At 33.1% G+C, this 71,863-nt stretch overlaps 7 protein-coding genes and 2 pseudogenes across 8 annotated transcripts; 6 read left to right on the top strand and 3 right to left on the bottom strand.

Annotated features, from left to right (window-relative positions):
• Positions 1–5,591: 5,591 nt before the first annotated feature.
• On the top strand, positions 5,592–10,426 carry LOC132064274 (respiratory burst oxidase homolog protein B-like). The gene is made up of 12 exons (XM_059457195.1): positions 5,592–6,407; positions 6,689–6,848; positions 7,191–7,239; positions 7,332–7,445; positions 7,657–8,085; positions 8,395–8,781; positions 8,883–8,978; positions 9,063–9,178; positions 9,281–9,383; positions 9,485–9,558; positions 9,649–10,163; positions 10,258–10,426. Exons 1-12 carry the CDS (start codon positions 5,939–5,941, stop codon positions 10,365–10,367), a joined length of 2,622 nt encoding a protein of 873 aa, XP_059313178.1. The 5' UTR covers positions 5,592–5,938; the 3' UTR covers positions 10,368–10,426.
• Positions 10,427–19,192: 8,766 nt separating this feature from the next.
• LOC132065890 (5S ribosomal RNA) lies at positions 19,193–19,310 on the bottom strand (annotated as a pseudogene).
• Positions 19,311–22,926: 3,616 nt separating this feature from the next.
• LOC132064273 (heavy metal-associated isoprenylated plant protein 35-like) lies at positions 22,927–24,713 on the top strand. Its single transcript, XM_059457194.1, has 3 exons — positions 22,927–23,153; positions 23,265–23,340; positions 23,512–24,713. Exons 1-3 carry the CDS (start codon positions 23,103–23,105, stop codon positions 24,480–24,482), a joined length of 1,098 nt encoding a protein of 365 aa, XP_059313177.1. The 5' UTR covers positions 22,927–23,102; the 3' UTR covers positions 24,483–24,713.
• Positions 24,714–37,486: 12,773 nt separating this feature from the next.
• LOC132064271 (glutathione S-transferase U7-like) lies at positions 37,487–39,088 on the top strand. Its single transcript, XM_059457193.1, has 2 exons — positions 37,487–38,035; positions 38,561–39,088. The coding sequence occupies exons 1-2, from the start codon at positions 37,715–37,717 to the stop codon at positions 38,918–38,920; spliced, it is 681 nt and encodes a 226-aa protein (XP_059313176.1). The 5' UTR covers positions 37,487–37,714; the 3' UTR covers positions 38,921–39,088.
• Positions 39,089–39,282: 194 nt separating this feature from the next.
• Positions 39,283–42,117, top strand: LOC132064272 (probable glutathione S-transferase; annotated as a pseudogene).
• Positions 42,118–50,407: 8,290 nt separating this feature from the next.
• On the bottom strand, positions 50,408–51,589 carry LOC132062696 (zinc finger BED domain-containing protein DAYSLEEPER-like). Its single transcript, XM_059455224.1, has 2 exons — positions 50,625–51,589; positions 50,408–50,555 (listed from the first exon to the last, which is right to left on the bottom strand). The coding sequence occupies exon 1, from the start codon at positions 51,283–51,285 to the stop codon at positions 50,743–50,745; it is 543 nt and encodes a 180-aa protein (XP_059311207.1). The 5' UTR covers positions 51,286–51,589; the 3' UTR covers positions 50,408–50,555; positions 50,625–50,742.
• Positions 51,590–52,847: 1,258 nt separating this feature from the next.
• On the bottom strand, positions 52,848–54,638 carry LOC132062116 (zinc finger BED domain-containing protein DAYSLEEPER-like). The gene is made up of 2 exons (XM_059454755.1): positions 54,606–54,638; positions 52,848–53,924 (listed from the first exon to the last, which is right to left on the bottom strand). Exons 1-2 carry the CDS (start codon positions 54,636–54,638, stop codon positions 52,848–52,850), a joined length of 1,110 nt encoding a protein of 369 aa, XP_059310738.1.
• A 5,728-nt stretch (positions 54,639–60,366) lies between these two features.
• On the top strand, positions 60,367–62,638 carry LOC132064269 (ferritin-like catalase Nec2). 2 transcript variants are annotated; one of them, XR_009416523.1, is made up of 4 exons: positions 60,368–60,880; positions 61,458–61,683; positions 62,008–62,447; positions 62,485–62,638. XR_009416523.1 is itself a non-coding variant. In XM_059457192.1 (3 exons), the coding sequence occupies exons 1-3, from the start codon at positions 60,534–60,536 to the stop codon at positions 62,386–62,388; spliced, it is 954 nt and encodes a 317-aa protein (XP_059313175.1). In that variant the 5' UTR covers positions 60,367–60,533; the 3' UTR covers positions 62,389–62,450. The 2 variants fall into 2 exon arrangements, 1 of the variants encoding a protein (XP_059313175.1); XM_059457192.1 differs by lacking the exon at positions 62,485–62,638 and having other exon boundaries at positions 60,367–60,880; positions 62,008–62,450.
• Positions 62,639–69,290: 6,652 nt separating this feature from the next.
• LOC132062114 (ferritin-like catalase Nec2) lies at positions 69,291–71,385 on the top strand. The gene is made up of 3 exons (XM_059454754.1): positions 69,291–69,752; positions 70,312–70,541; positions 71,037–71,385. Exons 1-3 carry the CDS (start codon positions 69,325–69,327, stop codon positions 71,345–71,347), a joined length of 969 nt encoding a protein of 322 aa, XP_059310737.1. The 5' UTR covers positions 69,291–69,324; the 3' UTR covers positions 71,348–71,385.
• Positions 71,386–71,863: the final 478 nt, after the last annotated feature.

Below are 71,863 nucleotides of genomic sequence, written 5' to 3'. Positions count from 1 at the left end.
TGGAGAACCTTTCATCAACATCACGAACATCAATAATGTAACTTGCAAGTTGATTCTCAAGAGAACCCATATTGAATTCATTAAAGTCATCAGGATATAATTTAGCCATTTTCATTATTTTCTTGATATCAAAACTTGAAAACAAGTCAATTGGATTCAAACAAGAAATTCCATGAAGCAAATCGGTCGTCGCTTCGCCAAAACGATCTTTAAGTTCTTGCGATTGCCAATCAATAATATTGCAAAATACCTCAACACGATAATGATGAGAGACTTTATTGTCACCAAGTTTCCTTCGTGATCTTAAAGAGCTAACATATGGCTCCTCAAAGTTAGGTACCAAAATTTCATGCTTGATACAAAACAAAGACACCCTAGCAATAAGAGAATCCCATTCTTCATCACTATATGCTTGCAACCTTATTTTTGCTACTTCAACAAGTAACATGGCATTTGCCAAATCTTGCTCCTTTTTTTGTAAGCATTTATTAAGCTCATTTGTGATTGCTAAAACATCACTCATCAAATGCAACATGAACGCAACCTCATATGTTCGACAAGCTTCAAGATATCCCATTGCCTTGGCTCTTTCATCTAATAATCGTGCATCAAGAACAAATGATTCAAGAACATTAAGAATAGAGCCAAACATAAGAATAAAATTGTTGAAAGATTTAAAATGGGATCCCCAACACGTATCACAAGCTCTTGAAAGACCAAGTTCTTGATTCAAGCCACTCTGGTTGTAAGCTCACCCAAATCTAATGCCTCTTGAATTCTTTCTTTTTGAGAATCTCGAAATTCATCCATACGCTTAAAAGAATATCCCAATACATTCAAAATATTTGAAACCAACACTACAAGTTTTCCCACTTCAATACATTTTTTCGAGACCGCAACAAGAGTTAGTTGAAGTTGATGAGCAAAACAATGAATGGAATGGGTTGATCTACTTTCTTGCCTAATCAACATTTTAAGGCCATTGATCTCACCTTGCATATTGCTTGCCCCATCGTAACATTGTCCACGCATATATGATAGACTTAAGGAATGTTGAGCAAGCAAATTAACAATTGCCCTCTTTAGAGATAAAGCACTAGTATCTTGAACATGAACAATGTCAAGAAGCCGCTCCATCACAAATCCATTTCTATCAATATATCGTAAGACAATAGCCATTTGCTCTTGCGTGACCCATCAAAAGAGCTATCAACTTGTAAAGAAAAGTAGTCACCATTTAATTCCTCAAGAATAGCTTTAATTGTTTCTATCTTACAAGCACTCACAATATCTTTTTGAATCATTGGAGAAGTCATTTGATCATTTTGAGGAGCATGTTCCGAAGACATAATCACGAATATTATCACACTTTTTCGCGTATCATGAGAGAATTTGAAGAAAATTACCCCTACTAAGTGATGATTTAGATTAATCATACTTTAAAAATGCCAATCCTTGAGTTATAAGAAGTCTTACTACATCAACGGAAGCACTTAAGCGGACCAAATACGCATCTTAAATTGACTAAATTGCATCTCAAGTGCAAAATGAATAGACTGTTGTACCCGCAATAAATCTTGACATTTCTTTTTTGACTGGTTATGTGGGCTGTTCGGTAGACCAATATGTTTTCCAAGATTCTTCTTTTTCTGCCAACTCTTAAACCCAACAGTTGAAAATATTTCACCCCCACCTTGATTGGTGTTGTAGCCTTTAAATAGATAACAATACAAACAATAGATCAGATCTTTACTAACACTATACTCCAACCAATCATGATATACATCATCAAACCATTCGAAATTAAAACGGCGCATTGATCCGAAATATTCGTTTGAGGATACTCATGTCAAGCAACCGAGGTTGACAAGGACCATTAATAAGGTATGCTCTTCTAATAACATCACGATGATTTGGATGATAGTCCAAGATTGGGGTTCTTTCACCCGGATCATAATTTAAAGTACTCAAATCAAATTCTTGAGAATAAGGTAATGGTATTTCTGAATGGTTGGCATTTGCTCCCTGGTTAGGTTGACTAGAAGAAGCTACACTTGATTTCGGTACTTTTGTAAAATAGTTCTTCACCGAACGTTGAGACTAATCGTAAAAAATAAGAATTTTGTTAGAACTTAAAAAAATAACGATTCAGAGACAATTTTACTCATTTAGTTCCTTCTTCCTAGAATAAATTGTTCTTCCTAAAATAAGTAATTTAAACAACAGAAGAAATCTAAATCTCTACGCACAAAGACACTAATTAATTATACATGAAACTAAACCGACTCATTATAATATTTCCTTAAATGATTAACCGATTAGTAGAATGACATTTTCAACTATCATATCTCCAAATACAAAAAATATTTCATGGGTATAATCTAAAAAGCAAGAGAGAAAATTTTGCAACTAATCAATTCTCAAATACTCCGGCAAATTTGAAGCAATCGAGCTAAACTTTATAGCAAATATACAAAATTAAAACAACAACAACAACAACATACCCAGTATTTTATTCTCACAAGTGGGGTATGAACTATGAAGAGGGTAAGCAATAAAGCAAATATATAGAATTTTAGAAAAGATAAAAAAAAATGGAGAAAAGAGGGAACTAAGAACTTACCGAAGAAGCCATGAACGGAGACCAGAGAGACGACCGACGTTAAGGAGAGGACGATGTCGACAACCGAAAGAATGGCTAAATCGGCAAACAAAAACGAGCAAAAAAAAATAAAAAAAAAATAAAGGTGAGACCGTGAGAGTGACGGATGAGAACTGAGAAGAGAAAGAAAACCTTTGATTTGTTTAATATTTGACTTATTTAGGGATTTGAATCCAATTAGACTTGTTCCCTACAAAACTACGTCGTTTTGTCCATTTATTTTAAGTAAATATAATGTTACTAAACTACGTCGTTTTGTTTAATGAAACAAAATTGAAATAAAATGTTCGAAAAATATTGCAAGCGGGGCTGCTGGGTTTTGAACCCGCGTGCATCGTGCAACTCTGAACCCCCCGTGCCACTGAGCTACGCCTTTCATTTGTATTGAGGGGGTTCAATATAAAATATATACACATAAAATAAAAATTTGGCCTCATATAAACAGTGTAATTTTTCGACTGAGGGGGTTCGGATGAACACCCTGGGATATACGTAGATCCGCCCCTGACTGTGACATGTCATTCTCAATCCAACAATAGGATGCCTTATACAATTATACTAAGATTATTTCTAGCTTATCAATTTTGGAGTTCGCATATCTTTGAACTATAAGTTGCTAATTATTTGCTAATACCAAGTTTCTATACAGTAGCACAAAAAAATTATTAGGTGCGATGGTATTACACATCTAAAAACTCAAAATCCTATATTCGTCTTTGATAAGCTTTACCTTCCAAGATTGAATAAAGTTTACTTACTTATGGCAATGATCATCTTGAATAGTACTATCACGTTCGACTTTGACCTTATTACAATCCCATTTCAAATTGAAAAACAAATAAATATAAAGAGTTTTTGACCCCGTACACGAGTCGTTATGTTAGGGAAGTTAGAGAGAAATGAGAAATGCTCAACACCCCAATAACCTGCCTTAATATTAACAAGAATCACAAATTCAAAAACAATGCAAAATCCGCCCCCTGATTTCCCTCTCTGACTTCTCCCTTCTCATTTTTATTTTTTTATGCCTTCCTTGAAAGTACAAGAGGGGGGGTGAATTGTAAGCCTGTTAAAAAATCTAGTCGACTACTGTTCGGTGCCAGTCGACTGATAGCGAGACAGCTTTGCACAAAATTATTAGTCCTTCGATTTGCACAAGTATAAATCACAACAAATAGTAAGGGTGCGAATATAATATGAGAGCAATAAAATAAATGACACCGGGAATTTTTATACCGGTTCGGAACCAATGTGGTATCTTTAATCCGGTCCCCTTGGGTTGCAAGGAGGTTATCTCTTTAAGCTCTTTGTAGTTTGAGTTGAGTACGACCTTTGTGGTTTTCCTCGTTCACCACCAACGTTTACAAGTTTGGTTTTCACTCGCTCACCAACAACGAACAAGGGTTGGTTTTGACACGCTCACGAATAACGCACAAAGTTGGTTTTTCACTCGCTCACCAACAACGACTCATTGGTTTTACTCGCTCACCAAAGAAACGAATAATGACACAACCGCTCAATACAAAGCCTCACCAACTATACTATATCTCTCCTCTCTTTTTGTTTACACGATAAGTCACTCGGGATTACAATGCTTATGAAAAGTAGAGCAAAGAACTTGAGAAGGTTGAGACGAAAGTATAAGTGGTCAAGCGTGCTCTAATTGTTGCGGATGTCTTCGCTTTTATACTTGGTCTTCTAGTCGTTGCTCTGTACAAAACAATGGTGTGAGACCGTTGTAGCCAAATATCCTCCTTGAAGATTTTCTTGAACTTTTCCTTTTTTGTGTGCATATTGTCTCTTCTACTTGCCTTGATGTACGTGCTCTCCTTGAAGATTCTTTTTCTTTGATTGAGCAGTAATGGATCTTCCTTGTTTAATCAATTAAGTCCTCAATTCTTGGTAAGGTAAATCCCAAAGAATAAGAAAATAGTCAGTGATCACTATTTCTTTTCTTGTCCACGTATCCATTAAATATGGATCCTTTTCTGTTCCTTGATACCTACTTTGCCTGAATCTTCTTTCCATATTTAAATATTACTCCCTTGACATCTTAAATCAAAAGTCTTCCTTCTAAAAATATAGTAACTCAATTGTTACTGCTACCTTCAGCTTTACTTGTTGAATTGTAATTAATTCAGTAGTAATTAATATACGGAGATCTCTCATATCACATAATAAATATTTTCCATAATAGGGCTGATGCAATAATATTCCATGCTCAACATAGCATTTGTTTCTCAAATAATTCATGCTATCTCCTTCCAATGAGTATTCAATAATATCTTCCATATAAATGTAGCTAGTATATTCAAATTCAAATTTGAATATTTCCTCCCTTTCATCTTTCCAAAATAACTAATATTCTTTCCATCAATTTCTCCAAACTCTTTTTCTGGCTTGTACAGATATGAGCTTTTATTTAGACAACCCAAGAGAATTTTAAGATCCTCTTCATTCACCGTGGATCTTGATTAGAATGTAATCACCTTCGTCTTCTTGAATTTGAACTTTAATCACTTTAAATATGGACTCTTTTGTGAACTTGAGACTTCTTGATACTCCATAGATTTTGGATCTTCTTTGAGCAACAAATTGATCTTGATCTTTCCTTTTGTAGAATATTTCCCTTCCATAGGATCGTAGTAAATATTCTTCCCATAATTCTTGCACTTTGATTTGAGTAAGTCTTTTCTTCCACACCTTCTTCCGTAATTCCATTTCATCATATCTTCTTTTCCATATTTGATTAGATCTTTACCAAATCCTTCTTAATCAAATAAACCTGTACCAAAAATAAATTTACCACAAGTAAATGTTCTTTTATTAATAATTATGTTGGTTTGTTATCATCAAAATTAATAGGTGAAACCTTGGACCTAACATTCCTCTCTGAACTCCTTGTATATATATACATCACAATTCTTCTTGAATTTCTCACAACAATACTCCTAAACCTCCATTACAAACTTCCATTTCTTCAAGGTTGATTCATCTCAAACAATTTCATTATTTTGTCAACAATTTGGCTACAAGTAACTTTCTCCAACTATCATCAAGTGCTGCATGTTTTATTCTTGATTTAACAAGATCTATACCCCCTTTAGAGTGTTTGTTTAACCCATGCTAAATGCTACTAGCAGTCCATTCATTGCATAATTAGCATCACTTGAACAGTTGCAGTTTTGTTACATAGGTCAATATTGTTATTTACCATCTGAGAATTTAAGGCCATTTACATTTTGAAAAAACACAGGAAAAGCCAAAAAAGATCAAATGGAGATCGAAAACACAAGTGATTCAGGTAGTGTTAGGAGCTCGAGGGTAGGATTCAGCGGTCCATTAGTTAGTGGCAAGAGAAGTGCAAGGTTCAACGATGATGAATCGTACGTAGAGATCACTCTTGATGTTCGCGACGATTCAGTTTTGGTTCAAAACATTAAGGGTGCTGCTGATCAAGAAGCAGCATTGTTAGCTAGCAGGCTCGAAAAAAGGCCTAATAATACGCTTGGTTCGCATCTTTCTTTTCATCTGAGGCAAGTTTCGAAGGAATTTAAGAGAATGACTTCTTCAAACAAGTTTCACAAAATCGATAGGAGCAAATCCGGTGCTGCTCGTGCTCTACGTGGACTTCAGTTCATGAACAAGAATGTGGGAACTGAAGGATGGTCTCAGGTTGAAGCGCGATTCAATGAACTTGCTGTTAATGGGATGCTAACAAAATCATTGTTTGGACAATGCATAGGTTTGTATTTGTTCATTAATATGGCTCTTCAAGTTTGGGTAATTATGTTACTGGTTTAGTTCATGTGCTACATGTTCTGAAAGAAAATTGAAAATGACTTATAAGATAATTGTAGGAATAAGGAATGCACCCCTGGACTCTGCTCATTTGCCTCAGGGAAATGGCAGCTAAATCCTATGATTAACTCTTCACCTAATCTTTTGGATTTATCACCCAAGTATTTGATATAATTAAGTTTGTAATAAACAATAATGTTGAAGACCTTTTGTCGTTGCAATCAGGTATGAAGGAATCAAGAGAGTTTGCTGAGGAATTATTTGATGCTCTAGCTCGAAAGAGATGCATCACGTCTTCATCAGTAACCAAGGCTGAGCTTCACGAATTCTGGGAACAAATAACAGATACTGGCTTCGATGCCCGCCTGCAAACTTTCTTTGACATGTAAGATTTTATTACTCTTTACATGTAAAATTTTAAAAGTATATTTTAACATAACAAATGCTGCAAATGACATGAACCGTAACCCCATTCCATTGCGTACCACATACGTTACTATTTTGAACATTATCGATGGAGTAAAGCTCTATTCTTTTTCAGAGGATCAGTCAAATTCAGCTAAATTACATTGGATAGTATAACACGTGTTTCAAAATTATTTATGACAATTTTTTTGAAAAAAGGACAAGTTCCAACTTGCAGTTACGAAAACTTGTATAAGTTCTGACATTAATTATGTGGTATAAGATATTTTTGATATACTAATGCTGGCATTACAAAAAATAGGGTGGACAAAGATGCAGATGGGAGAATTACTCAAGAAGAGGTGACAGAGGTAAGGCCCTAAAGAAAAGGAACTGATTATTGTCCATCCAATTATACAAACCTGAAGAAGTCAAAACGCATGCTTTGTTCAAATTTTTACAGATCATCAGTCTGAGTGCTTCTGCAAATAAGCTATCAAAAATCCAAGATCATTCAGATGAATATGCAGCTCTCATCATGGAAGAATTAGATCCCGGCAATGTTGGATACATTGAGGTTCGTTCCGTCTCTACAACGAACCTTTCCAAAACATATTTAAAAACAAGAGTTTAAGTTAGATACACTGACAATGTAAAGAATTTTTACACTATAAATGCTATTTAACCGGTTATAGCAAGTCACTACCATATCAGGCTTGATATGTGAAATTTAACATGAAACTCTTAAAACAAGGGCACAAGCTAATAAGTGGTTGTATCTGATGCAGCTGTACAACTTGGAGACATTACTTCTTCAGGCTCCAAATCACTCGATGAATCTCTCAACAGACAGCAGAGTTCTGAGTCAGATGCTCAGTCAGAAACTTAAGCCAACCAAAGAGCCAAATCCCCTTAAAAGATGCAAAAGAAAGCTGGACTATTTCATTGAGGACAATTGGAAGAGGATTTGGGTGATGGCTTTATGGCTATCAATCTGTGCAGGACTATTTACATGGAAATTTATTCAATATAAACGTCGCGCTGTCTTTGATGTTATGGGCTACTGTGTCTCCGTAGCAAAAGGCGGAGCTGAAACAGCAAAACTCAACATGGCTCTAGTTCTTTTTCCAGTATGTAGAAACACCATAACTTGGCTAAGAAGTAGGACCAAGCTTGGGAAAATAATTCCTTTTGATGATAACATCAATTTCCACAAGGTATCTAGCCAGGCAAAAGATGGGATGATTACATTTTTGGACCTCTCTACAAAATAATATCTGGAAAATATATATCTTTTGTATATTAAGTATAAATATACATAACATATACATAAACATAAGTGTAGCATACATATCCTTTACCTAGTCAGTTATATGTTTTTTATATTTTGGCTAGCCCGTAATTAATATTGGCCGACTGGCTAAAAATGAAAAAAACTCCGAAATTCACTTCAACAGAAGTGGAAAAATAAAAAATCATTAAACTTAAATGACTGATTTTTGTGTTCTTTTTTGCAATTTGTTTAGGTAATTGCATTTGGAATAGCAGTTGGTGTAGGCCTACATGCAGTTTCACACTTAACATGTGATTTTCCTCGCTTGTTACATGCCACGAATGAGGAATACGAGCCAATGAAGCCATTTTTCGGAGATGAAAGGCCAAACAACTACTGGTGGTTTGTAAAAGGCACTGAAGGATGGACCGGTGTTGTGATGGTTGTCCTTATGATCATAGCCTATATACTAGCCCAACCATGGTTTCGTAGAAACCGGCTCAATCTTCCTCCAACAATCAAGAAACTCACTGGATTCAATGCTTTTTGGTACTCCCATCACTTATTTGTTATAGTCTATGTCCTCTTCATCATTCATGGTCACTTCCTCTACCTCTCCAAGAAATGGTACAAGAAAACAGTAAGTTCTTGACAAAGTAAAATATACCTAATATTGATCATGCCTCGGCTTGCCATAAAATTGATCTCATATCTTTCATTTTTTTCTGAAACATTGATCAGACGTGGATGTATATCGCGGTGCCTATGATACTATATGCTTGTGAACGTCTGCTTCGTGCATTTAGGTCTGGGTACAAGACAGTGAGAATTTTGAAGGTACATTCAGAGCCTAGACTATTGCAAGCATTAAGATTCTTAATTCGATTAAATGTTAATATGTAGAATCTTTATCTGACTCAGGTAGCTGTATACCCTGGAAATGTAATGGCAGTGCACATGTCTAAGCCTCAGGGCTTTAAGTACACAAGTGGACAGTATATATTCGTGAACTGTTCAGATGTTTCTTCATTTCAATGGTAGGTTGAAAGGAGGATAATGGGAAAAATAAAACTAAGTCTGTTGATCAAATTAACTGCGTACAAATTATTACTTATAAAAATTATACTTTTGTAATGCAGGCATCCTTTTACCATCTCCTCTGCTCCAGGAGATGATTACCTTAGTATGCACATTCGAACAGTAGGCGATTGGACGTCTCAGCTCAAAACTCTCTTCTCTAAGGTATTTGAATTCATAAAATCAGTAATAATAACACAGCAAAGACTTCATTTATTCAAGAAACTTACACTCTTTGGAAGACTAATGTTCTGATCAAAATCTAGGTTTGTGAGCCTCCAACTGGTGACCAAAGTGGCCTTCTCAGAGCAGACATAGCTAAGGCCGACTATAAGCCTAGGTAAGGGGTTGAAGGTTGAAAATTTCCAAGTGTTGAATTTTTTTCCCCCTGAATTCTATAAACATTTTGATTCATATCAATGTATAACAGATTGCCAAAGCTCTTGATTGATGGACCTTATGGAGCACCAGCACAAGATTACAAGAAATACGACGTAGTCCTCTTAGTAGGCCTTGGCATTGGGGCAACACCTTTGATAAGCATAGTAAAAGATGTGCTCAATAACATCAAGCAACAAAAGGACATTGAAGATGGACTAATAGAGAGTGGCACTAAGGGTAGTAAAAAAAGTCCTTTTGCAACTAAACGAGCCTACTTCTATTGGGTAACTCGCGAGCAGGGCTCGTTTGAGTGGTTTAAGGGTGTGATGGATGAGGTCTCTGAGAATGATCAAGAAGGACTAATTGAGCTTCACAACTACTGCACCAGCGTTTATGAAGAAGGCGATGCTCGGTCTGCACTAATCACAATGCTTCAAACAATCCAGCAAGCTAAAAGTGGTGTCGACATTGTCTCTGGGACAAGGGTTAAGACTCATTTTGCTAGACCAAATTGGCGCCAAGTTTTCAAGCATGTTACCATTAATCATCCTAATCAAAGAATTGGTTAGTTATCTAGCGTCTTTAATTACAATTAATCCTAATTAATAATGTTTTGATCCATGTTTAACATTCCTTTTTTTTAATCTGTAATTTACAGGTGTGTTTTACTGTGGTCCACAAGGTCTGGTTGGAGAGCTAAGACATTTATCTCAAGATTTCTCACACAAGACAGGCACAAAGTTTGAATTTCATAAAGAAAATTTCTAAGATGCAAAGTTAATAGATACTGTATTTAATTATTATGTAAAATAGTTTTTATTTTTTTATTTTTTCCTGTTGTATCTTTTTAACTTTTGAGATGCATGCTGAGCTTGACTCCAATTAATATGACATGATGTTAGAAAGCAAAATAAACTGTCAGCTATATAAAGTTCTAACCTGTAAAGTTGATTGCTGAGAACACATATCTATCTGGAATTTGCTTTAATAACTTCCACTAAAAAAATAGACTACCATAATATATACCTTATCTCTGAGATTTCTCTATTTGATTTGGATCCTAATATGCAAAATAAAACAGGTGTCAAATTAGTCAACATTACATGGATTTCTTACGTATATCTTTTATGATTTGAAAAAGAAAAAAAAAAAAAAAAAGAGGAAAAGTTGGAAAGGGACAACATACATTGAAAATGAAAAGGAAATATTGAGTTCACAAAGCAAGTTTGAATAAAAAAATTTAGTACTTATAAAAAGGAGACGGAAGATTTGTATCGTATACATTTATTGAGTAAACGAAAAATTAGACCCTTAAATATGTTCTTGAGCAGTTTTTATCCTTAAAATTTGTAGAAAGTGAGAACTTATTAGTCCGTCAAATACTTTAACAAATATGCTCCGTTATATTTGAGGAAATCTATGGAAGAAAAAAGGATTTAATTAGAAGTATCAGGAAAGTCCCATCAAATTCTAAAAATGATAACACGGAAAACTTCACCAAACACAAAAACAGAGCAAAAATAGCAGAGTTGCAACTCAAAAGGTTGTACCACACTCTACAAATAGACCAAAAATAGCATAACTGCACCTTCTAATGTCAGTCCCGCTAAATACTTCTTTTTTTATAGCTTCTATCAAATGTAACAGACAAACTTAAAGACCAAACTGCTTAGGAATCTAAGTTACTCAGACTCGGGTGCAGGTGTCCGATACGGGTGCAGATATAGATGTCGGATCCTTCATGATCTAAATTTTAAGATTCGGGGATACGGATCTAGTTATGGATACGGGTGCAGGGATTAGGCTAAAAAAATTCAAATATCTAAAAATAGAGGTTTTATAAACCTAAATTATGGAATATTATGTGGAAAACTTGAGGAAAAAATATTGATCAAGAGGAGAATCCCCAAAGGAGATAAAAAGAAACAGAGTGACATAAAAAAAATTATATACAAGGTATTCCATTTTCTTCAATTTCACCTTAGCTTTAGTTTTGATTAAGGAAATCATTGAATCTGTCCAGAATTTCTACGTCGATTTTGGTCAAAGTATCCAAAATCAGTTGATCAGATCGGATACGGATCCAACACCCACACCCACACCCATGTCATGTCGACACGGGTGCGGCATCGAAAGTGAAGAGTACGAGTAACATAGGAATATATTTAAGGAACTATTCCCTGCACAAACAAAAGGGTCCACTTTTGTTATTTTTCTCCACATGTATCTATAAAGTATTTATACATGATTAGATTCTGAACACAAAAAAAAAAAAAAAAAAAAAAAGGCGATATTCATGGGCAAAGATAGCGATCGATCTTTTAATTAGACTTTTTAAGTATAACCTAATTCTTTTACGTTTACCTCCTCTTATACTTTCTTCATATCTTGTCGTATATAAAAATTCAACTCTGTCCACAACTAGCACTAAGATAAGAAGTGCTTAAGTGGACCTTCACTAGCAAAAAATGATTTAGAAGTAGACAAACTTTACTTTTCAACTGAACTATTAAGTGTTATTGCTTTTGGACCTAATTTCTTAGTAAGTAGCAGTAATAATTTATTCTCAAATTAGAGGCCACTAGTTTTAAGAGTATGAACTTTTAATTCCCAATGAAATTAAACGTGCAAGTCATTTCCTTGGGAATAGACGTCTAACTAAGTAAAAGTTTATAAGCATTGAATCTTCGGAGGCAAAAAAGTTATGAGCCAATGTTGAGTTTACACTTGGCAATGAGTTACTGCAACAATTTGTAAAGTGAGACGTCAGAGTCTGAATTTGGACCAGCCATCATAACGGAAAACAATCATAGCCGAGACGTAAAAATTGTCATATATATGGATTTAAAAATTGATCATAAAAATCATATTGAAAGATTCTTACACACTTCCTTAAAAGAATATTAACAGCCTTAATAATAATATTATTTCTCAAATTTTCTTAATCTCTCCCTTTAATATCTTACTTAATTAACATTCAGTAATCGTAGTGTATATATGCTCAAGCCAGTGGTCAATCTACGCATATAGTCGTTCTCGTGAAAAAGTACATATTTCTTGTATATTGTAAAAGTTTATCTGGAAAACTAACCAAAATACCTCTAAAATATAAAATAACTACCCGCCCCATGCCCCTCCTAAACTAATTACTCGACAATACCCCCTCTCTCAAAACTATTTACCCGACGTACCCCTCGTTCAAAACCCTTCCTCCATAATATCATCGCCATATATTTATATATCGTGATGGTATCATGGAGGACTAAGAAGCCTTTCTTTTAATCCTCCATGATACTATCTCAGTATATTTATGTACTGTGATGATGCACTACATTATCCCGAGAGTGTCTCATCCGTTGAAGGACCGAAACAATACCCTATATATATATATATATATAAGATGATGGTATCATAATGGTTTTTTTGAGAAAATTATGTCTTTTCTAATAAATGAACATGATTATCCATAATGCCATCTCAGTATATTTATATACCATGATGGTATCATGCAGGACTAAGAGAAGAACTGAAGCAGTCTTCAATGATATCATCTCAGTATATTTATATATCATGGTGGTATCATAATTTGGGGGGCATCTTGAGTAAATAATTTTGATTTTTTCTAGGGGTACGAAAGTAATGAGGGTATGAGTGGGTAATTATTTTGGTTTTAGGGTACGTGCTCGTTCCTTCCCCTTTTTTTTGGCTTTGGTTTTCCTACCTGGTGTTTGGTACTCGTATTGGACCCGACTAATATGGATTCATGCCTCATAAGGCCCATTTAAGATGAATGGGCTCCCTAAAAGGATTTTTTTTCATACTCAGAGCTCGAACCCAACCCCTCTGATTAAAGTGGAGCTGTAGAAGGTTCCTATCCATCCAACCACAACCCTTGTTGCTAATGTAAGGTGTTTCTGGCTGTCAAGTCCTATTAAGAGGTTAAATCAACTAGAGGGGTTTGTTTTGGACCACAAATATACAATTTTTTTAAAAATTTTGTGCCTCATCAAATAGTGTCACACAAATAGGACAGAGGGAGTATTATTTTCCGTTAGTACATAATCGGAAAAAAAAAAAAAAGGATACGTCAACACCTTTAGGATTCTCTTTTCTGAGGTTGGGAAGTAAATTCCAACAGCTGAACCATTCAATATGCAATAAAAGCGCAAATTAAATCAAATTAATGTCCACAGCTATCACAACAATAATAGAAACAGATTGACAAGAGTATTAGCTGTGGAATTTAAGGGTAGAATTCAACAATTTGATATGCTTTAATTTCATAAAGGGACAACTACGTATATATACATCTTAAGGAGAAATATTTACGAAATGTGACGATAGTTTTATATTTACGAAACATAACATTACAAACCCTATACAAAACATGCTTTTTAAAATAAAATAAAAAATTATTTTAAAATTTGTTATTTTTTTTTTAATTTTTTTTTTTTTTTTTTTTAAATATTCTTTTCGCTCAAAAATTTATGTATGAAAGTTGTATGAAATGTGTATATCTCGCTCAAGGTTTAAAAAGTTCGCTCAAAATTTAGTGTATGAAATTTGTATATCTCGTTCAAGGCTTAAAAAATCCATTCAAAATTGTGTGTATGAAATTTGTATCTCGCTCAAGTCTTAAAATTTCGCTCATATTTCCGTGTATAAAGTTCATGTTAGATTTCAGTAAAATTAATACAACTACAACAACATTGTATACAACTTTGATACAACATTCAAGACTTAAAATAATCGCAAATTTTTGTGTATGAAATGTGTATATCTTGCTCAAGGCTTAAAAAGTTCGCTCAAATTTTATGTATGAAGAACGTATGAAATGTGTATCTCTCGATCAAGGCTTAAACATTACGCTCAAAATTTTATGTTTGAGAATGATATGAAATGTGTATATCTCGCTTAAGACTTAGAATTTCATTCTCATTTTTTGTATATAAAGTTCATATTAGGTTTCTGGAAAATTAATACATTTCTGAGAATGGTATGAAATGTGTATAAAGTTTTCGCTCACAATTTTGTGTATGAAAATTATATTAAAAATTTCGCTCACACATACACATTTCATACATTTTTCATACAGCTTTCATACACAAAAATTTGAGGTAATTTTTTAAACCTTTGAGCAAAAAAAAAAAAAAATAATTTTAAAAAATATATATATATTTTTTTCGAAAATAAAATAAAAAACGAAAAATATATACAAATCCGTCATGTTTCGTAAAATATCGTTATATTTTGTAAATAAGAAAAAGCTCTCATAACGTTTCGTAATTATTTCTCCTTAATACGTATATATATATATATATATATATATATATATATATATGCAGTTTTCCCTTTCAGAAATTTTAGTCTTTTTCAGCCATTTAAATTCTAACCGAAAAGAGAGTGTCAATTAATTTCTTTCCCATAATGACTCCAACTCCAACTTGCTACTGAAGGACATACTATTGTAAAAATCGCACATTGTCCCCTCCTCAGTGCATGTGCACTGTCACATACTCGTTTAAAGTAGCTTCTTCTTCGGTAAAGATAGCAAATCTCATAAGAATTTAAACTCCACAGAAAAAAAGGGAAAAAGAAAAAAAAATTGATAAAAGAAGAGAGCAAGTACAAAAAGATAAAGGACTCAGAAAAGAAAAAAAAAAAAAAAAAAAAAAGTAGCAGCATGCATGGAAAGATGAAAAAGTAGGAAGGCACGGCACTTTTTTCTTTGAAGATTAGTTCGACCTTTTCTGCAAATTTCAAAATACTAAACACTCTCCAAAAAATTAAAATTGCACCCAAAGTATATAAAAATCGAATAAAGATTTTTTTGTCCTTATTTTAGACTCCTTTTTAGCATTATTTATTTATTGAATTTTATTTAGATTTAGACTTTGGAAATTTCTTGAAATCCAACTAAGTTGTAACATTTGTGTGATTAAAAACATCTATTATGAACTATAACACTTTCTTTCAAAAAGAAGAAAAATAATTTGGTTCAAGAGACATCAATTATATATGCTACATTTATTCTTTCGATGAGATGTTAGTATATGTTATTTTCATTTAAGATATACAAACTACAATGAAAATATGACGAGAATTAATGACTTTTCTTAATATAATTAAATCCTTTTGCTTTCCAAAAACTTCTGTGATGAGGAAATGACATTTCTTCCTTTTATTAGTTTATAAGTGACACATTATTTTATAAAATGTAAAGTCTAATCATTTTTTAAACAAAAATAAAGGTTCAATGCTTCATGCTTAATTTAATCATGTGTCCCTATGCTAAACAGTCACCGCCTAATCTTTTTTCAACCCCCCCCCCCCCCAACACACAAACAAAAAAAACCATACTCAAAAACCTTAAATATGATTGCTCCCTTTTGTTACAATTGTTTGATACTCCCTCCGTCCTGATTTAAGTGCCTTACTTTCCTTTTTTATTTGTCCCAAAAAAGGTGTCTCTTTCTATATTTAGTAAGTTTTGGCAAGTTTTAGACCACAAGATTCAAAAGTCTCCATATATTTCTTAAATATTGTGCCCAATCAAACGAATACACTTAAATTGGGACGGAGGGAGTATTACTATTGCTTGGAAAACTAAAAATTATGTAATATTTAGGTACACATGCATAACATATGTCATTTTCTTTAATTATACACATTAGTTATAGTTGGAACGATTCTAAGGATTTACAAGTTATTGAGGCTAATGCGGATATTAAAGGAGGTGACATATTTTAAGTAGTTAACTTATGTATATATGTAATAGACATTTGAGAATACGCGCAAAAGTATTTTTAAAATTTAAATAGAAAATGTCTGATAGAAATATATTATCGTGTGTTCGGGTGCTCAATTGAAATAAGTCGTAATTTATGTGTTCATTTTAAAATTTACTAACAAATTTGAAAAAATATTAAGCCAATAAAGCAATATATAGTAGGAGAAAAATGAAGCATATAAAAGAAGCTATGTAGATAAGCAATAAAGGACAACTAAAAAGTTGAATTTGGAAGAGAAGTTTTTTGGTTAGTAACCATTAGTTAGATTCTAACTAAGAGACTACAAATTTTTTGGATTCCCCCTTATTATAAGTAGTAATATAAAAATATATTTCTTGAACAATAACCACATGAAATAGTAAAACTAAACAAATAACAATATGTATTGGTGAAATTCAATATTATTACCTATAATCGTGCACTCCCACCATGTGTTTGTAACATGCTACAACTTCTTTTAGATCTGATTGTATGAAAAAATAGTTTATGTGTCTGTTTATAGAAAATTTTCAATATACATTGCCCTTAATTATAATGGTTAGGTTTTAGAGCTAGATTTGCTTTGATTAACAAAAATAATACTCCGACATGACTTCACATCGTTAATAATGGTCTTTTCCAATTCATTATAATTGTTGAGACGTAAACCTAAACTCTATGCTTGACGAGGTTCTTAAGTGAAGCTGAAGCAGTACTCAACAAAGGCCGATAACATGTGTGTTAGTTGTATATAGGCATCACCCGATAACATGTGTGTTAGTTGTATATAGGCATCACCCGATAACATGTGTGTTAGTTGTATATAGGCATCATTATGGCTTACCATTAGTTTGCAAAGGGTGAAATGGATCTATCTGGTATTCAATTGTGATGTGAAACTGAAACATTGATGATGGGTAAAAACTTACTCATACTTGGTATTTATTCAGAATTAATGAATGTAAAATTAATATGTGTGTTTTATAGACACAATTATTACTTAATCATAATTAGTTGATATTTATTCTCATTTTAGTTTGTAATTGTTATAGTAATTGCTTGGTTAAATATAAATATCCGATGCAATAAAAAAATTAAAAAGAATTTAAGTATAGATATTAGACATGAGAACTCCATTTTGCAAATTAGGATAGACAATCCTCATCATTGCGTCCCTTAGTGTTCCAACTTCCAAGTACGGAAACAATTACTCTCACAATTACGAAAATCAACTAAGAGTATTTGTTCCACTTAGCTTTGTTGATGATCATCTACTATTTGCTAGGGGAGAGTAGGAGTCAACTGCTGCTTTACAACAAGTCTTTGATATGTTTCTGCTTCCTCTGGCCTTCAAGCTAATATTGAGAAGAGCTGTGTTTATTTTGGAGGTGTTCAACAATCCATTAGAGAGCAAATAATACAGCAATTGGGATTTGGCCAAGGAGAAATTCCTTAATCCACTAAGAAGATGTCCATTCTACAGCGGCAAACACTCATTGCTAGAATTTCTTCTTGGACTGCAAAACAACTTTCATATGCTGGAAGAATTCAACTAGTGCAGTAAGTTTTATTTGGTATACAGGCTTTCGGGGCACAGCTACTTAAAATCCCTTCTAAGGTGATGAAAGTTGTTAAGGCTCACTGTAGGAGTTATGTTTGGTCAGGGACAAATTCTACTACTAAAAAGGCTCTAGTATCATGGGACAAGCTATGTACCCCCAAATGCGTAGGAGGCTTAAATCTGATCAACTTACATGTGTGGAACAAAGCTGCTCTTATAAAAAAAAAATTGGGATTTGGGCCATAAGCAGAATAAAATGTGGATTAAATGGGTGCATATGTACTACTTAAAAAATCAATAACTGGAGACCATCACAATTCCTAAGAAGGCTAGCTGGATGCTGAGAAAGATTTTTGCAACACAATCTATTTGGAATGATTTGCAACACCCTTTTAGAACTGACAAGAGTATAATGAGCCAGATATATCTACAGCTCTTGAAATAAAATGTGAGAGTACCATGGAAATGTTTGATGTTCAGGAATGCAGCAAGACCTAAAGCTATTTTTACATTGTGGCTTCATATTCAGGATAGGCTCCTTACCAAAGATAGATTGATAAGCTGGGATATGACCATTGATCCTAAATGCGTATTCTGTAATGCATTCTTGGAAACTAGAGATCATTTGTTTGTTCTTTGCCCCTTTGCATGCTCTCTCTGGATAGATTATTTCTTGGCTACAAAGAGATCATCCAAGACCTACAAATTGGGACAACCATCTGCAGTGCATAATTAAGAGCAGTAAGGGGAAGAGACATGCTGCACAAGTGATGAAAATGGTATATACTGAAGGTGTTCATGCTATATGGATGGAGAGAAATCAGAGGCAATTTGAACAAGTGACCAGGACTGTGGAAGTAGTAGCAAAGGAGGCGGCATTTACTTGCAACATCAAAGCAGCACCTGGTATCGAGAGACTACTGTAACGGTGCATCTTCTAGCTGCTAGTTATGATCCTATAGTTTGTGTACGTGTATCCCCTATTACGACCTGAGCAGTTGCACCCTTCCTATTGGGAGATTGACTGCCTGTTTTAGTGTCATCCCCTTAGCAGGTTATGATTCTGTGCTTTGTTGTTTTTTGACAGCAGGTTGTGTAAGTCTAGCTGTAGCACTGTAATATTCACATTTTAGCAATTAATAAAGCTAAGTTAATTACCAAAAAAAAAGTTTTTGAAAAAAAAACCTATTTGAAGAAATATTACCAGTTAGTTTTGACAAAAAAGAAAAACTTACTGTTTTTTTTTTTTGGTTAATAAAAGAGGGATGCAACACGAGGACTTCCCAAGGGTCACCCATTCTAGTACTACTCTCCAACAAGCATGCTTGACTTCAGAGTTCTGATGGGATTCGGTGCGTTAGTGCTGGTATGATTGCATCCTACGGGGTCACCCATCCTAGTACTGATTCAGTACCCTTTAAAGTTTAAACACACTTTATTATTTTTTTGATTTCAAGCTGGAAGTTCATGACGTTTATGAATAGAGCAACATAACATTGATTCTCAAGTTTCGACAAAGGTGCAAATATACCCCTCAACTTTGCGATTTAGAGCAGATATACCTCTCGTTACAAAAGTGGTGTATATATAACCGTGTCATTATAAAATGGTGTAAATATACCCCTACCGTTACAAAATGATGCAAATATAGCCTTTTTGCCGACGGAATTTTTTTTAAAATTATTTAGGTTATTTTTTAATTAAAAAAATGTCACGTGACTTTTAAAAAAAAGTCTACCTATTTATTTTTGAGTAGACATATTTTTCTAAAGCCACATGGTAATTGTTTTTTCTGGTGTGTCGGGCCTGGTTCGTTTAAAAAAAATATCTCCGTGACTTTTAAAAAATAAGCCTACCAATTTTTTTAAACGAACCAGACCTGATCCACCAGAAAACAAAATTACTATGTGGCTTTAGAAAATTATGTTTACTAAAAAAAAAGGTAGGCTTTTTTTTTTTAAAGTCACATGGCGTTTTTATTAATTAAAAAATAATCTAAATGATTTTTAAAAAGAATCCCGTCAGTGAAAAGGGTATATTTGCATCATTTTGTAACTATAGAGAGGTATATTTGCACCATTTTGTAACGACAGGGGTATATATACACCACTTTTGTAACGAGGGGTATATCTGCTCTAAATCGTAAAGTTGAGGAATATATTTGCACCATTGCCCTTTTTAAAATCGGTAAAGGGCCAAATATACCCATGTACTATTGAAAAAGGGTCAAATATACCCTTCGTTATACTTTGGGTCCAAATATACCCTTATCGTTATACTTTGGGCACTAATATACCCCTCCGCCATTAAAGTTGTCCACCTTGGGCATCCTATCCCACGTGACAATGATATATGATGAGGTGCATGCCACGTGACATTGCCACCTCATCACCTCTAACCCATTTTATTTCTCCCATCTTCCACCACTAGAACTTCCACCCCTCCACCACCATTTCCACTATTACCACCATATAGTTAGAGCTCTAGAATTTTTTTTATCCATTCTGCCTAGTATTAAATAGTAATTTACTACTGGTCTGTTATATTATATTGTTTGAATATACATGGTACCTAATTCTTTGACCATATATATGTTGAATAATGATTAATATACATAATGATTTTCAGAGTATATTAAAATTATAATTCCTTGTTCCGTTATTTTATTGAATATGTGACAAATACTATTAAAATAGGTAACTTAAGTGGACTTTTTATTGCCTGAGTCGACCGAATCTGGTTGAGAGGTGGTTGAGAATTGTGAAGCAGTGGCGGTTCAATGGTATTTTCAGGTGGTTGGTTGCTAATGATGCAAAACTGCGAATGGTCCACAACCATTATTCCTTAAGCCTCACCTCGGATTTTTCATATACCTTTACTAGGGATGAAAATTTTAGTGGTGGAAGATGGGAGGAATAAAATGGGTTAGGGGATGACGGATAAGCGTCTTGCGTGGATCCACCTCATCAAATATCATTGCCACGTAGGATGGGATGCCTAAGGTGGACAACTTTAATGGTGGAGGGGTATATTTGTGCCAAAATATAACCGTAAGGGTACATTTGGACCCAAAGTATAACGAGGGGTATATTTGTCCCTTTTCCAATAGTACAGGATTATATTTGGCCCTTTTCCGTTTTAAAATTCCAAATGATCGACCATTAATCGACCTAAGGATCCCAAAACTTTTTAAATCCTCTGTGAAACATCTTCGAATATGTTAAGAAAATTTTCCTAAAATAGATTCCACATATACACGTTTTCTTCCATAAAGTCGAGCTTCCAATACGGAGAAATTGTGTTAGGGACTCTATAGTGGAATTCAAATCTTCTCTAGATCCATTGAGAGTTACATATCTCTCATCGTAGAAATCAAAGTCTTAACCCAAATATAATTAATGATTTTTCAAGTGTGAGGTACATAAAACCAACTGCTTTCTTGTTTTGTACCATGATTAATTCGTACAAACGCAAGTAAATAAATATATTTTCTAGCTACTTTTTTGTTTACATGCTACATTCGCAAAAGTTTATGGAAAAGTTAAAGAACAAAGGCTAAAGCAAAGCTTTTCTTTTGGTTTTCATGAAGGAGTATCCGTAATTTAATTTTTAGTTTTCTACAATTAAACACTATTGCAGTGATGGTACCTTTCCCTTTTTTTCCAATCGTATGTTTAGATGAAATTTCACATTAATTTAAAAAAGTTGTTATTACGTGTTCCGTCAAAGATGAAATATGCTTGCACGGCTTCTTGCAAAACAAATAAAAATGTTGTGCTTGATCGACAAATTTTCTTAAAATATTTTTCACCTCCAGCAGTAATTCTTTGATTTTCAAAGGTCATTTTTCCAACTCCAAAACTTTTTTATTGGCGTATACTAATACTTTTGATCTCTACGTTATTGATAAATTGAAATATGGTCCTTATAATATGTAATTCAGTTCAATAACTAGATATTTTACACCAAACAAACGCTAAATATCGATGGTTTTGCTCATTCAAGGTTTAATAAGCAGTTCTTGGGTAAAACTATCTTGACAAATTTTTAAGAACTTTTGAGAAAAAAAAAGAAATATTCACACAAAAACATTAGTAGTAACAACAATAACAACATACTTAGTGTAGTCTCACAAAGTGGGTCTGCGAGGGTAGAGTATACGCTGATTTTACCCTTCTATCTTGAGAGTAAGAGCGCTATTTTCAGTAGACCCTCGGCACAAAAGATTACTCCCTCTGTCCCATATTACTTGGTCACTTTCTCTTTTGCACGCACCTTAAGAAATCATAAATAAAAGATGTATTTTACTATCTTACTCTTATCTCTTTCCAATAAATACATTATAATCAATATTGACTATTTTCAAAAACATTTAATACTAAGGGTAAGATTTAATTAATTTTATCTTAATTTTATAATAAACAAGTAATTTTGAGATATATATTTTTAGTAACATCGCTAAGTAATATGAGACGGAGGGAGTAGTACAAAATAACCTTTTAATTAAAAGAAAGATTCTTCAAAAAATCTTCTCCAATTTTTTCAAATAAATTCTTTTTGTTCCTTTATTCTATTATTTCCCAAGATTCGAAGCACACAGGTTAAACGATACTACTTCCTCTATTTCATAATAAGTGAATCTTTTAACTCATGCACACCCTTTAAGAAATTACTTACTCCTCAAAAATTATGAGTATTTTTATTAATTTATTCCCAATTAATGCTTAGAAAAAAAAAAGTTATTTAATGATTCTTGATTAAAATTAAAGATAAATTTGAAAGAATAGAATTAATTTCTTCTTGAAATTCTAAAACGTCACTTATTTTAAAATAAAATAAAAAGTCTAAAAGGTCATTTAATATAGAATGGAGAGAGTAGCATTTGCATTTTAAAAAAAAAAAATGATTCAGGAAATTATGAAAACAGAATTATGATTCAATTGGTCCGTAAGTCCCGAAACTCAACAGTATAAAATACACTCCGTGTAAACGCCAACATAGCTTCGCGCTTTTCTCTATGCACTCTACTCTCCCTCACTTTCCGCTTTTCCTCTCTCTTGAATAAAGCCTTCTCTCCCTTCACACTCTCTCTTTAGAGCAAACAAATCTTTTAATTCCTCTTCTTCACCCAATTCCTTCCTGCTCCTTCTTGGCTTATAGTCTAGTAAAGCAATGGCAGCACAAGACGGTCAAGAAGACCACCCTGAACGCCTCAACTACAAGGTTTGTCTTCTTAACTTCTTACTTCCATTCTTCTTTGTGTTTTGCCTCAAAGCCCCCCTCCCCCTCCCTTTTTCTCTGGTACTAATATTTTCTTCTGTTTTATTTCTACAGACATGGGTCCTGAAAGTTTCCATTCACTGCGAAGGCTGCAAAAGGAAAGTCAAGAAAATTCTACAACAAGTCCCTGGTATTTATCCCCCCCTTCTTTCCTTTCTTTTCTTGAGCTTCATAACATGGTTTTAATTTGTCTGATGATAAAAAAAAGTATCTTTTGAAATTTCTTTATCTGGTTAGAATGAAGTTTGAAAGTTTCATGTTGGTCTGTCTTGAAAGTTGAATTTTTATCTCAACTTTTCAGGAGTGAATGCTATAGATATTGATCTCAAGCAACAGAGAGCGACAGTAACTGGGAACGTAGAAGCAGAATCTTTACTCAGGAAACTACAAAAGTCTGGCAAACACGCCGAATTAATACCCCAACAGTCTACTGATCACAAGGAGAAAAAGCCTTCTAAATCCAAGAACAAAGATAAACAAAATGGCCCACAAAACAAAGAAGCACCAACAACTAGCCAATCCGAAACCAGTACCCACAAAGATGTCAAATCAACTGAGAAAAATGTAGTACCCAAAGAACCTTCTGGAAAAACTCAAGATGCTAGCAATGAAATACCCAAAAAGAGTGAACAATCCAGTACCGGTTCAACTAAACCGGAGGAAAAAACCGGCACCGGCGCCGGTGATGAACCGGCAGAGTCTAAGGATAATGTAGGCGGTGATGAAACGGTAAAGGAATCAAAATCTGAAGGGAAAAAGCTGGTAACCGACTCAGCCGGTAAACAACAAATTCCTAGTGATAATGCTTCTGTTAGTGGCGAAAAAAGCGGTGATGGCCCAGGTGGTGAAGCAAATAGCACTACTGGTAAAAAGAAGAAAAAGAAAGGGCAAAACAGTAACAACACCGAGGGCACACCATCAATTGTTGTTCCTGCTGGTCCAGAATTCGAACATCATAACATGGGACCACAAATTTCTGCTCCAGCCAATCATAGCCCTCCACGTCATCCAGGTTATCATTATTACCCACAGCAGGGCCCTCAATACTACGCCCCACCACCAGCATACGTTGTTAGCTACAATACCGCACAACCTACGAGCAACTATACGGCGTCGTATTATGCTCCAACACCTCCAACTTCGTATGCGTATACGTATTCTGGTCCTGTTACGGTACCTCCACCGTCCGATGTGGATACCTATCCACGCCAGCCGTTAGATTCGTTTGAAATGTTCAGTGATGAAAATCCAAATGGATGCTTTATTATGTAATGGAATTACATGTATAACGGCTTATACTACTTGTATAAGTACAAGTATAAGAGGGTTTTGTTTTCGGTTTTTTATTGTAGATATTTAAGTAGAAAAATGCAGAGATTAGGGTATAATTTAGAAAATGCCAGGTGCTAGTGTTGGGGGGCTTTAATCTTTTAGTGGGTTGTTGCTTCTTTGTTGAATGTTTTAGCTTTATTTAGTAGACTATATTTCGTTTTTTAGTCTAAAGTTAGCTTAGCCTTCGTAATGCTTAGTTGTATTTTGGCCCTTTTGCCTCATTCATCTCCCTTTTTCCTCTATAATTATGTGTAATTAGATTTGCTAATTTGTCTTGCTTGATGTATTATTAAAGATTTAAGTATTCAAGATTAATCACAAAAGAATAAATACACGCTTATAACTTTTAACTCATGAAATATAAGGAAAAAACATATTGAAACATGATGATATTCCAAATTAAATGAATACATGATACATGTTACCTAGTATTTTTCATCAAAAACAAATTAATGCAACATTTTTTATTGCTAGCCATAATTGATTGCTATGTACTCTCGCCTAAACCTATCACTTAAGTATGGTATACCGATGAGGTTTGGTATAAATAATTGGTGTACTAAAGTTCTTTCCTAAGTATAATGCCTTGGGAAATAAAGTTATTCTCTTTCCCAATTTTAACTTGATAGTAATGCGAAAAGCAAATGATATTTTCCTTTTAACTTATGAGTAGTATACGATTTTCTTTTACAGCAATCTTTTCAAGTGCTTTTGTTTTAAATATTTAGAATATTTTCTGTAATTTCATATTAAAAATTAGAGCAATCAATTGTCAAATTAAAACAATTTAAACTAAGAAGTTTGACTTTCATATTGTAGAGGAAGCATAATAAGTTCGATAAATATCAAATTTGATTTTATCCCATTTTATATTAGTGAGTGAATACGTGGGCTATTAATCGTTGTTTAGCACGTTTCATGTGACAACCTGAATCTATGATCATGTGAAGAACATGAGAAAATCTTGCAACAATAACATTATGAGAGGCTTCTAATGTTAGAGGTCAAAGCAAGCAGTGAACAACTTGGAAGAAATACATTGGACTTGTTTGGGGTATAAATAGGAGTATTTCAATATTACAAATATCAAATTTCAGCGTTTGCGATATCCATTGAACATTATGTTACAATATTATACACTTATACATAATTTTTATTTTAGTAAGTTTTTTTTAAGTAAAGTTCGTCTTATGAGATTTATGCATAAACACAATTTTAGTATAACAAGACCTATTTGGAATAAGCTAATTTATTTGGGATCTTGTAAATTCACTCTTTTCCCACTTTTCACATCGAAAATTATTTATAGATAAAGAAATGTCAAAAGGGCTTCTTACTTCTGAAATAGCTCCTTCTATATATATAAACACTGATTTACCAAGAATATGCAAGAAAAACTTTATGGCCAATTTTTTAAAAACAAAATTAAGAAATAATGATTAGTTTTGTAATGATACTTCTTCCGTCTCAAAATATTTTTCGTTTTATTTATCGAAGATAAAATTAAGTAGCTTTTTCCTAGTATGCCCTTGTATTAATTATATCAATCAACTGATTTTATGAGTTCACATACCAACATTTAAGAATTTTCATCATTAATGGAGTAAATATTTATTGAGGAGAGAGAACATGATGAAATATGCTAACGGGGTAAAATAGTCAAAATTGCTACCCTTATAAATGCTTTCTTAAGAGTCGTATAAATAAATAAAAAATGCGATAAATATTTTGAGATGGAGGAAGTAATTAAAATGATTTTAGTTTCTACTTAATGATAATCTCTATCACACCAGCTATTCAATAAAATACAAGTTATTTAATACCCCTAAAAATAGGAATATACATTATCTAGTTGCTGTATTTGGGCCAGCAAATCCATGAGAGGTTTAATCTGACGTGTAAAGTGAAGTTGGTGATGCGCTGAATTGTAAGAAGGTTAGGCGAGAGAAGGGCAGGGAAGTGGCCCTTGTATTTGGTGTCTCTTTAGGAAAGAGACACCTTTCATCAAAAGTCACAAAACACTGGTTGAGGTTTTGATGGTTTCTTTTGTCCTTGTTGCTTAACCTAATTATGACACTAACCTCTTTATTCTCTTTCCTGCTCTCTCTCCTTCACTTCTTAGCACTCTTTTTTTCTCATCCGGTGTGTCGGTAGAAACATTAAAACTCTGATTAAATTCGAATCGCATATTGCATGACCCATTTTTTGGGTGCGCCACCAACATAATTTTTTCTATATCAGGGGACTCGAACCCATCATCCCTGATTAAGGGTAAGAGGAATCTTAACCATCTCACCATAACTTTTATTGGTCTTCCTAATACTCTTTACTTTCTCTGGCTTAATATATGTGAAGGTGTTTGACTGAAAAAAAAAAAAAAAAGATTGTCTTTTCAATTTGTGGTTTAAAATGAGTTATAAATCGTCTAATTGATAATTTGAAAATTAAATTGTTATTAAATATTAAAAAATGTGTTATTCTTTTGTTATCCTAACTAGTCGGTGTTGAGTTTAATAGATAGGTTGAATGGGAAATGGAGGAAAAGGTTTTAGGAAATGAGTTGTCCCCTTTTCTTTATGAAATAAGATTTGTCATATAGGTGGTGGAAAGAAAAAGTTCTCATACTTAAAAGTAGAAGCACTACTTCTTGTTGCTAAAAGGGTCAAGAAGAGGATCTCTCCTCGCGCCGTTGTCGTCGCTCGGCTCGGCTTTGGATTCGGCTTCGGCTTAATTAATTAATTAATTCCAGATCCTGTCCCGCGACCCGTTTCTTTCTTTTATTTTTAAAACAAATATTTTCTGAAAGGTTGCAAACCTTTCTGAAAAGCTGCAAACCTCTTCCCAACCAAAGGCATTAATGGCTATAAATTCCAGTTAATATTCAGATTATTACTTACGAATTTTCTGATATTTTTTTATTCTTCTACTCACTTAAAAGTTTACTTCTGTGTGATATACTGCCGTTAAGTGGTTCGCCTGACATCAGAGTTTTTGATACCAACACACCGGTGAGTGAAATCCTTCTATCCTGGGAGGAAATATTCCACATTCAACCTCGGATGCTTGAGAATAATTTCCTTAAGGACACACTGTGCATTCAGTGGGCTGGATTTCTGTTCCTTAAAAATATTTTCGTATACTCTTTCTGATTATTTTTTCAGATTCTGTTTTATATTGGTTTATGCTTTCTGATTTTGTAAAGTTGCTGATTTCTAAAAATATTGCTAAGTTACTGTTTCGCAGTACACATTGATAACAGCCGGTCAATGTTACTGCTCTTGCTGAAGGGAAAAAAAAAATGTTACTGCTCTTTCTTGGACTTATGGTTTGTAATGATGTTTGTCACTTTGTGTTAGTTACTTTGAATCTTGAGACCCCCATGTGATCAAAAGCAGTTTGTGTTGTTTGGTTATAACCATCACTTCTTTTAACAAACACAACGACTCGCCTTTGGCTTTGAGTGGTGACAAAAAAAGATCCATTTTGACTCTAGTTTGACTGTTTGATGTCCTATTTTAAATGCTTTCAGTTACTATCAGAATTTCTTCAGATCTAATTCTAGTTTTAGTTGGATGCTGGTCAAACTCCGGAATTCCCATAACAAAATTACAAAAATAGAGCTGTTATTAAACTCCAGGGGACAAAAAAATTGCGAGGAAATTTTGTGTATTTGGATTTCCATAGAAGATTTTTTTTCAAAAAATATTGTAGTAGTTTTCTGAAATTTAGCTCTAATTTTGGCTTTTGCTTCTGTCAAAAAATGTAGTTTCATTTTTTAAGCAAATTTTTTTTCTTAAAAAGCACATAAGAGTTTTGAAGTTCTAATTTTTTCTCGAAAAGCTTTGATAGCAAAATTGAACCCAAAAAGTGAGGCGCACTTGTTGAATCAGGAGGGAAGAGTTAAAAGAAAGTTTTTTATTGGCTCTAACATCACATTTTCCATGAAAAGAATGAATGAATGACATCTTGGAGTTAGCAACCGCACTCATGCTTGGAAATCAATGAATCTATGGTGCACTCAAAAAGTCTGAACTAACGGTTCATGAAGTAGGTAACTAGAGAAAATTATTAAGCGATTTCTTTTCATTAGAGGAAAATAATTATGAAAATTTATGCACATAAATAATTGTGCAATATAGTAATTCCGCATGTTTTTTTTATCATCATCTAATTATAATGTTATTCTTAATAAATCATGTTTGGTTGAACAAGTATGATTACATATGTAATTTTATTCTAAATAAAAGTTAATTAAAAATGAGACAAACTTTTTAAATTAGATTAACATGTAATTAAGTTTTAATATGTAATGTGTGTGTGTGTATAAATGAAAAATAAAAAAAATGAATTCATATGGTAATTACGCTGTGACATTTCTACCAATTCGCTGCTTACCTTGGGAATTGAAAAGTATAATTACTTCCCCTTTATTACACCTAATATCATATTGACCGAATAATTTTAACCCGGCAAAACGTTAGAATATATTATACCTGAATCTAATTATAAAACGGCCTTCCAAGCATGTCCTTGAATTTTGAAGGCAAAGTTATTTACTACTTCTGTTGGTGGAAGGTAATAACATAATCAAAACGAATTAAAACTGATCCAAACACTATCGTGATACAAATCAACGAAATTTTGTTTTATGATTTGTCTTGCAAGCTTTACAACCATATAAATTGCTATCTTGTCCTTAATAAAAATTTGGTTGTCTAATGCTTAATGATTGACAAAGTATCTTGAAGGTAATTATAACATTGGGAAAGAAGGGAATGATCTGCAAATTTTCTCTTAGCAACTCATCATCAATTATTGATCTTGAAGGCCTTGGAATAATGGCATCTGTTGGGGTCCTCAATGTTTTGGAAAGTTATCTTTTGCTCCATTATTCCTGTCATCATTTGCTTTAATTTAATGGTCCCAGAGCCAGAGGACTCAATACTCTCACTAAATTAGATAACTTGCTTGATAGTTTCGCATTATTAGAAGAGAAATGAGAAATGAGAAAAGAATATTAATAGAATCAAAGGGTAAAGTGTTCTCATTTTCCGACAAGTTTAAATTATATAAATACTATCGGTGTAAGAATTTTCACATAATCAAGTCACTCTGACATGTTTTAGTATACAACCTGTTTTATTTTTAAGATTACAGATCTCGCATTTTAAGAAAGCTTGCCTTAAAATATTCTTTGAATAATTATATATATATATATATCCTCTTCTCTGTCGAAGTGTAGTGTGGTGAGGTTTTGCCTCACAGACAGAGTGGGAAATTGGGAGAAAAATACTTGGATCATTTGCTTCTAGTTTGTACTAAAGTGGCTTGAGTAGCCCTCGAAGAGTGAAAGCCACTTGACTGTAAGGAGAGGAGTTCACGGATGTTTTTTTCTCATCGTGTAGCCGGAGAATTCGATTACCACTGCATCCTTTTATATATATATATATATATATATATATATATATGCACACACTAATTTAGATCCTTTTATAACTAATTGAACGGAGAACTACCACTTATTGTCCACTTGTCTATCCAAGCAATGGGTGAAGTGAATATTCTCCATCCCTTTTCTTGGTTTTGAAAAGGTTGATTACCTAGTCTAGAAAGTGTATTGACTACAACCTCCTAAGTAATTATATATTTCTCTGGTTCTAATAAAATTGATCCTCTTAATTTCTTTAAGTAAAAGTCTCGTTTATTCTTTTCTTTTTTTTTCTCAAAAGTTCCGAAAATCTCGCTTTTTCAACAATCTAAAGTATTATATGTTCAATATTATATACGTCCTATCTCAATTTATATGATACTTTTTTTTAATCAATCCAAAAAGAATGACATTTTTCTATAATTAGAAATAATTTGAATCTTAAATTTCTTCTTTTACCCTTAATCAAAATGATTTTCTAGCCATAAAAATTTATTTGGCTTGTTTTAAATCACAAAATTCAAAAGTCTTCATTTCTTTCTTAAATTTCGTGGCTAGTCAAACACTCTGTATAAATTGGGACGGAGGGAGTATCACTTTAAATTTTGCTTGACAACTTATCAACTATCTGTTTTCTCAGTTTTGCTGAACCTCTCACATTTTACAATCCTTCCTTTAATTATTATTAAAAAGAATCAAAGCATCTAATTCAAAGAGCGTTGAGTTGAGTTGTCTGAGATCATTAATTTTAAACTATTTTGGAAATTCTTACACAATCAGTGTTGGGACAAATAATATCTTCTCTAACACGATCTTGCACATATAAAAATCTGTTACAGAACTTTAAATGTGAATCTAATTAGTTTTTTTTTTCGTGAAAAGGTAAAAATGACTAAATAGGGTGGAGAGAGTGCACGCGCTCTTGAAGAATGTGTCTAAATCAAATAGAAAGACTAACTTCAATATGCTAAGGAGTTGGCTTGGAGTAAAGTTAATGACTTAATTGATTGAATTAAGAGAGACAACCCTTCAACAACTATGAGCAAAATAGAGAGAAGTTATTGTGATAGAATATTGAGAGAAAATAATTGTGAAAATGGACATATTAAAATTTAGTCCTAATATCACGTGAAAGGATGTTGAAAAATCCCACAACATGTGAGAAATGGATAGAGGGTATGCTTATATGATCTTTCTTGGACAATTATCTCCTCGTAAATTAGCTTTAGGGTTGAGTTAGATCCAAGATTAATTTCATTATATGGTATCAGAGCGGGACCAATTCAATTATTGTGCATCGATGTTTGACCCCCATTTTAAATTGCCCATGCTTTAGATGTCAAGCACTGAACGTGAATGTGATGTTGAAAAGTATTACATCGGATAAAAAGGGATGATTTGTCTCCTTTCTTATATGGGCTTGGGCAAAGAATCCCACGTGCATTTATGTTTTGTTTCCTACATCATGTATATTAATGGTATTTCTTCAAAACATATCTTAAATTATAAGTTTAACGAGGCGTATGCTACAATGTTTATTGTATACAGCTCAACTAATAAAGTCAGGAGTTCAAGTCTCATGTCCATCTTGCTATTTTTCATTTATTTTTCTAAAATTTAGCGCATCCATCGGAGCTGGCCGGTCTAGTGTCCCTTCTTGCTTCTTAAAGAAGTACTTTACTTGTTTGATTTATTCTCAAAATCTCAAGTCTCTCACATTGAAATCTATATTCTACTTTTAAGTAAGAATTATTAAAATTTTAAAAACAATTTAAACTACTTTTAAGCAAAGACTCGGAATGCTCCACAACTAAGTTTACCCATTCAGACTCGCCTTTGTTCAATTATATAAAAGAAAAATAAGCACTTCGATGAAGATTTATAGCATCATTCAAGTAAGTACAAATTAAGATCGTAGAAACATGGGCTTGTGATATAGCAACACCTAATTCCAGACCGGTTAATGCAAGAACTATAAATCCCAGTCCTTTTTTTGTCACACCCCAACCTTGGAGGGTGTGACCGGCACCCGATGCCCGAAGGCCCGAGCGAACCAACCATGGCATCTGTGACCTGTAACATGAGCATTGGGCCTACAAGGCCGCTAAATGACCACAATAAGAATCAAATGTGATAAACTGCAAGCAGAAGAGCCCAACACGACATATATATATATATATATATATATATATATATATATATATATATATATATATACTAAGGCCGACGAGGCCACAACAACCGTAATAATAATTTCCGGAAGGCCGATAAGACCATACAAAAACATATATACAATGACCACTAGTATTCTGCAAGCCTCAAGAGGGTAACACAAGTATCAACAGTAGGGATAGGGCCCCGACATACCCCAAAACTATATTTATGCATATGCGGAGTACCTATGGACTAAAACCAGCAACTCCGAAGAAGTGGAGTTCGACACACGACCGCTGATCACGGGTCCTACTGAGGAGGCGCGCCGGCCTATCTATCAGCACCTGTGGGCATGAACATAGCGCATAAAGAGGCGTCAGTACGAAATATGTACTGATTCTATAGGGCGGTAAGTGTAAGCATAACAAATATAAATAACAAGAGGAGAGATATAGAGGCAACCTGAACTCTGAAACAAGCCGCTGAGGGCAATCATAACCACAACGTGAATATAACTGTATGATCGTAAAAATCATTCCTCACAGTGGAGGCTTATAACATATCATATCATATAATAATATATATCCCTCTGTAGGGTGAGCTCATCATCATATCATCATCTCTGCCCAACTGATCAGTGGCAATGCACAGCTACGTGCCTACCCGGTCGTTTACGATACGACTCAGTAAAGAAAGGAACATGTCTAGGTGCACATATAAGTGCCTTCCCGACCGACTATGGCGAGGCTCGGTAATGAAAATAAATACATATACATATAAGTGCAATGCAAGACTGAACTCAGAAGAGATATCATAAAAAGAGTTGGAGTGACCTATCGTCGTTACCCTCCGACTATCGTTATTGTCGCTACATTCTTTATCTTTCAAATTATGAAGCAACAAGTACAGGGGACATGAGAGCTACGTGTTATGAGTTTCATATGAAACAAATGTTATGTTTAGGCTAGCATGAACCATGATCGATATGGTTCTAGTTCTCTTTGGCAACAAACAAGGAAAATGAGAATACAAAATTCTTCTTCGATCTAAGTTATTCACTAGGAAAGGGCAGGTCTAACCATCTGTACCAATTTGAGGTGAAACAATTCAATAAACGGTTATCTGAATTCTAGTCATGCCGAAAAGCATAGAGAAAGCCCTACATACCTCGTTGTTGGAGCTATATGCGGTTCCCGAGTCCCCGAATGCCTTATGAACAATTTCCTACACCATATGAACCATTCGGGATCAAAATCAAGTTCGTAACTTATAGAAATCTTCATTTAGACATTTAATCGAGCAACTTGCGAGCGCTAGTTTATAGGCTCATTTGTAGCTTAGTTTTTATGTAAAACGCTACCAAATCTTAATTTTCTACTCCTCCTCATCAATACGATCCCATCCATATCACCACCTCTTCAAACAACACAACAAAACCACACGAAATAGCCCAAAGAATTAAGCTATGTTCATAAGAGTTAGTAAGAACCTATTCTTATGGAACTTCTTCCAATTTTCTAGGTCTAAACGTTTGTAGAGTTCAAGGAGATGCAAAAAAGGTTAAAATATACCTCAAGTGATGTAGAACACTTCAAACTTTAAATTACTTCAAGGTGAAGTTTTCATCCGAGAAGCAAAATAGCGAAGAAATCACGATTCCGTAATCACCATGTTGTTAACCATGTTAAAGTTGATAGATTTGCTCTTGGTTTGGATTGAGATTGATGGAGGATTAATTGGAGAGGGTTTGAGGGTTTTCCAGGTCTTGAAGATGAAAAAATGAAGGGAAAAATCATGAAGGGCCTTATATATATACAAGGCAAAAATGCGACCACCGACTATACTTCGTTGTCCCGTGCGTATGCACCCTTGACGGAAATGGGAATATCTCTCTACTCCGACGTCGTATTGATGAATGGTTAAATGCGCTGGAAACTAGACTCGTAGATGTTCGATTTGGTGCGTGGATCACCCCGTAAATCCAAGTAGATTGAGAGAAAAGCTCTGCGACATCTGACCCTAAATTCCAGCAAATTTACAACCATAACTTGCGACTACCTTTGTCGACTTTCGTATTACAGCCCGTTTGACTTCAAAACTTCATATACGACTATCATACTATTTAAATACCTCATAATATTACCTTCTTAGCATGTTAGCCACCTTACAATAAGCTAATGCATGAAAATACGAGGTGTAACATTTTTCTAGTTTTTTTATCAGATTTTCTAAACCCATTTGATATGATATAGCTTCCAGACTACACTAGGGCCATCCAGCTGGAATTAAATCAAACCGACGAAGCCGCCCTTGCGGCTAAGATGGAGGAGTTACAAAATAGGGAACTCGCTCGCTCGCTTCAGAATTCCGTTTAGACAGGAGGACCCCTATTAAAATTTTAAAAAGAATTTAAACTACTATTTTAAAAGTATAATCAATTTAATAATAAGAATTAAAGATTAAACCGTCAAATTTAAATTATGGAGTCATCTTTTTTCGTAATAGATCACTTCAACTTCTTGAAATGAAATGAATCTTCATCGCCAAGGCGTTTACTTCTTCATTTGCTTGCAAGTGCCCTGAGAATTAAGCTCTAGCACTTACAAACAAAAAACATTAAAAAGTAAGAAAGATTAGTCGTTCTTCAAGTCTTCAACATCCTTTTTTCTCCCACCAATAAAAGTGCACGTAGAATATTCATTTAGTCTTTCATACTTGCTATTTCTTAGGATGAAAAGTACGTATGTCTTTTGTTTTTTAATTAGAAGAGTTTCACTTTTATTGCATCTTGATAAAGTGAAGTGAGTCTACTAATTAGGAAACCATGACAAGAGCAAAGATTTATTGATTGAAATGAATCTCGAGAAGTGGATGGATAATTGCCACTCCCTTATCCTGGAGGATGTATTCCCTCGACTTTGTTCAATTCTTGTTCCATTTATTATTTGATCATCTTTTCGGGGTAAATTAGAAAAGAATGTAATGCAATCTTCAAATATTTAAGAAATTACTGCATTGTACAATATTAAACTGTGTAAATTTTACTGGCAATCATTCAACTTTGATTCCTCCTCGCTGCTTAGTTAAAGTAAAGTACAGTATATTTTTTAGAATCTGACTTGGTTTATTCCAAGCCTAGTGTATATAGGTTTTCAGACTTTTACGTTTCAAGGGGCCCGAGGCCCATGGGGAACAGAAAACAATTACGTTTGAGCATTGTGTCAAATATTTTGGGGAAAGATCACGGATGTCCTTAAAAAAAAAAAAAAAAAAATTACCCGCTCATACCCTTATTATTTTCATGCTCCCAGAAAAGATTAAAAATATTTATCTGAGATTATGATACCAACATGATATATAAATATACTGAGATGGTATTGTGAAAGATGCTTCAGTCCTTCTCTTAGTCCTTCATGCTATCATCATGGTATATAAATATATTGAGACGGTATCATGAAAAATGTTTCAGTCCTTCTCTTAGTCGTCCATGGTACCATCATGGTATATAAATATACCGAGACGCTATTATGAATGATCATGTTCATTTATTAAAAATGACTCATTTTTTTTCAGAAAAAAAAACTCTATGATACCATCGTCTTATATACATATATCGTGATGGTATCATGAAGGACTGCTTCAGTCCTTCAATGAGACACTCCTCAGGACCATGATACCATCATGGTATATAAATTGATGGTATATAAATATACTGAGATGGTATCATAGAGGATTGTTTCAGTCCTGCTCTTAGTCCTCCATGATACCATCGTGATATATAAATATACTGCGTTGGTGTCACGGAAAGGAAGGAGTTTGGCCGAGGGGTATGCCGGCTAAATATTTTCAGCCGGTAGAGGTAGAAGCGAAAATAGTTTGGGAGGGGGCATGGGCGGATAAATATTTTATATTTTAGGGGCAATTAGTGATGTTTTCCCTATTTTTTTTGGATTTGTAATGCTTCGTTAACAACGCTTTACCCAGAATATGTTTTAAAAACAGATGAAGTAAGAAACTTTATATTATTAGTACTCCCTCCGTCTCAAAATATTTATCGTCCTTATTAAAAATACTTGCCTCAAAATATTTGTCGTTTGACAAGATTAAGTAACTTTATCCCATCTTACCCTTATATTCATTAGCAACATTTAAGAGGTTCTCACCATTAATGGAGTAAATATTTATTGAGGAGAGATTACATGAAATATTTATGAGGGTAAAATAGTCAAAATGCTACCCTTACAAATGCTTTCTTAAAGGGCGTGCAAATGAAAAATACGACAAATATTTTGAGACGGAGGGAGTAGCTTATTCTAATTTTTGTTGCAGGTAACTTGTCTTATTTTTTAGATTAATTCTCAAGTAGCTATATTGATCTAATGGGAGAAAATAACACAAAGTTAATTCTCAATTCCTGTTCGACTCATATTGTAATTTTTTTTTGTTTCCCACCCGGTGTCCGGTAACCGCATTGGAGCCCGATTATATCCGAATTAGCGCCGCATAAGGCCCCATTCGGGGGGGGGGCGCTCCTACTGGATTTTTTTTCATATTCAGGGCTCGAACACAAGACCTTAGATTAAAGGGTGAGCAGCCCCATCCGCTGCACCACAACTTTTTGTGGTGGTTCTTATTGTATTTCATTGATAGTTGGGTTAAGTTAATCATTTTTCATTAATGTTAATGAGATTTACAACATAAGTGAGTGTTATTTTCCATGTTTGGAAACATAACATTGTTGTTGTCTTATTATGAAGCTTTATGTGGTACCCAAAAGAATTTTGTTAATACAATTCAGTCACAATATCGTTCCCAAATTATGTTTGTAACTAACAAAAATATGTATATATACTGTAATCCAGCAGGCTCGAATGCGAGATCAGTGATTAAGAATGAAGAAATACTTATCATTCCACCACAACCCTTGTTGGTTTAAATTTCCTCAATTCTATGGTACTCCTAATAGCCATTTTAAGTACTAACAATTTACTTTAATTTAATTTAACAAGAGGTAAGAGTGAAAACCAGAAAAACTTGTATGGTTTTACCTTTTGAAGTTTTAGCGACTTTTTTTATTTTTATTTTCTTATCTTTTGTCATTAGTGTTGAAAATATACCAACACTAAAAGGAATTTAAATAGAAAATAAAATATTGTAACGCCATTTCCTTTTCGGTGTCAATGGAATCTTTTGCGTGTTTCCCTTTTTTTTTTTTTTTTTTTTTCCGCCCTTAAGAAAACAATAAATCATCAACCTTCAAAAAGGACCTCAGTGGAAACATAGTTTTCTAACACACAGATGTGACATAAAGCTCGTTTCATTGATTGAGGGATAAGGTTACTCCGGAGCGGATTACACCATTCATTATTTTTTGTTCAAACTCTATCCATATACTATTAAAATTATCTATTAAATATCTATAGCTCTTTGATTGTGAACCTAATCATTATTTAATATTTGCTGTAAGAGTTCATAAATAGGTTATTCTGTCCCTAGCCTTGTTATCTTAATTTGCATGGAATGACTTAATTGACTCCAAAGTTATTGGTATCCAATTGAAACCTCACATCATAATTTTGTTGGAGAAAGAATGGAGAAGAGTACAGATCTGAAACTCCTGGGCACAAAAGAAAGTATATTTACTCAAAGAATAGTGTGGGCACTTAAGCTAAAAGGCATTGATTATGAATTTATTGAGCAAGATTTCTCCAGCAGGAGTAGTCCATTGCTTGTGGAGCTTAATCCAATTTATAAGAAGGTGCCGGTGCTGGTTCATTGTGGAAAACCAATATCTGAATCACTCGTTATTCTTGAGTACATTGAAGGGACATGGCCCTTTAATCCTCTATTCCCCGTGGATCCTTTTGAGAGAGCTTCTGCTCGTTTTTGGGCTAGGTTTATTGATGGCAAGGTAATTCTCTCTTCAACTATTCTAATTAATTTTAAAAGATTCAACTTATATACAATTGATGGTGTAACGAAATTTTGCAATATTAGTGTATTTTACCTTCTTGTAAATTGTAATTGGTATTTGTCATATTGTCTAGCATACTAATCTCACTTTTTGTGGGCGATGCAATGGATCTTAATATTGGGCCATCTAACTTGATTATTGAGGATTATTGAGATTGATGTAAGTGGTTAGCTAAAACGATTGAATCACTTGAATCCAAGCGTTTTTTTTTACAATTGTGTGCAGTATGACCAGAGAACCATTTACCAATCCAAATCCAAACAGTTTATTTATCTACTTTTAACAATTCTGTCTAGATAGGTAACTGCTTATTTGTAAAAACTGTTTCAATACTTAAAAGTATTCTTCAATAATTAAGTGATACTTGTTAGCCACTTTTGATCAGTTAAACCTGGCTCTTAAATAGTGGTTACATTCAAACAAAGTGCTATGCAATAATCTTCTTTTTCATCACTGATGCAGTTCTATGAAGCAGCAAATAAGGCATTTTTCTCCTCTGGAGAGACTAAAGCAGAGGGGGTTGAATCGGTGGCAGAGGGATTACATATTCTTGAAGGGCAAATAATTGGGAAAAAGTTCTTTAGTGGGGAGACAATAGGGTACCTTGACATAGTAGTTGGTTGGATTGCTTACTGGTTGCAATATATAGAGGAAGTTGGTGAATTCAAAGCAATGGATTCAAGAAAATACCCTCATCTTCATGCATGGATCAATAATTTCATTCAAGTTCCGATTATTCAAGAAAGCCTTCCTAAATCTGATGCTGTCAAGGCTGCTTACAAGGGGTTCAAAGATGCTGCAGCTTTGGCTGGTGCAAATTGAAAATATTTGGGGCGTTTGATACGGAAGTTATTATTTTTCTTAACCATTGTTTAAATACGAAAGTATCTAGTAAGTACATCTTTTTTAGTACTACTAAGTGTTTAATAAGAATAAGCCTGGATTCTAGTGTCAAAGTGATAGATGCAGACAAATTTTGGGAGCCGCTTATTACTTTAGCCATTTGTAATTGAAGAAGAGTTAATATTTCAACGTAATTTAATTGAATTGTAAAGAACAAGACCAAAATTATACAAGAAAAGCCATCGAATCAGCCGAGAGTATTAGGAGATTTCAAAGTAAGAGAATTCATCGAATAACATAAGAAAGAGTATTTTTACCATCCGAATTTGGTTAGCTCTTCTTCTGTTATTCGATGACTTCACAAATAAAGAACAGTTTAATCTAGTTGCATTAACAGATAAATATTAATCATTCTTCAAATTAAAAGAAAATAAACAACAGATTCCCAAAACAAGAAGAACCAACCTTACATTCTAGTTTTTCCAAATACTGTTGTTAGATAGTTAAATCCCTAATTTTGCAGCGAACGGCTTTATCCAGTCCAATTTTCCTTTTATTTTTTTGGTCAATATCAGAAAGTTTTGACATACAATCTAATTGATGTTTGGGATGTACCACAAAGGTATATTCTTTAGTTTTATTAAGAGATAAATACACTAGAAAAATACAAATAAATTCTCTAAACTTGGTATAATCAATAAAATTTTACGCGCTTAAAACAGACCGTTTGTCGTTACATTGATTTTTCTAATGATTGAAGTTTTGCACAACCACCATTTTTTTCTACTATTATTTATTCACCTGTTGCAGTTGAAGATGCTGTCTTATTAAGGAGTCCAATAGAAGAATCATATTGGTCATAGAAGCAAAGGTAATTGCATGAGTACTAAAGCAGATCTGAAGCTGTTGGGCACCAGAGTGAGCCCGTTTGTGTGTAGAGTGATTTGGGCACTAAAATTGAAAGGCTTAGATTATGAATTCATAGAAGAAGAGCTGTCAAACAAAAGCCCATTGCTTCTGGAAATGAATCCTATTGACAAGACTGTTCCAGTACTAGTTCATGGTGGAAAGCCAATATGTGAATCCCTTATCATTCTTCAATACATAGACGATACATGGCCTCAAAATCCCATCCTGCCTAGAGATCCTTTTCAAAGAGCCTCTGCACGATTTTGGGCTAACTTCTCTGAGGAAAAGGTAAGCTCACTCAGAGTGGGTGAGTTTTTATTCATACATTTAGTTTTTTCTCTTACGTATGCTTACACACTTGCATATAAGGTTTGCGCTAAACACATTTAGTTTTGTTGAACTTGTTACGTCTACTCTAGACTCGCCATGGGAAAGACACCGTCTAACTTAGAAATAACTCTTTTGGGCCGCTTTTCAGACTTGTCTTTGAAAAATAGTCATTATCACGTAACTTCATATTCCACAGGTGAAACTTAATGAGAATGTCTTGGAATTTTTCTATGAAATTTGAAACTTTATGACATTGATTATTTTTCAATTTAAAGACTGAAAAGTGATTATTTGTGAATATTAGCCCTGCCTAATAGGTCATTTGCACTGTTGTTCCTATTTTGTGCTGGTCTTAATTTTTGGCCCTCATAACAAATAATTTTGTTGTTGTTGTTGTTATAAGTTTATAGTTTAGCATCATAATATCCATGCTTATAGCTCCGCCCTTAAAGAAGTTATGTCCCCCTAAATATAAGTTCGATTTTGAAAGACAAAAATTAAAGACCAACCCATTTGAAAGGCAAACTCTGATATTAAATGCCCTAATAGGGCCAGGGGCGGCTCAAGGCCCAAGCAAGTGAAGCCTCTCTTTTTAGGCCCTAATTTTTTTTATTTTTTATTTTTGTTAGGAATGCCCATCAAAGGCACTGGTCTTTAATTTTTATCCCTCAAATTGGTGGTCTTTAATTTTTGCCCTTCGCTAAAAACCCCTTGGTTTCGGGTTCGAACTCTCGCTTAGTAAAAAATTTTTAAAAAAATTCGCAAGGTAGAGTTTGGATTCGCAAGGCAGAGTTTTGCTACCTGCCTTAAGGCAAGTTTGAAACTCTGCCTAATCAGGCAGATTTTGAGCCTTAAGGTAAATTTTTGCCTTCAGACATGGCAAAACTCTACCTTATGGTGAAGGCAAAACTCTGCCTTAAGGTAGAGGTTTGCATTAAGGCAATATTTTTTTTTTTATTCAATTGAAATTTTGTAAAATTATGCCTTAAAAGCCTAACTTTTGCTTCGAAACTCTGTCTTGCGATTTTTTTTTTTTTTTTGATTGCCGGGGTTTGAACCCAGGACCTCGGTGTATTAGGTGAAGGGCAAAAATTAAAGACCACCAATTTGAGGGACAAAAATTAAAGACCAGTGCCTTTGAAGGGCAATCATGCAAATGACCCAAAAATTATTACTGTAGAGTTATAACTTAAATTTTGAAGGAAAAAACAACGAAATCTATAGAGAAAAGAAAAACAAAATCATTGTGAAAAAAAAAAAAAAAAAAATCATTGTGGAAAAAGTATGCCCCCATCCTAAGTTTGGCTTTAAGTTACTAATTTTACTGACTCGCTTCTGAACCTATCACAATTATTTTTCTTTTATTTAAGGAAATATTGTTGAATATGTTGCAGCTATGTGGACCATCAAGAGATGCATTTTATTACACTGGAGAAAAACAAGCCAAGGGGGTTGAAACAATGAAAGAGGCATTGGGAATTCTTGAAAGTGAACTGGAAAAAAATTCTTTGGAGGAGATGAGATTGGATATGTGGATATAGTAGTAGGATGGTCAACATACTGGCTCCAGTTTGTGGAAGTAGCTGCAAAGTACAAGGCAATGGACTCAACAAATTATCCTCAAATGGATAGGTGGATGAAAAACTTTTTGGAAGTGCCATTAATTAAAGATAATATTCCACCTTATGATGGAATGCTCAGTATCTACCAGGCTTATAGAAAAATGTCTCTACTTGCTTTTGCCAATGATAGATAATAGAGTTTGTTTCTGGGATATTATTTCCATTTGTCTCACTTTTTGATCTTTGGTTTTGTCTCTCTGTACCAAGTCCTTTAGAGTAATTGTTTGTCTTAATTAAGTTGCAAAAATAAACAAGAAAATGTTCCTTACAGTAATTGTTTGTCTGAAAATATGAGAATGTATTTGGTTTTCCTTCTTTTGTATTCCCGGGTATATTGACAACTAAATAATTGACAAAGTAAAAAGGTGGTGCATTTATTTGTACAGTATATGTTTACTTCAATAATTACAACAAACACCTTGCCAACATCTCAACCAGTCCAAGGAACATATATCAATGAACTCTTTTTACTTCACAAGGAATAAAACGACTCAAAAAAATTCATATTTCTATAGTGTATCACTAGTTCAGTACATTTCCTTAATGGATATGCCACTACAATATTAAAGTTATTTTTGCTCATGCTTCATTCTAGGCTAGTCAAATGGACTGGGCTTTAATTTTTCTCCTTCAAATGGGTTGGTCTTTAATTTTTGTCCTTCAAAATCGAACTTATGCCTAGCGGGGCATAAGTTATTTAAGTGAACTGACATAACTTGTGGATATTATGATGCATAACTTATGCCCCTTTAGGTATAAGTTCGATTTTGAATGACAAAATTAAAAACCAGCACAAAATAGGGACAAAAGTCCAAATGATCCATTTGGATTATTTATCCACCGGCCCAAAGTAGTTCAAATTGTTGACTATCCAGCAGATAGAGCTGGGCTCACTTGAAAAGGCCCAAGTTTATATTTCCACAGTACAACGAACTTTTTAGTTCAGGTTTGCTAATTTATTCCAATTTGATACAACTGTAGTTAAATTAAGGCCCATTTAGAATGAACATTTAGCAATTAATCACCTCCTAACCTAATTTGCATTTGTGTACTGTTAGGAATTCATTTGTCAAATTCATGCCACTTCTTCACCCAAGAAAAAAAATAGGAAAATTTACTTGGCATAGCTACCTCTAAGAGCTATTTATGAATAATAACTACATTTTATATTTAGGGAAAAGGGTTAAATATATTTCTCTACTTTAATTTATTAGCTAACTTTGCCCTCCGTTAGCCAAAGTAGTCAAATATACCCTCCCATTACAAGTTGGGGCCAAATATACCCCTACCGTTAGCAAAGTTTCAAAAATATCCCTCATTTCTAACATATTTCCACATAAACAAGTCTAGTCATTGGAATTGGGTGACATGGACGCCACATGACATTTAACTTATTATATGTGGTGCTTACGTAGCAATTTTTTTCTAAAAACAATCTGAAAAATTGATTTTTCTAAAAACAAATCTGTTAAAAATGGCTTTTATTAGAAATTTGATTTTTATTTTATTTTATAAAACCTGCTCTTAAAAAAAATTCTGGAAAATTGGATTTTTTTATTAAAAAATCTGGAAAATGATTTCTTTAAAAATCAGTTTTCAGATTTTTTAAAAATTAATCCAGATTTAAAAAAAAATAAGGACACTTTTAAAAAAAAATATTTTACAGTTTTCTAGATTTAAAAAAAAATCATTTTCTAGATTTTTTAATAAAAAAATTCAATTTTCCAGAATATTTATTTTTAAGAAGCAGGTTTTATAAAATAAAATAAAAATTCAGATTTTTAATAAAAGTCATTTTTAACAGATTTGTTTTTAGAAAAATTAATTTTCCAGATTAGTTTTAAAAAAATTGCCACGTAGGCACCACATAAAATAAGTTAAATGCCATGTGGCATTCATGTCACCCAATTCCAATTACTAGACTTATTTATGTGGAAATATGTTAGAAATGAGAGGTATTTTTGAAACTTTACTAACGGTAGGGGTATATTTGGCCCCAACTTGTAACAGGTGGTATATTTGACTACTTTGCCTAACGGAGGACAGAGTTATCCGATAAACTAAAGTAGAGGGTATATTTGACCCATTTCCCTTTTATTTATTACAATTCGTAGCTATATTTTCCATCCGTAGCTACACCCATAAAATACATCTTCCACGCCTATAAGCCTTTTTACATTCTCTTTCTGTCATTCTTAATATTATCCTACAATTTGAGACTCACAAAAAAAAAATGTTCCAAGCAATAGACGAAATGGCGATTCGCAATAGTTTGGCTACCACCACGACGGCACAAAAATGACCATCCATGCCATATTTCGGCGGCGGTAATTTTGTACGGAGGTGTAGTCGTATCAATGGCAAAATGGTGGTGGCAAGAATCTTCCTCCATCATCTTCGCCGCCGGACTAAAAATACCAACTCTCTGCCGACATAAATGGGTCAAAGTATTGATGAATGGCATAAATGAGCACCGCCACGCTGCCATTTCCTATAGTTCGATGGATAAATGACGCTCTTCTATCTTTCTAAGATTTGGTCCTATTCACAATTTGAGACTCGGAAAAAAAAAATGTTCCAAGCGGCAAGAGAATCTTGGCCACCGTGGCCAAATCTGGTCCTTTAATAGGATTTGAATGTATTTTTCCTTTTTTTGAGTTCAAATACAGTAGTATTTTGTATTTCATTCACGGAGGTTTGGCCACCGTGGCCGTGTTATTGTATTCTTCCTTTTTAAATACAAATACGGTAGTATTTTGTATTTCATTGGAGGTTCGACCGGTGTTATTGTATTCTTCCTTTTTAAATACGGTATTTTGTATTTCATTGTTTGTATTTTTCTTCCTTTTTAAATACGGAGTTATGACCAAATTTGACTGTATTCTTCATTTTCGTCATTTTTTGAGTATAAATACATCCAAATACAGTCGAATAAATTCAACTGATTCGACGTCAGGCATCGACTTTACTGATCTGAACTCGAATACATTTAAATACAACCAAAGCAAAAGGATTATTAGTATATAAATACAATGAAATACACAACTTCTTCGTGTATTTAAAGGATTTACTCCATTCTGTTTATATGATACATGTATTTCGCTGTGTTTAAAAACACGAAAATACAGTCGAAACTCGTTCGTGTATTTAAAGGATTAACTCAACTCTATTTTTATGATACATGTATTTCATTGTATTTAAAAACACTGAAATACAACCGAAACCACATAAAAGGTAGCGGCTGTTTGTAAATTGCAAACTTGTAACTATATATTGTTAGGAGCTTATAAAAAGTAGCTGTTTATGTAAGTTTTTTTTTTTTTAAAATGATGCCATTTAGAATGTGCACTTGGCAATTAATCACCACCGAACATAAATATTGGTCCTCCAACAGGGCCTATCAATGTTTAGCTCTAAGTTTCTTTTATGGTGAGTAGAAATGGTTGCAATTCGATTCCCACAAGGGATTATAGATCATCAACACAAGACACATAATATTTCATGAGCTATTCGCGATTTGTAAATGTGTGCGTGTTTTTTTTTTTTTTTTTTTTTTTGCCAAATAACATTCGTCCATCTAGTTTACAAAATATTTACATATTTTACAAGTAGTGCATACTCTCTCTCTCTCTCTCTCTCTCTCTATATATATATATATATATATATATATATATATATATATATATATATTTTGGGCTCATTCGAAAGCTCAGAGGAAAGGGAAGGCCACAGAGTAACTCTTCGGCTTCGGATTTATGTAAGTTGAGACTTACTAGACCCTTTATGTAGTATTATGTGTTGGTTAATCTTAATAAGGGGCGTAACGGGGAATTGGGGTCCCGTACTCGGGAGGTGACGAGCACTTGTGCGGGTACCAGTATATCTGTATGGGTAACTAAAACATTAGGAATGGTTGATAAATCCATTTAGGTTGGTATGATCGCTGTTTATTTGGGCTATGAAGGCCATTTTGGATGTATAGTTGTTAATAATGACTTGATTTGCATTCCTCACTCCACATCTCGTCTAAGTCATAAAAAGGACATATATACTTGATGTTATGCATTTGCTTGGTGTAAGCATATCCATTCATATTTTCATAACATGATATTGTTGGCATTGGATTGACATGACATATATATATATATATATATATATATATCTGTGTGTGTGTCTGTGTAGACACACACACACACACACACACCCTTATACATACCTATCTATACACAACATATAAAACACACACACCCTTATACATACCTATCTATACACAACATATAAATACATATACAAACAATGTGTACATGTAGTGTATACTTCGACCATGCTTGGTAAACTAGATGGGTATAATTACGTAAGTTTTCTCTTTTTTTTTTTTTTTTTTTTTTTTTGTGTGTGTTTTATTATAAATTTTGTGCTTGTTTCATGTCACCGTCGCGAATATCTCCTTGCATCTGGTTGAAAAGCAAAGAGTGGGTTCTATTTCAAAAGAGTAATTGTCAAGCCCCGAGCCATGGCCTGGGCGTAACACGGCACTCGGGCCTTGCTTGCATGTGTCCGAGCGAACCTCATGGCTTGCTTGTCAACATGGGCATCAAGACAATATAATCTATATGATGCAATTTAAATGAATCATGAAAATATAATTTGCGAAATAAAGTCTTGAAATTATCTCATAGCATGAAAATTCATGAAAACGTAATAGTCTGCAAACATGAAAGCATAACTGACTCTGTGAACTAATATCTGTCTATGAAACCTCTAAAACATGTCTGAATACTAACTACCAGGACATGGCCCTGGACTACCATAAACTGAATACTAATACAGACTCCATGTTGAACCCCGAGAGGAGTGGGGCTCACCAATAAGCTGATAACTGAGGTGATCCTACTGCGCGCGGTGTATGCTCACGAAAATCGGTATCCGCACCGTGAAGTGAAGGCCCGGGGAAAAGGGACGTTAGTACATGGTGAATAGTACTAGTATGTAAAACCTGCGCGAAATGAAGAACATGGCACAACATAGGTATAGGACATGAACCGAAATCGAATGTAACTTGAACATGAGTATGAAACGTGAGTAAAGTCTCGAAAACGAAAATCAATGGAAATACATGTATATAAAGCGCATTGTAACGTGGGGAATGCTATAGTATAACCGACAACATGATCGGTACTTGCATCCTACCAGCGAACACTCACACCTTTCCGGGGATATGAGATTTAAGTAATAATAGCATGTAAGGATCCAAACCGCATAATGAAGGTGTTGCCTCCTTGCGACAACCCTTATCCTACGGTGGCTACGTAGTTTCGGGCTATCTGAGCCTTCTCGGTTAACTAAGCAATCCCAAAAACATGAACATGATATAGTTGGCTAAGAAGCCCATGATTTTCGTGAAATAACTTGTAATCATGATTTCACGAAATAACTTGTAACATGGTTTCATGAAATATCTTGTAATATGGTTTCATAAGATAACTTGTCGTAGTCTTGCAAACATGTTCTTGATTCATGAGTAATAACAATAGTTCATAATTATATATATAATTGACTTGAAAACATGCTTGTAACTTGCTACATAAAATCATAACATTTCATATAAACATAATCAGAACACATGAGGAAGAATTCATGATTCATGGATTAAGCTAGGGTTCCTAATAACCGTAATGGAAGATTAGGAATACAATAACGAATATAGATACAAAAATTCATATACATAAATACATGACTATGGGCTACCAATATGTTGGGTTTAATGCCCTAGGGTTTGAACTTCATGGATATCAAGAAACGGAGCATGGGGAAGAACGTAGAGATTCCCACGTGGATGGAAGTTCTACATACCTTAATTGCTCCAAAATCTTGAATTAAAGACTTGAATTTTGGAGAAGATTTCCTAAATCTTGATTCTTGAACCTTGGGATGGCTTTTCTTGAAAATCCTAGATTAGGAACAATGATTTCTTGCTTAGATTATTAGAATATATGTTAGAATTGAGTTGGAAGGGTTTGGATTGACTTACCTTGATGTTTTGGATTGTTGCTAGGGCTTGGAATTGTGAATAATGAAATAGAAGAACTCAAGGCTTGGATTTATACAAAAGTGGGGCGGAGGTTATATGGACATATTATACGGTCCGTATAAAGTTATACGGTCCGTATAAAGTTATACGGTCCGTATAATATGACCATATTTTATCATGGCTGAACATAACGTCGATTTGGAGCGTCCTGAAGTACGGACGAGTTATACGGTCCGTATAAAATTATATGGGCTGTATAGCCAGTTCGTATAACATAATCGGTGAATGGACTGCACTGTAATCCTTCAGTAAAATGGCCATAACTTTTTGTACAGAGGTACCCTTGACCCCCATAATATACCGTTGGAAAGGTGTTTCAAAGGGCTACAACTTTCATTCAGGAAGTTTTCCCAAATTCATAATTAATAAAGGGGTTATGGTCGTTGGAAGTAAGACCTTCTATAAACTCACTTGCAAACATGCCCCGTAGAGTGGCTTCCAACTTTGCTTTGCCCAAAGACATTTCTTATGACTTGATTAGTTTTCAAAACACTTCCTATAACCCTCATATTGGTTCCATTATGTTATCATCTTATGAGTCAAACCTTCGTCTGAATCTACGAGGTGTTACAGTAATATTTACGGGGAACATATATCACACCAAAATCTCATACATGAACTCGAATGTAGACTTGCAAGTGTGGAAAAGCGTTTTTTTTATTTTTTTTACATGTAATCCAAAATCTTAAGAAAATTATGGATGATGTAGTCCAAAAACTAGTACTCCTATAATATATACATGCATGGTGGCAATCTATATATAATATAAGGCTAGACATAGACAAGATAATGTGGCACCTCTCTATGGCCTCTATTCCTATTTATCTTTTTTCTCATTTTTTTGTAATTTTCTCTGTTTGCCCATTTATGTGCTATAAATCATAATGCATGAAAAAGTCAAAGTCACTTATTAATTTCTTCCTAATTAACATTTTTCTCTAACGTATGAGCCATTTTGTAGTATTTACTTGCATCTTAAATTGCCATTATGTACTTTCTTTTCTCTCTCCCACTTATAGTATTTACTTGCCTACTAACCTCCCACTATTTACTTCCTCAAATGTAACCTTTAAACGCATTACTATAAATCCAATGAACATAAGTTGATTAGTGCATAACTGCTTGGCAAACACATCTTTTGTCCAATCCATTGTAGTTATATACGAGTATATTTTCTTCTGAGTACAAATTTAAGTTTTTTTTTAAGGTTAAACTATGATTAGAATTGGCAAATGTGACTGAGCAATGCCAATTTCTACTATTTTGTCTTGCATGTTCTAAAACCTCTTGAATTCCCAGCAAATCCAGCATTTCTTCTATTCTATCAAGTGTATGTACTCCATCTTACCGTTGAAAAGGCATTGTATGATTGTATTCTCCATCATTTCTATCAGTTTGCGTGTATCAATATTTATATAGACGAACATGTATTTACAGATCAATATTGATAACTAATAACATTATTCAAGGAGTTGAAAGACTCAAGTAGCTTTGTTTAAAGTTCTTTAATTGTTATGTATCTATTTGATTGTAGTTGTGTACATATTTCTTTATGATCTGCCCCAATTTTGTTATGATCAACAGGACTAATCCATTTGAAAAATATTCTTACTTAAATATATTTCCTTTCTGTAATGTTAGTGGAGTAGCTATATCAATGTAAAATAGAAATGAGATTTTTTTTGGTAAATGATAATTTGTTAGATTTGACTGACGAACTTTTTTAGACTTTTACACACTATTTTCCCATTTTATTTGATGCACAACATTAAAATCATGCTATCAAACGATAAAAGGAAAAAAATTTGATTATCTTTTGCTTTTATCTTTTTCTTTCAACAACTAATTTTCAAACTCATGTACTAAGATGGATACCACATAAGGGTGGCGAAGGGGACGGGACAGGGACTTCTTAAAGGGGGACTTTGGGGGGACGGGCTTATAGGGGACTTTTTGGGGGGGCCCGTCCCGTCCCACTCCAAGGGGGGACGGGGGGGGGGGGGCGGCTTGTTTTAATTTATTTAAATATTTAATTTTAAAGTACTAAATAGACACAAATTTTATAAAACTTCTAACTTAACATTTAAATTGGTAACATTACAAATTCAAACATACAAACGGCTAATACATTGCAAATTTAAAATTCAAAACATAGAAACGAAACGTCAACACATTGCAAATCATAAAACTTGAAAACATACAAATTATAGTTGAGTTTTTATAATTTTAAATGGTTATTTTTTTGAACTTATAACGGCTAGTTTCTAGTTTTTTAACTTATTAGTTAATATTAAATTTTCAAGTCTTTATAAAAAATTTAAAGACTTGAATTTATTTTTAGGTATTTATAATAGGAGAAAATAATTTCAAGTAAGAGCTATTTATTTTTTATAACTTATAACTTTAAAGTCTTTAAATCTATTTAACAACGGCTATTTTTTGAACTTCTAAGGGCTATTATTTTTAATTTATTACATAATAAAATATACTTTTAAGTCTTTATAATCTTTATAAAGAATTGCATTCTTATTTGTAGTTATGTAAAGAAAAATAATTTCAAGTAAGAACTTTATGTTTATTTATCCAAAATAGATCTTTTAAATTTCATAAAACTTGAATTAAAGTCTCAAATACAAGAAGAGCACCTAATCTACACAGCCACCTTCTAAGAAGGGTTCTGTTTCAATTAGGCCTCTAAGTTACAATAAGATCACCTAATCTACACAGCTACCTTCTAGGAAGGGTTTTGTTTTAACTAGGCATCTAAGTAGTTAATTATAAATTATCACACTAAAACTTGTACGGATCTATGTACATTTTTTCTAATTGTCGTATCGCTTCCGTTGCATTCAATTACGAATTGGTATATCTCCTTGACGGTCCATAAGTTCCATGCCATCATCGCTATTAGTGTTGATTATCTCTTCATATTCTTCTTCTTCTTGACGGGTTAATTTTGGTAGCCCACAATTTTTTCTTTCTGCGTTGATCCAAGCCCTGAATAAGACAGAAATCTCCAAGCTATCTTGTGCTAATGAATGTCTGTGGTCTCCAAGTTGAAATCTTGCCGCGCTAAAAGCTGCCTCTGAAGCTACTGATGAGGATTGGATAGTTAGCATATCTCGAGCCATTTTTGAGAGTAATGGAAATGCCTTGCCACACTCCCTCCACCATCCTAAAATATCTTCATTGTCGTCGTCGTCCACAATGATGCTTTCCAAACTCTGATCAAGATAAGATTCAAGATCACTTTCATTTTGAGTATTAGCAATACCAAGCCATGCAGCATCCATTGATCTATCAAATTTTCTATTGCCAAATTTAGCCTTATTTTTTTGTGAAGGACGTTGATTTCCACTTCTACTTTCCGCAGATTTATAATTATTATACATTATTTTAGCTTTTAATTCTATGCTACGTTTACACTCTTCAACATTTGGATGTTCATTAGGAGGAATATCTAACTGCAAATTTTTTTTTTTCAACAAGTCCCTGAGCACTTCTTAATTTTAAAGACGGGTCAAGTATACAAGCAATCAAATAAATATCGGGAATAGGAAAAAAATACTTTTTAAATTTGAAAATCATTTCATCAACGGCTTCCTCATGTTCGTTTGATTCTCTATAATCCGCAAATAGTTTTGTAAGTCCACAAATATAAAATAACATTTGTGCAATTGTAGGATAGTATTGACCGAAAAATGTTTTTGTTGCAATATAAAATTTTTCTAAAAAAAAAAATACATAGTCCTTCAGTTTCATTCCAATCACTATCTTGTATTTGTTCACGGGGATGATAATGTTGTGCATTAAAAACATATTGAAGGGGTTTTTGATATTGGTGAGCAACAAGTAGCATTTCATATAAAGAATTCCACCTTGTACAAACTTCTTTTGGAATTTTTCTAATAGGCAAATTTTGCTCAACACAATATTTTTTAAACAAATTAATTCTACTTTGCTTATGAGCGCTAAAAACATATTGACAAGAATATCTATCTTTTGTAGAGAACCCTCAAATAAATCAAGACCATCTTTTACAACTAAATGGGATAAAAACCCCCCGAACTATGGAATAATTACCCCTAAACACCGATGTGGCAAAGAGAGTGTGTTTCACTCTCTTTGAGAGAGCGAAAAATAAAAAAAGGGGAAAACTTAATTTTTTTTTTCTTAAAAATTCTTAAAAATTTGAAAATAAATCTAGTCTTCCACATTTAGTTTTAAAAAACGGGTTTTCCACATGTTAAGAAAATAATTAATTTTTTCAAAATTTTATAAAAATTCAGCTTTTTTTTCACATTTTGGCAAGAAAAACATTTTTCCGGATTTTATTTGAAAAATAAAAGTGTCCTAAGAAAATGAAATCAAGATTTTTTAAGACATTTTAAAAAATAATCAAGTTTTCCATATTTTTAACAAATCCATTTTTCCATATTTAAAAAAAAAAATCTTTTTCTTTTTCAAAAACCAAAAAAAAAAAAAAAATTTAAAAGAAAATTCAAATCCATGTTTTTAGTTTTTTTTTTTTTTTTTAAATGGGTTTAAAAAAATCAAATTTTCAAATTAAAAAAAAAAGACGGTTTTAAAACTCATTTTTTTTTTAATGAAAATTCAGTTTTTATTTTTATTTTAAAAAAAATTGACACGTAAGGAAAAATTAAAAAAAAAAGAAATTAAATACACATGTGGCAAAGAGAGTGTATGTCACTCTCCCATATGAGAGTGGGCATCGAGCGTTTGGGGTAATTATTCCGTTTTAAATAGCCATAATAGTTCGAGTACTCTTATCCCACAACTAAATTAAAAATATGGCATCAATCGGACATGAAAAATATCAAGGTTAATTGGGCAAATTCTTATAGCCATATTCAAAGACTCTTAGTCAAGGAAGAAGCATTATCAAATGTAACAGTTAATACTTTGTCAACAAGACCATATAATTGCAAAATGTCTAGAACATTTGTATAAATATAAGAACTTGTTTTTTCTCATCAATATATTTATAACCAAGTATACGCTTTTGCATATTCCAATTATGATCAATCCAATGTGCCGTAACACATAAATAATCATTGCCATTAACACTGCGACCTATATCAAAAGTGACAGACACTCTAGTATCTAGGTAATGGAACACACAACGCATATATTGACAATAATCACTTTGAAATTTAAAAACGTCGGCTCTAATAGTGGATCTAGGAATGCCTTGAAAAGTAGGGTTATACATAGCTCTAATATAATGCACAAAACCAGGGTTAGAAGGAAAACTAAAAGGCAAGCCACAAACTGCAACCATTTTAGCTAGTTCTTCACGATCTCTATCTTTATTATAAGCCATTTGAGTGACAGCGGGGTTAGAACGATTTAAAGTTTGTTGGACCATATTAGATCCCCCAACGGATCCACCAGAAGCAGCACTACTAGCGCTGGTCAGTGTGTTTTTAAGTCCGGCTGCTAATCGAGCATTGAAGTATGATTTTCCAACACATGTTCTCAAGTGTCTAGCTAAACCACCCGTCCCCCCTGCCCCTCCACCGCTTACGTGTTTTTTAATTTGTTTACATTTGTGACAAATAGCCTGAGTTTTAGTGTCATCTAAAGTCATGAATTTCCATACGACATTAGTTCTAGAACGTTGCGCCTTAGTCGTACCCCGAGTAGGAGGTATAAGGGGACAACCAGCTCCAGACTGAGATGTAGTCTGAGTTGAAGCTTCGGTAACGGGACTAGTATGTGTCTCATTTAAATCTAATTCCTCACCTTCTTCTACTTCTAAATTTTCAAAATCATCAAATTCTAAATTACCATAAGCTCTATCTAAGGCTTCAGTTTGTAATTCTAAATCTTCTGCAATAGGAGGAAAACCGGGGGGAGCAAAAAATTCAGTTTCATCAACATGAGTGAAATCCTCCCTATTGTTTCTAAATTGAATTTTAGATTTACTAGAAGAACCAGATTTACCCTTACTACTACGGCTAAAAAGGTTAGGATTTCGACGAGTTTTACCTAGGGCACCGGATCTTAACTTTTTTAGAAATATTATCAAAGTATAATAAAATAAAATATGAAAATTAATTGAAAAAAAAGACGCAAATAAAATGCAAGAATTAAATAAATTAAAGGATGGAACGAGTGTACCAAACGTCTACGTAAAAGCAGACGTAACCGTAAACGTTGAAATCGAAATTATGTTACTTGAAGCTTGAAAGTTGCTCCAAAATTCAAATATTACCCACTTCACCAAAATAATAATAATAATAATAATAATAATAATAATAATAATAATAATAATAATAATAATAATAATATTTCACCAAATATTAGAGAGAGATATAATTGATAACAAATAGTAGAGAGAGAGATAATTGGTGGATCATTTGTGTGAAAATGAATAAAAATGAAGAGGTATTTATAGTTTAGAATTTGAATTAAAATGCAATTTATTAAACTTTGGGTTTTTTTTTTTTAAATTTTTTTTATGGAAAAGGGGACTCCAACGGCTGAAAATCAGACCGTTGGAGTCCCAACATTAATATTTCATTTACCCAGCAGTTGGGCTTCAGCTCCAACGGTCAAACGCTGACCAGCTAAAAAAAAAAAAAATTAAGTCGACATTTTCCGGTGAGGCCGGACCGGTCAGCCAGTCCGATACCGGGCCTGACCGGACCGGGCCTCACCGGGACTTTTCCCCCTTCCACCCCCCTACCCGTCCCCCTACCCCCTCTGCCCGCTCCCCCATAGTTGACCGGGATCGGGACGGTCCGGTGCCGGACCAGGCTAGACACGGGGCGAGACCGAGACTGTCCCGTCCCCACTGACAGCCTTAAATTACCACATAAAGATTTTTCAAATTTTTCTTTTTCAATTTCTAATCACTTGTTTTTATTTTTAATTAATATGGATAATATGTATATTAATGTCTGCGCGCTTTGTAAAACCTTTGAAACAATTTCGACACACTTCTCCTTCTTCAGCTTAAGCATGAGAACGATGACTAATATCAAATTAAAAAATACAACACTTCGTGAATAACCTAATAAGTATTGCGATTCACTTTTTTGGAAAATCTCATGAATATTATAAAAACCCTAAGAGAATTGCACAAAATGCGAGGGTCCATCGGCGGTAGAGAAAGAGAGAGGGACGGGGATGGGGACGGGAAGGGATGTCAAAGAATAAACACAAGATATTAAGATTTAATAACAATTTCGTTAACAATATGAAGCAAAAGAAATGCTAATACGTGTGAAAATCATTTGAATTGGCCAACTAAGTAATTGTTTGCAAGTCTGCAACTATTTTATACCATTGATTCTTCTTTTGGATTTTCTTTTTTTGTTTTAGTTTGTTCATTCATGCATATTTTTCACTTATATTATTTTTTAGTATCGTCTAATATATTTGTTTTTATATACTCATTTAATGGAATTTTAAAGGAATTTTAGATTAATAAGAAGCATCCCATAATATATGTAGATGTTTCAACTAATTATATTTGATTGTTTTAACTCAAGCTGCGCGAAGCAAGGGATAATTTACTAGTGTGTTAGTATTACTGAACCTAATTATTTTGCTTAGTTAATGAACCCAATTAGTTTGTTTGGAATCTTTGGTAATAAAATTTGTCGTGAAGTGAGAAGGAACTTTAAAATTTATGGTGTTAAATAAGTCATAACATTTGTGCGGCTATAGGACTTTTGAAATTTGTGATCGTAAACTTGCATAACATTTGTATCGTTATGAAAGTTTGTCATTAAATATACGGAGAAGGGCCAAATATACCCCTGTACTATTGGAAAGGAGCCAAATATATCTTTCGTTATACTTTGGGTTCAAATATACCTCTACCGTTATACTATTGGTCCAAATATACCCTTGCAACGTTAAAGTTGTCCAAGATGGACATCTAATCCTACGTGGCACTAACATTTTATGAGGTGGACGCAACGTGGCATGCCACCTCAGCACCTCTAACCCATTTTATTCCTTCCCTCCATTTATTTTTCTACCATTAAAATTTCCTTTCCCTCCACCCTTATTGCCACCAATGACATCATTGCCGCGAAGCCACTGCCAGAATGGGAAGGCAGTAAATAGAGCCAACTAGTTTGCTAGAGATGTTAGCCATATATATATATATATTTTTTATTCTTGTTCACTTAGCTGACTAGCTACTTTTTGTTGGAAAAGTATTGACATTATTATAACTTATTCGAAATTCCTAATGGTGGCATACCAGTTGGGAAATTAAGATGGTCAAAATACAGTAACAATAATTACACCATCTATGATCTTTTTATCATCAGTACTCACACTATCTGTACCGGTTGTGAATGAAATAATTTTTTTTTTTTCTGAAAAATTGGAGGTTAAGCATTACTGTTAATAAAGAGGTACAAAGGAGAGCAGAGAGGAAAGCGGACAGACTACCTGAGAAAATATTGCATCTATGCAAAACGACTGCTCTTCCAATTTTTAAGGTCCAATTGGTGGCAACGATGGTGGAAATAATGGTAGAGGGGAATGGAATTTTAGTGGTGGAAGAACAAATGGAGGGGAGGGGTTAAAATGGTTTAGGGGTGCTGAGGTGGCATGCCACGTGGCGTTCACTTCATCAAATGTTAGTGTCACGTAGGATTAGATGTCCACCTTGGACAACTTTAACGGTGGAAGGGTATATTTGGACCAATAGTATAACGACAGGGATATATTTAGATCCAAAGTATAACGAAGGGTATATTTAGCCCTTTTTCAATAGTACAGGGGTATATTTGGCCCTTTTCCGTTAAATATATAAAAATGCGTCACTCTTCGAACGGACTAATAAGAAAATTTTGCCAAATAAAATTAATCGAAGGGAGTATTTATTGGTAAAAACTTATCCGCACCGGGTGTTTACACCCGTCCAATAGATAAATAACATGTGTCACCCCATTTAACTACAATTATTATTACTTAACTATGGTTAAGTATCATGTGTTTTGAAAATGATTATTACTCCCTCCGTTCCATAATAAGTGATTTTTTAGACTCATGCACACCCCTTAAGAAGTTGCAAACTCCTAGAAAATTATGAGTGTTTTTACTAACTTACCCTTAATCAAGCTTCTTTCTAGAAAAAGAAAAGGTAGTTAATGAATCTTGAGTCTTGACTATTTAAATAAGGATAATCTTGGAAGAATCTGCCCAAAGTCTTCTTGAAATCCGAAAGCACCACTTATTTGAAAAAAATTAAAAAGCCTAAAAAACCACTTATTATGGAACGGAGGGAGTAAAATATATAATAATGTAAAGAATACTTAATAATTCTTGTAATTCTCTGTTATGTTCTAACGTTAACGTCAAGTAAATCGATCAAGGAATATTAATAAAATTACATAAGAGGAAGATGAAAAACCGTTCTACCCGTAGGCATACATTTATATCAAACTAGTGAATTTTGCCGTGCTTCGCACGGTTAAGAGAACAAAAAGAAATACTAATTTATATATCTATGAATACAAACCTTTTCTAATCACTACTTTTACATATTCAGACGATATAAATGTTACCTTGATGATAATTATTACGTCTTTAATTTTATCTCCTATATATTTTCTAACAAAGACCGTATCATCTACACTTTGTGAATCTCGATTATAAATTTGAGTGATCTTCCAAACAGAAGTACTATAATTTTTTTTTTTTTTTTTTTTTTTTTTTTTTTTTGTGTGTTTTGTGCTCATAGATTATATATAGATTATAGATGAAGTACTCCAACATGAGACAAAATATTATTTCATCTAGTTTTTTCCTTACATAGTCTTAGTACTTCATCTATTCTTATGATATTACGTCTTTTAGTTTCTTTCAGTTTTCTTTTTATATTAGTACGTCTATTTCTTTTGAAACTTAAAATAGTGTATGTACTTTTATAGCTTTTTTTTTTTCCTATTTCAAATGTCAAATTAAAAACAAACAGAGAGAAAGGTGATTAAATTCGCGGATTCTAAAGCAAAAGGAAATACAATTCGAAACTTATGGGATTTACTTTTGCATTTCACTTCCTTTACTTTTGCTATCCACTGCATTTTCCTCCCCATTCTTGCCCAATCATCAAACTCAATCTATTCTCTACTCCCAAAAAATATTCACAAATTTGCTCATTTTCCTTAATAACCATTTCAATACTACACACTTTTGGTATAAACTAAAAGAGTAGAAAAGAAAGAATTCACACTTTATGCTGAGTATCATCGTACGCTTCAAAAATATAGCTTCAAAGGAGATCCCGAAGACTTCTGATTTTCGTTTTATTGATATCCTTGGAGAAATAAGATTTAGTTCTTATTTTGTGAAATCTTGTGACGATTTCTATTGACACAAAAAGGGTCAAATCCACACAGGTACTATTCTAATGAATTTGTTCATATAAATAAATTAAAATTTTGATTCTTCAATTTACCTGAGGCCGTTCTGTTCTTCTTGCGATGATCACTTGGGAAGTAACTATTATATTCATGCAAAAAAGTTATTTGTTCAATAACCCTCTGATCATGTGCTCCCTAGCCTAACTTTTAGACTGTTTTTTAATTGGTTGATTGCACTAAGTTACGTTGTTGACACCTTTACAATTTTTTATTTCATCTCCCAATTCCAACAATAAAGTTATCCTTTCTGTTTCGACTCTTTATTACCCTCCACGATAAATAAATGTGATGGGGAAGAGGAAAAGAAATCAATGAAAGAGGGGGGAAAAGAAAAAAAAAAAAGAAACTGACAGGGTAAACACAAATACAGTCCGTAATTGGCGTGAAATTATTCCGTAACCGATATGGCATTAAATGATTTTACTGATCAGTGTTTAATGAATCTCAATAAGTAAGGCAGACTATGATTAATTCTTTAATTAAAAAATAATGGAAAGATAGGAAAATTTCAAAAATTGAGAAAAAAGATAAATGACAATGTTGGCTATAGAGAGGTGCTACATCACTTTTCTATGTCTAGCTTTATATTATATATAGATTATACAAATTGTACAACAAAACAAAGATGCAGTTTACTACTACGTATTATTGTGGAAAAGAAGAAAGAAATAAAAAAGAAGAAGAGGTAGACTACTTTTCCTTCCTGACACTTTCGTGTACTCAATGAAAATATCAAGAAAATTTCACACTTTATATTATAATTTCGGCTGAGTTTTCCTTACTCTTTAGCAACAACTAATATCCCAAGATTACCTGCAAATGGTTTAGCCAATCTATACTCTTGATTGAGTTTTTGGGCATAATACTGTATATTAAATTTCCAGTTGCATCATTGAACAAGTAACATAACTTCCCACGAAATCACAAATGAAAACAGAGAGCTAGAAGAAGAATTGCGGGAGAATAAAGAAAAACCACATTGGCGGCAACCCAAAATTTTTCAAACTTATGTTACTATATATGATACCCTCCTTTTAATTTATTTGTAAAAAAAAACTCCTTAATAGATTGTAATTTGTCTTCTATGGTTAACTTAATTAAACTGGGTGTAAACACCATGTGCGAGTAAATTTTTACTGTATTTATTTAAATGGACTTTTTTTCAGTTTAATTTGATTTGATTTGATTTTCAATTTTCCGTGAACAACATAAATTCAATGTACATGATGGAAAATGGATCTTTTGAATTGCCGTGCACGCCTGAAGAAGAGGCAAGGATCATTCAGGAGCTTATCAGCAAAGCTGAGTCCAGTTTGAGAGAAGGCAATCGCTATTATGTCATTTCTAGAAGTGACATTGAAATGAAAACACAAAGAAATTCAAAAACATTCAAACTTTGAAAGTTTAGATAACTCTTAAACTCTTAACCAAGTATGTAACTTTCCTAGTTTATTAGGGAACTCTATAATGAAACGTGTCTATTATTTATTAGATTAAGAAATTTTGACTTTTCATAGTGTCCAATTCAAATTAGAACTTTGTGGCCTTTAAATTATGATGAGAGTTTACGTATAGAGATAGCATGATTTTCTTAGTTTTATTTTCGAGAATCCTGTTTATCTACTTGTATATTCAACTTAGTGAATTCTCTAATTTGATCTTTTATAAAAATGGTATCCGAGTCAGTTTGCGTGTACCTTAATCTTTAATTTACTTTTATGATGCTCGCGAGAATAATAAGCATTTGCATAAATAACATTTTGAAATTAGAATATGATACTAGAAGGGTGTGATTCCCCTATTAAAAATGATGATTTTTCTTCCATTATTAGAAGTAGAGGCATGATTCTCCCATTGAATCTTTATTTTTGCTTGTAAAGTGAGATTTTTTTTTATTAAAAATGATATTATTATTATTATTATTATTATTATTATTATGACTAATAAAATATTCTTAGTCCATGAATATATACATATACGTGTCTTCACATATACTGTTATCACTAAATTACATTTTTAATACATGATCTCATAAGTCACATAGGGGCAGGGTTGGTGGAGAGGGTGAATGAAGATTTTGACGTTTCTCGAATAAGCTTTCAACTTCAGAATCAAAGAATATTATATATTGAACCAAAACACACATATCACACACACAACAACTAAAAATTTAAAAAAAAAATCCCTTGTTCTACATTAGCTTAATTATCAATATCAAATTAAATATGGCTTTTATATCTGCCTCCACCTGCTTCTTGATCATTTACATGGTCGTTAGTGAAACTCTCTGTGTGTCAGTTTCATATGATATAAATACTTGTCCATCAGGTTACCCAGAGAAGGGAGTGGCAGTGGACAAACAAGACATAGACAAGATGCAATTTCCAGTGAACTTGGAGTTCTTGGAAGCTGAATATTTCTCATGGGCTACTTATGGATATGGTCTTGATGTAGTAGCACCAAAATTGGCTATGGGTGGGCCTCCTCCTATTGGTGGCCGAAAAGCAAATCTTGATCCACTTACGAAGAATATTATTATGGAGTTTGCTAATCAAGAAGTTGGTCATCTAAGGTTCATTTTTCTAATTAATTTCTCCCTTTTGTCTGTCTATAACAAGAGTTGTTAGGCTAAAAGTGTTTTTGTTTTGCATTTTTATTAGTAAGTTTAACTTCTATATGTTGACAATATAAATTAATATTATTTTATACTATCATATCTAAGACCACCTAACTGATAACTACGTATGATGTTCAATTATAAGTGGAGCTAATTACCAAAACAAATAGTGTTTGAGTTTTATGTAATGATGGTGTAAACTATTTATATAAACAGGTTACTTATAAGACAATTATATGCAAATATCTATAATAACTATTAGTGCTGCTATTTATAATAGTAGCCTGATAAAATGGCAATCAACTTTTGGTCGAATAAGTTATATATTGGTACTGTCAATAATATTTCCACTACTATTAGTCTAAAAATTAAGGCAATCAAGCTACTACAGCGGGTTATATTACATTGATAGGATAAATTCTTTTGCATCGGTATATTTAACAATTTGAGAATATATGTGAAGATATTGTGAAACATTTGATTTCTAGGTCCTTTTGTTTATGTTTTTGATGCTGTGTGTGTGGTTGTTCAGGGCACTTAACTCGACAGTTGGTGTTTTTCCAAGACCTTTGTTGGATCTAAGTGCTAAAAATTTTGGAAAGATCTTTGACGAAGCATTTGGATACAAATTGATACCTCCATTTGATCCATATAGAGACAGCTTGAGCTACATGTTATCCTGCTATGTAATTCCATATGTTGGATTAGTTGGTTATGTTGGTACCAATCCCAATATCAATGGCTACGAAACCAAAAGGGTAAGTAAATACCACTATATATACTCCCTCTAATTATTTTTATTAATAATTTGTCACACTTACCAAGAAATCATTTGATAGGATTAACTATAAAAATCATTTAATTAAATTATCCTTATTTCTTTCTTAACTGAGTAATTAACGATTATGTCCCATTTTAAGCGAAGAATTAAGCAAGAAACAAAAGAACAAAATTAATGTCTTCTTGATATTTTAAAGCAACAAAAATTTTCAGAATTTTCTTTTTTTTAAAAAGTGACAGATAAAACGAATGACAGATAGTAGTTTTTTTCATGCGTACAACAACTTTTTTTCCTTTTGCAGCTTTTGGCAGGATTATTGGGTGTTGAATCAGGACAAGACGCAGTTATCAGGATGTACCTCTATGAGAGAGCGGCACAATTTGTTTTTCCTTACAAACACACAGTAGCTGACTTCGCGTCTCGTATATCAGAACTAAGAAATAAATTAGCAAAATGTGGGAACAAAGACGAAGGCCTATTTGTTCCGCCACAACTTGGAGCAGAAAATCGGACAATAAGTAACGTATTATCTGAAGATTTTAATTCAATTTCTTACAAAAGAACTCCTGCTGAGATTCTGAGGATCGTGTACGGCTCTGGTGATGAACATGTGCCTGGTGGATTTTATCCTAATGGTGCTAATGGAAGGATTGCTAGGGAATTTCTGAAACAGCCATATTGAGAATAATTAAAAAATGAAGAGGGTACTTTGAAATAAAATACCTTATCTATTACTAGTAGGTACTTTGAAATAAAATACCTTATCTATTACTAGTAGGTAAATAAACATGCATGATACTTTATCTATTACTAGTATATACTAGTCATAAGTAAATAAAGCTAAATAAGTGCTTACATGCAGGGGTTTGTAGCAGCTCTACATAAAAGCAGAATTTCAGAATAAAAAGTTACTATTAAATATTATTCTACTATTTAATTTCCTTAATTTTTTTTTTTTTAATATTAATGGTTTTCCTTTCTTCATGGATAAAATTCGTGAAGTACTAATACTGATTACTGAGTATGGTTGAAAAATTAAAAGAATCAGTTCATGTGGAAATATGTTTATTTTAGGCAAAATTCATACATTTTACAGTTATCAAAAACTGTAAAATATACATTTTAATTATGCTAATGTTCAGATAGACTCCTTTTCTTGGCAGATGTGACTCTCCTCAACACTAACAATATTGTGATTTTCACTCTTTAACATCAACACCATCAGCTACCTAGCGAGTATCTCACTTGTCTTAAGTGCATAAATGGACAAACGTGTCTAATAGGCACAGTCTGCAATATGAAGTGTCAAATATATATTACGATAAGAAATAAGGTGCCAAAATAAAATATTATGCTAAATTTGAGAGCTGGTTGTCTAATTATTCTGCCTTTAGAAAAAATAAAATTGTTACATCCGTATTCCAGATCCCTTTAATTTCCCCCTTAATATCACTTATAAGGAATCAAGAGTTGTGCTGCAATAGATTAAGGACAACATCAAACACTACATTAGAAATATCAATATATCAACTACTCTATATTTTTATGTAATACTCTAGTCGAAAGTAGAGAACATTAGTCGTTATTTAAGCAACCATAAATAACAGGATCGGAAGTCAAAAGGAATAATACATATAATTTAAAATAAAAACTCAAACATTATTCCTAGGAACGGAAACTACTTGAAATTCATAGAAACCAAAATAACAACCCTAGAATCATGAATCTTAAAAAAGATATTCCTTCTAATTAACTTAAAGAAAAATATGTGATCAATAAGATATTGATCCAACACTTTTCTTCATTAGTGACTCTTAATTCTTCTCTCCATTGTCTCCCTTAGGTGGAGATGGAACTGGTGGATGCATGAATGGCCATGGATGATGGTGAGCCCATGGATAAGGAAACCTAGGATGATGAATATAATGGCCATGGACGAGGATGTATCCATGGATGAGGATGAAAACCACCAGCTGGCATAGTAGGATGAACGAATGGCCTTGGATGTGGAAGTAGCCACGGATAACGATGAAAACCCCCAGCTGGCATTGGAGGATGAACGAATGGCCATGGAGGATGAGGAAATCCATGAGCAGGCATTGGAGGATGAGGATGGAACCATGGATGGTACCAGTCTAGCCTTAATCATTAGCATGTGTAGTTGCACTTTCATCATGTGAGGATGAATGAGTTTTTTCACTTGCAAAGCATAAGTTCGCTAGGAAAATGCAAATGAGAAAAGTAACAAGGCTATTTTTCTTGGCCATGGTTAATAGTAACGAACTGTTTTTTTCGCACTCTAAAGATGAAATATGAAGGTTAATGTAGTGGGGTATTTATAGGGTTGTCAAGCAAGAGACTCATTTGGTTCAGAAGAATGTTTTAGTTTATCCAATATTTGATTTTTTTGTTGTTGATAATCATAAATTTAAGTTTATGTACAAGCAGAATTCTACGAATATTTGTATTTGATCAGAAGATAACAGTGATCGATTGGATCACTGGAGTTTGTTTGAAATTTGAAAATAATCTCTTTAATTACTAGAAATTTCTAATTCACCAGAAAAAAACAAATAATTGTTGCAGTAGTAGGGTCATAACAGCTTTATATAAGAGCTGTATTCAAAACAAATAACTAAGAAATATTGTTCGGATTAATTTCCTTAACGTGCATGTTGATAACAATTTTATATAAATATTTAGAGATGTCACGACCCGAATCATGGCTTCTATCCATATAATACATTTTAGAGCGTAACACGACAAATTTAATAAGTTGTTATTATGTCTCGGTGCCTTCTTTCATCTTGATCAAGTGTTTCGAGAATTATTATTTGAGCATGTGACCGAGCAAATCAAATGGCTTGTTGAATCAACATGGGGCATGAGCTGATGCAGAATATAATATAAAACATGAATAGTCTGAGTAAAACATGTGACTTGATAGTAATACTGAAAATACTGTTTAAACATGGTGCAGAAATAGTCCGAAAATAAAATAATAAATACTGAGCCAATGCTAGCTATACGACTCTGAACATCTGACATGAACATGATTGACTAGTCTATGAAACCTACGAATATTTTATCCCTAAATAGCTTTTTCCTAACAAGACCCCACTTAAAGGGCTCATGACTAAAATAAACATAAATAAAATATAGCATTTATTGTCCGAATAGAATAGTTTAAAGAGCTCACGTAGCCGATATAGTACCTTTTGCTATCCTAACGAGATGATCCGTCATCCTATAAATCTGTGTGTGTGAAATGTAGGAGTCCCCGCAAACAAAGGCCGAATACATTCGAATTGTATGTATATTTTTTTATTTATTTATAAATCTTATGTATCAAAAAAGCTGTAATTGTATGTAAAACTTATATCTTGACGTTGCTAACCGAATGAAATAAGCATGACACATGAAATAATAGAATTGAATATAATTTCCGAAATTGTATTATTATTTTCAATTAGAGAGATTTGTGTATTTGTCATCATGAACATGAACATGGTGGTTACGAGTGTGTGTGTATATATATATATATATATATATTTAAAACATTTTAAGTGGGAGAGCCTTGTTGTAACCGACATGTAACCACCACGTAAGTACGTTGCGTTTGATCTCTGAGCGATGGGAAGAAAAATTTCAAATGATGCTTGAGCCCAAGTTCGACAATCAAATGATGCAACTCTAACCGTAAGTAGTCATATATCTTTTTATATTACTAATCTAGTTGTGATTTCCTTAAAAAATATTCATATTAACAAATACAATTACTTTTTAAACGAACTAAGCCATCAAAATCCGTACCTTGCCGGGGTACAAGACATGAACATAAACATGAATGGATCCAATAACTCGCAATGGGTAAACATGAAGGTATCGTCCTAACTGGACGGAGCGATCCTTATCCTACACTGGGGATGTTATTGCAGCGATTTTAGGCTTTTGCTACAATATAACAACTTGGGATATTTTCTTGGGATTTATCTTGCTATAAGCGATTTTGTGAACTAGGAATTACTTGGGATTTTGTTCTTTCATGATTTACCTAGCGATTATTTTTTGGAAATTTACCAATGGATTTTATTACCTAGGGAACCACAAACAGGGCTTTTTGTTGCCGCGATAGCTGAAATTATTTCCTTGAGATTTATCTAAAAAATTTATTACTTAGGGAATTAATTGGGGATTTGTTAATGTGATTTTGCTATGGATTATTTATATATATTATATATATATATATATATGACCTACCCAACCCGAGTTCTATACCGAATTCATTTTTAATACAAATGCTATCTCTTTTATATATTTTAAATTTATTTACAGTAGATGTAGTTAAAATATTCATAGCATATAAAGGTTAATGATATTATATTTATTTAGATTAAATATTATATTTTTTTAGACATGATGGCCGAGTAAAAAAAATTCAATACTTCATCCGTTTTAATTTTAAGTGTTTTAATTTGACTAAACACATAGATAAGTAATAAAGAAAGGTTTTTGAATCTTGTGGTTTTAAACTAAAGATGTGTGTAATGTACCAAAATTTCTTTAATTTTAATCTTGTTGTTTTAAACTTAATTATCATATAGGATGTTTGAATTGAAAACTTACTAAATTAAACAGAAACACACTTTTAATTTAAAAGGGAATGTAAGCTCGCTTAAATCGGAGGGAGTAATAAAAATAATTGTCATAAACCTTATTATATTTAATATTAAGAATTTAATATTGTTGATGTAAAAGAATATGACAAAGCAAAGATACGATCACATCAGACATTCGGCAAGTGATCAAATAATTTATTATCAAACGTTTTCTCAGTTAACTTCTAACAATATTGAAATGACTTGATCAAAATAATTTAACTAATTTTCTATTGTCCATGTGTATTTAAATTGATGTAATTTAATTATAGTATGTGACTTGAATTATATTAATTTATACTTGTTAGTATTGATATTTAAGTATCAAGTGATCTTATTATTCTTTTTTCAAAGATCATTTTAATTACTAACTCTTAACATCCTTAAAAAGGTTAATCTTGTATTCTTTGTTAGAATTGGTGTAGCACTTTTGAAAACTGCGTTGTGTATAACGAAGATATATTTTATATTGAAAAGGAGTTTATTATGCCAATGTAAATTGAAAAATAACAGAGAGTTAAACTAGCATAGTCATAATTTATTCTACTTTCTCTTACTTGAATTGTTTAGTTTTAATTTGGATCGTGGAAATTTTAATTTGATACAAAATAAGACTTAAAAAATGCAAATAAGGAAAGAAATGAGGATAGTAGAGAAACACAGTACCACATCGGTTAGGAACATAAAAGATCCACCCCTTATAAGACATGAGGGACGCTGACCTGCCAGCTCAGCTACTGGTGGGGGTACTTACAGGTAAACGAAAATCAAGTGTTGTTTGTTGAATTTAGTCTCCAGTTGGTAAGAGGTTTAGTGGTAGTAGAGTTGATTTGTGAATGGTAAAATGAAAAAATATTGCTCTTGGGTGACAAGGAGCAGTTGTGTGTGTGATAATCATTTAATAATATGATAACAATTATGACTAAATATTAGTATATGTACGTGTATACCCATTATCACTAATCACTGTAGTACATCATCTCACAAGTCAAAAAATCAATATTAAAAATATTGATTTGATGGTAAAAATCAAAAAATAGTGGTAGTAGTAGAGTTGATTTGATGGTAAAATCAAAAAATATTACTCTTGGTGACAAGCAGCAGTTGCGTGTGTGATAGCAATCATCTAATAATTAATTATGAGGAAATATTACTATATGTACGTGTAATACCCTTAATCTATTATTGTGGCTCAAAAATACCTCTCAACTAATCCCCAAATCTGATGATTTTTCCTATTTAAAAAAGCCATATATCTTATTATGATTGATTACATATATTATTTAATTTTAAAAATAAACCGCCCACTTATACACCCAAACCCGCTAACCCATTTATCTGACCTGTTTCTTGTAAGCACTGTTGTTTGGCAATAAATGACCCAACTGATGTATAATTAAGCACATGAATATACTAATACATCGTGTTGAAAATTGCTGTAGAAGCAAGGGAGAGAATGTCATTCAGAAATGTAAAAGAAAGGCTAAGCCCACCAATGCCAAAGGTCGAAATTCGCGGAGCATTCAAGCCTCTCTCCGTCAACCGTCCTTTCAAGATTTCGCTAATTTCTCTTTCATATCCGCCAGACTCATCAGCGATTAAACGGATAAGCGGATTGTGATTTAAAAGTGGGTTAGTTTATTTTCTTAAATTAAATAATATATGTGACCAATCATAATAAGACATGTGGCTTTTTTAAATAGGAAAAAACCATCAGATTTGGGGGTTAGTTGAGGGTTAGTTTGAAGGGTATTTTTGAGCCAAAATAATAGGTTAAGGGTATTTTTGAACCAATAATTGAATGGAGGGTATTTGTAAGCCATTTCTCATACCTTTAGGGTATTTTTGGCCCTTTTCTGTACGTGTATTATAGTATATACCATTATCACTAAATCACTATCTTTAGTAGATAATCCCACAAGTCAAATCAAAGGGGTAGGGACATAGGTAGGACTCGGCATAAATACCGAAAAATCAGACTGAACCGAATTAATTCAATTTTTCGGTTTACGTTTTCAGAAACTGCGATGTTTGGTTCGGTGTTCAGTTTTTAGAGTTCGGTTCTTCGGTATTTCAATTTAAATCGATTTTTTTTTTAAACAATAATTGAAGCTGCTCAGATTCGAACTTTAAACCGAAGTTTAATACATTACTCAAAAAAATTAAAATAGTCCAGGCCCATTAAGTTTAAGCAAAAAAAAAACCCAATTGTAATATCCTTAACAAAGGAAGGTGACTAGGGTGTATCTTTAGGATTAATGTATGTCCTTTATGTGTTTTTCCTTAATTATTCTTACTGTATGTATATAACATCTAGTAATCCTATATCATGGTTATGATTTTCTGTTCTTGTGTACGCTTTTTGTTTGATTTTGATTTCAATTTATCAGTTTTATGTCTTATTGCTTTTGAGAATATGAATTAGTGTAAATGGAATCGCTTCTAATATCATATAAAAAAAATTTGAAAAAACCGAAACCGAACCGAACCGAACTTCAAAAAATCGAAACCGAAAGAACCGAACCAAAATAGTTTGGTTCGGTGTTCAGAGTTTACCTACAAAAAACCGAAATCGAAATAGCCGAACCGAAATTTGAAAAAACCGAACCGAAGAATCGAACGTCCACTCCTAGACATAGGGCTGGGGGAGAGAGGTTTCCCGAATAAGCTTTCAACTTGGAATTTGGTAGTAGAGTTGATTTGGTGGTAAAATCATAAAAATATTACTATTGGTGACAAGGAGCAGTTGTGTGTGTGATAGCAATCCATCTAATAATAATTATGAGGAAATATTACTATATGTACGTGTACTCATATAGTATACCATTATCACTAAATCACTGTCTTTAATACATAATCTCACAAATCAAATCAAAGGGGTAGGGACATAGGGCTGGGGAGAGAGGTTTCCCGAATAAGCTTTCAACTTGGAACCTAAGAATCTTATATATTGAACCAAAATGCACATACATACACACTTCAAAAAAACAAAAAAACCTTACTTGTTCTACATTAGCTTAATTAGCAATATCAAATTAAATATGGCTTTTGTATCAGCCTCCGCCTGTTTCTTAATCATTTACATGGTCCTTAGTGAAATTTTCTGTGTGTCATTTTCACATGCAATAAATACCTGTCCATCAGGCTACCCAGAGAAGGGAGTGGCAGTGGACAAAGAAGATATAGACAAGATGCAATTTCCAGTGAACTTGGAGTTCTTGGAAGCTGAATATTTCTTATGGGCTACTTATGGACATGGTCTTGATGTAGTAGCACCAAAATTAGCTATGGGTGGGCCTCCTCCTATTGGTGCCCGAAAAGCAAATCTTGATCCACTTACGAAGAATATTATTACGGAGTTTGCTAATCAAGAAGTTGGTCATCTAAGGTTCATTTTTCTAATTAATTTCTCCCTTTTGTCTGTATATAACAAGAGTTGTTAGGGCTAAAAGTGTTTTTGTTTTGCATTTTTGTTAGTATGTTTAACTTCTATATATTGACAGTATAATATTATCATATCTAAGATCACCTAAATGATAACTATGTATGATGTTCAATTATAAGTGGAGCTAATTACCAAAAAAATGGTGTTGAGTTTTATGTAATGATGGTGTAAACTATTTATATAAACAGGCTGCTTACAAGACAATTATATGCAAATATCTATAATAACTATTAGTGCTGCTAATTATAATAGTAACCTGATAACATGGCAATTAACTTTTGGTCGAATAAGTTATATATTGGTAGTGTAAATAATATTTCCACTACTATTAGTATAAAAATTAAGGCAATCAAGCTACTACAGCGGGTTATATTACACTGATAGAATAAATTCTTTTGCATCGGTATATTTAACAATTTGAGAATATATGTGAAGATACTGTGAAACACTTGATTTCTAGGTCCTTCTGTTTATGTTTTTATTTGTGTTTGTTGTTTTGCAGGGCACTTAACTCGACAGTAGGTGTTTTTCCAAGACCGTTATTGGATCTTAGTGCTAAAAATTTTGAAAAGCTATTTGACGAAGCATTTGGACACAAATTGATACCTCCATTTGATCCGTACAGAGACAGCTTGAGTTACATGTTATCCTGCTATGTAATACCATATGTTGGATTAGTTGGTTATGTTGGTACCAATCCCAATATCAACGGCTATGAGACCAAAAGGGTAAGTAAATAATTTACAATTCAAAATATTTAAAAGACATATGAAAAGATTATAGTTAAAAAAAAAATTATTTGACTCTCCAAGTAGTATTAGTGTCACATAAAGTGGAACAAAGGAGTAATATTTTCTCACATGTAATTGTATAAAAAAATTATTTGATAGAATTAATTATAAAACTATTTAACTCAATTATTCTTATTTTTTTCTTAAATATAAATGAGTAATTAAGGATTATGTGCCTTTTTGAATTCATGAGAAAGTAAGAGAGAAATTGAAGGAAAAAAATTAATGCCTCCTTGATATTTTAAAGCAACAATTTTTCTAGTAAAGTGACAGATAAAATGGGATGAAATCAAGTAGCTTATATTTGTCAAATCAACACTTAGCGATAAAAAATAGTTTATTATGCATGATACTTTTTTGTTTTTTTTTGGTAGCTTTTGGCAGGACTGTTGGGTGTTGAATCAGGACAACGCGATTATCGGAATGTCTTGTTGAGAAACACAATTTGTTTTCCCTTACAAACACACAGTAGCTCATTTCACATCTCGTATATCAAAACTAAGAAACAAATTAGCAAAGTGTGGAAACAAAGATGAAGGCATATTCGTTCCACCACAACTCGGAGCAGAAAATCGGACAATAAGTAACGTATTATCAGCTGATTTTAATTCTCTTTCTTACAAAAGAACACCTTCTGAGATTCTGAGGATCGTCTACAACTCTGGGAATGAACACCTGCCCGGTGGATTTTATCCTAATGGTGCTAATGGAAAGATTGCTAGGGAATTTCTGAAGCAGCCACATTAAAAATTATTAACAGATGGAGAGGGTACTTTGGTATTAAATATATTCTGCAGTATTTAATAAAATTCATGAAGCCGATAAACTTGCATGATGCATGGGCTTAAATTTTAACAGACGCCAAGTAATTGTTTACGGTGTGTATGGGGGTTGTAGAAGCTTTATATAAATGTTGAATTTCAGAATAAACATTTAATAAATATGGTTCTATTTAATTTCTTTAACGTGTTGTTTACAGTTTTTAACTGCTAGTTAATATATATTTAGTGGTGTGTTCCTTTCTTCATGGATAAAAGTTGTGTAATTAACACTTTGAAAAGTTTTAAAAATCAGTTAATGTGCACATTGGTTTTATTTTAGGCGAAATTCATGTATAGCCTTTTATCTTAACAAGAAGTGTCAATTGTATATATTTAACTACTATGCGCTAATGATCAAATAGACTCCTTTTTTTTTTTTTTTTTTGGCTGAATGTGACTTTCCTCACACTTAATATGGGATTTTCACTCTTTAACACAACAC

Source organism: Lycium ferocissimum, chromosome 7 (genome assembly GCF_029784015.1).
Source record: "Lycium ferocissimum isolate CSIRO_LF1 chromosome 7, AGI_CSIRO_Lferr_CH_V1, whole genome shotgun sequence".
NCBI classification, from domain to species: Eukaryota; Viridiplantae; Streptophyta; class Magnoliopsida; order Solanales; family Solanaceae; genus Lycium; species Lycium ferocissimum.
Note: the sequence above shows the minus strand (reverse complement) of the source record. Positions and strands in the feature narration are given on the sequence as shown.

Coding starts and splice junctions, on each gene's coding strand:
- LOC132064274 (XM_059457195.1), top strand. CDS start 5,939: ATGGAGATCGAAAACACAAGTGATTCAGGTAGTGTTAGGAGCTCGAGG. Junction 6,408..6,688: donor ATTGTTTGGACAATGCATAG/GTTTGTATTTGT, acceptor CGTTGCAATCAG/GTATGAAGGAATCAAGAGAG. Junction 8,086..8,394: donor ATAACATCAATTTCCACAAG/GTATCTAGCCAG, acceptor CAATTTGTTTAG/GTAATTGCATTTGGAATAGC.
- LOC132064273 (XM_059457194.1), top strand. CDS start 23,103: ATGGCAGCACAAGACGGTCAAGAAGACCACCCTGAACGCCTCAACTAC. Junction 23,154..23,264: donor CTGAACGCCTCAACTACAAG/GTTTGTCTTCTT, acceptor TTATTTCTACAG/ACATGGGTCCTGAAAGTTTC. Junction 23,341..23,511: donor AATTCTACAACAAGTCCCTG/GTATTTATCCCC, acceptor TCAACTTTTCAG/GAGTGAATGCTATAGATATT.
- LOC132064271 (XM_059457193.1), top strand. CDS start 37,715: ATGGAGAAGAGTACAGATCTGAAACTCCTGGGCACAAAAGAAAGTATA. Junction 38,036..38,560: donor CTAGGTTTATTGATGGCAAG/GTAATTCTCTCT, acceptor TCACTGATGCAG/TTCTATGAAGCAGCAAATAA.
- LOC132062696 (XM_059455224.1), bottom strand. CDS start 51,285: ATGTATAATAATTATAAATCTGCGGAAAGTAGAAGTGGAAATCAACGT.
- LOC132062116 (XM_059454755.1), bottom strand. CDS start 54,638: ATGGGGGAGCGGGCAGAGGGGGTAGGGGGACGG. Junction 53,925..54,605: donor CAGAGGGGGTAGGGGGACGG/GTAGGGGGGTGG, acceptor TTTCTAAAAAAG/TTAAGATCCGGTGCCCTAGG.
- LOC132064269 (XM_059457192.1), top strand. CDS start 60,534: ATGGCTTTTATATCTGCCTCCACCTGCTTCTTGATCATTTACATGGTC. Junction 60,881..61,457: donor CAAGAAGTTGGTCATCTAAG/GTTCATTTTTCT, acceptor GTGGTTGTTCAG/GGCACTTAACTCGACAGTTG. Junction 61,684..62,007: donor ATGGCTACGAAACCAAAAGG/GTAAGTAAATAC, acceptor TTCCTTTTGCAG/CTTTTGGCAGGATTATTGGG.
- LOC132062114 (XM_059454754.1), top strand. CDS start 69,325: ATGCACATACATACACACTTCAAAAAAACAAAAAAACCTTACTTGTTC. Junction 69,753..70,311: donor CAAGAAGTTGGTCATCTAAG/GTTCATTTTTCT, acceptor GTTGTTTTGCAG/GGCACTTAACTCGACAGTAG. Junction 70,542..71,036: donor CTATGAGACCAAAAGGGTAA/GTAAATAATTTA, acceptor TGTCTTGTTGAG/AAACACAATTTGTTTTCCCT.